Source organism: Quercus suber, unplaced genomic scaffold, assembly GCF_002906115.3.
Source record: "Quercus suber isolate HL8 unplaced genomic scaffold, Cork oak 2.0 scaffold_282, whole genome shotgun sequence".
In the NCBI taxonomy this organism is placed as follows: Eukaryota; Viridiplantae; Streptophyta; class Magnoliopsida; order Fagales; family Fagaceae; genus Quercus; species Quercus suber.
This window is the reverse complement of record NW_027069738.1, coordinates 526,160-589,656: the sequence shown is the minus strand read 5'-3', so window position 1 is coordinate 589,656 and position 63,497 is coordinate 526,160. Positions and strand designations below refer to the sequence as shown.

Genomic DNA, 63,497 nt, shown 5'->3' with positions numbered 1-63,497 from the left:
ATTTGGGAAAACAATAGGATGCCAACGAATAAACAAAAAGAGAGAGATTTATAGGTAATATTAAAGTGTAGAGAAAGAAAGAACAATAAAAGAAATTAAACATCAATTTGTAACTGTTATTTAGAAAATAAAGAGGCCGGCGAGTACATGATGGGAGGAGTTAAAAAAATATATATAGATGACCTTATGGAGGACATTAAAAAATTTATAGTGTAATAAAATCAATTGTAGCATAAACAAACTAATAGTTATGGATACACTAAGTTAATGGCACTAAATTGGAATGAAAAAATAAATAAATAAATAAACGTTACGATGCATATTTAGTACATTAGAATTATCATCAAGAAATCAAACTTCAATTAGTAACCATTACTTGGAAAACAAAGAGCTTGATAGAAGGAGTAAAAAATTAATTAAAGATGATCTTACGAATGTCAATAAAATCAATTGTTACATTCACTTAATTAAATCATATAATTAAATATAATCATACAAAATTTAAATTTAAAACTAATCAAACTCTAATATGGAAAACCATATTTCTTATCAAAACTAAAAAGAAGATATTCTTCAATAATAATAGAAAAAAAAATGGAAATTTTCAAAATCCCATTTTTGACATTTCATTTAACATTATTGAGGCAACATTAAGACAAGATATAAGAATTTTAGTTTTTAACTTCCATAGAATCAAATGTTTCCCACATTATTTCAACCTTATGGAAAATAGAGTTTACATGTAGCATGCAAAATGTGTACAATTGACTTAGAGATGTACAAATTAGTCAAACAACTATGGTAGAATTAAGGTTTCAAAATTTAAATAAAACAATTCTACAATAATAAAAAAAATTATTTTGCAATGAACATGATTATGAAATGCATTTCTCTTCATTAAGTTAGTTCAAATTACAAAATAATGATAACAATTAGACCTCCCATAAAAAAATAATCACGCGCAATGCGTGGGTCCGCGACTAGTATTACTAAAAGCTGAAGCATAGCATTTAATGTTGCTACGCTCACATAGAGCCACATCAGCAGCCACATCATCATTTTTTGTTTCTAATTTTTGTTATATATATATATATATATATTAATATTTTCTCATTTAAAGTGACTTAAAAACTCAATTATTTAAAAATTAAAATATCTTTTAACCATTATTTTTATTATTAATTTTCCAAAACTCTTCCTCCCTTTTACCTCTTCATCTCCCCACTACTTTCTACCTTAATATCATTCTTTCTCTACCTTTTTGTCTTCCTGTATTTTGACCTTTCTTATTCTCAACATCTTACTATAAATTTGACATTTTCCTTTTCTTTCTATGCATAATTTTCTCACACAAAAAAAGGTTACTTCTCTCTCTCTCTCTCTCTCTCTCTCTCTCTCTCTCTCTCAATTTTTTCATTTTTTGTTTGATTTTTTTTTTCATTGCATTAATTCTTTTGGTTGATGAATTTTTATGTTAATTAGAATTCTACTTTGGGTTGAAGCAATTTATTTTTGTGTTTTAAGTTGTTATATTTTATATTTTCTTTGATTAAATATTATCCTACTGCATTATGCATATAGTATATAATAATATAATGTTATTATATTACATAGAATGCCTTGGATAATTTGATGTTTATTGCTATATAGTTTATTTTTACTCTTTTTTTCTCTCATCTTATTTTATTTAACATTTAAATCAAGTCACATCCTCCATATTGTTAAATTATGCGGCACAAATCAAGAAAATGGCTAAATACAAATCTGCCTTCCTTTACCGTACGTTGGGGGAATCAATATATTTGTGTGATAAAGGGTCATATAATTTATAATTTAGATAGCACCCTTTGAATGTGACTAGGCCCATAGATTGAGCAATTTGTAGACTTGAAAAGGTTATTGAGAATGAACATTTTGAATTAAGTCTAAAAAAATATGAACTACTATATATCATTTAGATAAAAACTTTATCATAGATACATTAATATTTTTTTTGCCACATATTTAAATCACGCAAACTTAATAATTTTATATTATGTGTTAGCATAGTCTCTGTTTCTTCTTCTTCTTCTTCTCAAAAATATTATGTATCATTTTTAAAGGATGCCAATAATATTGATCTTATGGGAAAAGTTACATAAAATACTGAGAAAAAAATGTTTTATATTACAATCTACTAAAAATGTTTTACACATTCATCTATTTTAATTTAGATTTTTTTCCAAAATAATATTTTAATTTAGATATATATAAGTAAACAATGAAATAATGACTCATGAATAATTAAAAAAAAAAAATATATATATATATATATATATCTATACATATTTATCTTGTGCAGTTGTAACTTTACATATACTTTTGCTTATATATTCATCTACTTTAACTTAGACGTTTATAACTTAATAATGAAATCTATAAACAAGGTGATTAAAACAATCATATTTGTACAATTCAAAAAGTCACAATTTCTTTTTTCAAAAAAAGGCCTTTTACATTTCCTTGGAAATATTTTTAAAATTTTTTTATAAAACCTTTGACATACCACTAACCTAACCACTTCATACATTAAAAAATTTAAGGCTCATTATTACTTCCGTAATATGTTATGGATATCTTAATTGATTGAGACCAAACTAGAGAAATGTCTTTCATATTTCCTTGAAAATTCAGAAGAAAAAAAAAAAAAAAACCCCCTTTGACATACCACTAACGTAACTATTTCTATAACTATTTAAGCCATTCATGATATCTATTTCTTATTGATAACCATAAAATTTACAACTAACAAGGGAACATACAAAGTAATAAAGAATAATGAAGGAAGAAAAAAAGAAATGAAATCAAACGTTAATTAATAACTATTATTTGGAAAATAAAAAGGTGGTAAAGAGGAGTAAGAAATAAAATAGAGATAGCTATACAGAGGATATTAAAAACTTTATAGTGCAATAAAATCAACAATTAAATAAAATAATACAAAATAGTAACTTAAAACTAATCAAATTCTAACTAGGGAATATATATATATATATATATATATAATCATAATCTTCATACACCATGACTTAAAAAAAATTATTAAATAGTTCTACCTCTTATTTAATGTCTATTTTATACAAATCATCAACCAATAAATATATGATAATGGTAAAAAATGTTATAGACAAGATTATGAAAAATATGATAAAACTATTTTTTTTTTCTTTTTTAAAAACTTTTTATAAATTCTATGGAGTAAAATAGTATTTTATCTAAAAAATTATCACGTGCGAGTCTGCGACTAGTTTTCTTTTAATATTTATCACATGGTCGTTTTCTCCTTCATTTCTTTATTGTTGATTTTCTATTTTATTTGTCCACTGAGACTAATTAGGTAAAAGGGACAGAGTTATTTGTGGAGCCTACTTAGCTTATTTACTTATGTACAATTTTTTAAATCCTCACTTTTTATAGGTAAAAAACTATAGTTTTTCCCCTTTTATGCAAATCAAAACCAACACAATAAAAGGAATCAAAATGTCTTTAACCCTTGACCATATATGTTTCAGTTTTGTTTTCAATGTTTCAGCTTGGTTAGCAGATCAAATTTGGGTAGTAACTAGTAAGTATGATGTCTTTCTGGATAATATTTAATACTTGCAGACAAATAAATTAGTATAAATTGTTAAATGTGCCGTTTTTTTAAAGATTGGACCCTTATAAGTTGTAAGGCTTACAAAGTGGATGTCCAATGTACCCAAATCTTATGAGGCTAAGGTTGTTACTCTCACTTTGAATCTTTTGTAATTTGACCATAACAACAGTCAAGGAACAAGGGAGAAAAGGTGAAGAATTTTGTTTATAGTCAACTCCCAAATTGACTTGTATACTGATGATTTTTGTGCCAGTTGCTAGCAAAAAATTCATATCTTATAATGTCATGTATTGTCCTTCACATGGTGTGGGTTGCAGTTGAACTACTTGTAGGACATACTTCATGTGCTTGTCAAAGGGGTTTGTCCTGGAAGTTACTGTACTGAGACACCAAAAATTCGGTGACATGTTATTGAGTACGTTTCTCCTCCTCACCTCAAGCCACAATGATTTGTGTACATATCTGCAGAATCTCATGTTTCATAAAGTTGGAAATTCACTCCCAAGAACATTACTTATATTTAGAATGTTGAGAAAATTAGGGTCTTGTATTATGTATATTGTATACTCTGTTGAGAAAATTAGGATCTTTACTGCTATAGATAATTTTTCATTCTTTTGCTTTTCCATAAACTTAATGATTAACACATCGAAATTTGTTCCAAAGAGAACATGATGTCCTATAACACATCAAATTTCCAAGGAGCCTTTATTAACATTAGTATTGGGTAAACTTGTAAGTTAGGTTTGCATGATGTTACAAATGTTCTCTACCCAAAAAAATAAAAGAACACACACACACACATAAAAGCAGGTCATAGTTTATCCAAAAGGTCCATCATACACAAGACTAATCCAGTTCCAATTATATATTGTTTCCTATAAATAACAAACATATATGTCTAAACCTGTCCTCTTTATAAGAGGTCAGCCAATAGGTCAGAATTTTTTCTAATCCACATATCTTTCATTTGAACTGGGTCCCTTCTTGTACCAACAAATATAGTGTATCAATCACTGCCCGATTCTTGATGATGAATTGGAAGACAAGTCCATGTGACCCTTCAAGTGCTTATACTTATCACACAACCCCGGCCAATTTCCTCCATGCCAGATATTCACACATTCTATTCTTCTATATATATGCACACGCATATCATCAAAATCCAAAACCAAGTCTTCACATCCTCTGATATCAAATCCTTACTTTCTTCTCCCTTTGCTTTGTGATCTTCATCATCTTTCTCAGCAATACCATGGCCATTCATTTGCCCGGTATTATGAATGCTAAGCACATTCTTCGACGATCAAACTCATTTGGAAAGCAAGCAGCTTCAACACCTATAGATGTTCCAAAAGGCTACATTGCAGTATATGTTGGAGAGAGCAAAAAGAGGCGCTTTGTAATTCCTATATCATTCTTGAACCAGCCTTCTTTTTTAACATTGCTAAGTAAGGCTGAGGAAGAATTTGGGTACGATCATCCAATGGGTGGTCTCACAATTCCCTGCAGCGAAAACATCTTCATTGATCTTACTTCACGCTTACATGAAATGTGAAATGGTGCCACTAAAAGAAAACTGCAGAAACATTTTTGTAAATTCTCTATTTCTTGAGGNTCCCACATCGGTTAGAGAGAGCGCCCCACTACCCTTTATAACGCTTCAGGAGCTTGGGTAGTGTACCACTACTCACATGTGAGTAGTGGTACACTACCCAAGCTCCTGAAGCGTTATAAAGGGTAGTGGGGCGCTCTCTCTAACCGATGTGGGACTCGACGAGTACAAGTCCAAGCTAGGCGCTTGCTTGCTCGTGCCTACACTCGGGGACGAGGGGCAAAACCGCACCGCGCCAGGCACCGCGGTAGGATACAATCAGATGGGGTATTCATACCTATACATATATATATATATATAATCATAATCTTCATACACCATGACTTAAAAAAAATTATTAAATAGTTCTACCTCTTATTTAATGTCTATTTTATACAAATCATCAACCAATAAATATATGATAATGGTAAAAAATGTTATAGACAAGATTATGAAAAATATGATAAAACTATTTTTTTTTTCTTTTTTAAAAACTTTTTATAAATTCTATGGAGTAAAATAGTATTTTATCTAAAAAATTATCACGTGCGAGTCTGCGACTAGTTTTCTTTTAATATTTATCACATGGTCGTTTTCTCCTTCATTTCTTTATTGTTGATTTTCTATTTTATTTGTCCACTGAGACTAATTAGGTAAAAGGGACAGAGTTATTTGTGGAGCCTACTTAGCTTATTTACTTATGTACAATTTTTTAAATCCTCACTTTTTATAGGTAAAAAACTATAGTTTTTCCCCTTTTATGCAAATCAAAACCAACACAATAAAAGGAATCAAAATGTCTTTAACCCTTGACCATATATGTTTCAGTTTTGTTTTCAATGTTTCAGCTTGGTTAGCAGATCAAATTTGGGTAGTAACTAGTAAGTATGATGTCTTTCTGGATAATATTTAATACTTGCAGACAAATAAATTAGTATAAATTGTTAAATGTGCCGTTTTTTTAAAGATTGGACCCTTATAAGTTGTAAGGCTTACAAAGTGGATGTCCAATGTACCCAAATCTTATGAGGCTAAGGTTGTTACTCTCACTTTGAATCTTTTGTAATTTGACCATAACAACAGTCAAGGAACAAGGGAGAAAAGGTGAAGAATTTTGTTTATAGTCAACTCCCAAATTGACTTGTATACTGATGATTTTTGTGCCAGTTGCTAGCAAAAAATTCATATCTTATAATGTCATGTATTGTCCTTCACATGGTGTGGGTTGCAGTTGAACTACTTGTAGGACATACTTCATGTGCTTGTCAAAGGGGTTTGTCCTGGAAGTTACTGTACTGAGACACCAAAAATTCGGTGACATGTTATTGAGTACGTTTCTCCTCCTCACCTCAAGCCACAATGATTTGTGTACATATCTGCAGAATCTCATGTTTCATAAAGTTGGAAATTCACTCCCAAGAACATTACTTATATTTAGAATGTTGAGAAAATTAGGGTCTTGTATTATGTATATTGTATACTCTGTTGAGAAAATTAGGATCTTTACTGCTATAGATAATTTTTCATTCTTTTGCTTTTCCATAAACTTAATGATTAACACATCGAAATTTGTTCCAAAGAGAACATGATGTCCTATAACACATCAAATTTCCAAGGAGCCTTTATTAACATTAGTATTGGGTAAACTTGTAAGTTAGGTTTGCATGATGTTACAAATGTTCTCTACCCAAAAAAATAAAAGAACACACACACACACATAAAAGCAGGTCATAGTTTATCCAAAAGGTCCATCATACACAAGACTAATCCAGTTCCAATTATATATTGTTTCCTATAAATAACAAACATATATGTCTAAACCTGTCCTCTATTATAAGAGGTCAGCCAATAGGTCAGAATTTTTTCTAATCCACATATCTTTCATTTGAACTGGGTCCCTTCTTGTACCAACAAATATAGTGTATCAATCACTGCCCGATTCTTGATGATGAATTGGAAGACAAGTCCATGTGACCCTTCAAGTGCTTATACTTATCACACAACCCCGGCCAATTTCCTCCATGCCAGATATTCACACATTCTATTCTTCTATATATATGCACACGCATATCATCAAAATCCAAAACCAAGTCTTCACATCCTCTGATATCAAATCCTTACTTTCTTCTCCCTTTGCTTTGTGATCTTCATCATCTTTCTCAGCAATACCATGGCCATTCATTTGCCCGGTATTATGAATGCTAAGCACATTCTTCGACGATCAAACTCATTTGGAAAGCAAGCAGCTTCAACACCTATAGATGTTCCAAAAGGCTACATTGCAGTATATGTTGGAGAGAGCAAAAAGAGGCGCTTTGTAATTCCTATATCATTCTTGAACCAGCCTTCTTTTTTAACATTGCTAAGTAAGGCTGAGGAAGAATTTGGGTACGATCATCCAATGGGTGGTCTCACAATTCCCTGCAGCGAAAACATCTTCATTGATCTTACTTCACGCTTACATGAAATGTGAAATGGTGCCACTAAAAGAAAACTGCAGAAACATTTTTGTAAATTCTCTATTTCTTGAGGCAGGAGAGAGATGGGGATTGTCTATCTACTATAGATTTTGCAAATAGAATTACTGCAGTCCCTCTCAAATTCTCCAGTGAAATGTAAAATTGAGATCCCTTCTAGTTGAAATTGATTCTCTATTCTATGATATTTCTACTCCCTTTAAATTAAATTTAACTTGGCATGATGTTTCTATGGATAAGTGATCTATGCAACTTTTCTCATCTCAGAGTCATCCTAAATGATTTATTGGAACAATTTTCTTTTAGGTACTCAAAAATGTTCTTCCATTGTTTAAAGAGTTCAATTGAACCCAAATGATAAAATCATCAAACTGAACCAGTTTTTGGATTGCACTTTGCACTACAAGTCAAACCACAAACATAATTGAAATGAATGGATTTTTTTAATTTCTATTTCTATCTACTCTTATCTTCTTGAAAAGAGTGAGCAACTTATGACAATGTATCTTGTAAAGCTGCATAAAACAAAAGCGTTTCAAATGAACAACCAAACACAAGGTTAATACCTTTCAAATTTTTTCCTCTAATTCCTCCATGGATCCTTTATATTCTGTTTTCAGAATTGTAGATTATAAAATTTCATCCAAAATAAAGGAATTTACTACCATCTAAACCCCTTTAAGTTCAAGGTTGCTTCTCAATCTGTCCCTTAACTATGAAACTTGTAATTTTCATGTATTGCAATAATATCAATATGCCCTTCCATCAACATTCAATAGAATCTTGCTGTTAACCTATGCAAAACACAGAGTCTTTTGTATAGAAAAATGACATTGATTTTAGTCAGGATAATACAATAGCAAAAATGTGACGGATCATAACAAAATGGGCACTTTGACATTGTTACCATAGTCAAGGGTATAAATTGCAAGTTTTGAAAGTAGAGAGACCGATTCAAAAGCAACTCTAAACTTAGAGGGTGCAAAGTACTTTTCTTTTTTTCATCACTGACTCAGAATCTCATATATCATGCAAGTTGAATTCAACTCTTCAAAATTGGTTCCATGAGCTAGAAAAATAGTCCTAAGCAATATCTTGAAGTTTTAACTAGGCTAAAAGATGCATGATATTACAAATGTAGGTAATATTTATCCAAAAAGAAAATCATTGAAGAGGGCAATATGATCCCCAAAATTGAGGGAATTAGCAGAATGGACCAAAGTGGACCGAAAAGGACTGGAGAAGACCAAATAGACTGAATCACACTAAATTGATCGAAGTAATCCTATGGACCTAATTGAACTTAAGTGGACCAAAGTAGACCAAATTAGACCGAAAAGATCGAGTGGACTAAAGTAGACCGAATAAATGAAGTGGACCAAAATGGACCGAATGCCGATTTGTAATTAGCATAGTCAAGATTGTGCTTTGATATAAACTCAATTTTTAACTTCCAAAATAGTCAAGTATTAACTCAAAAAAAAAAAAAAAAAATCAAATCGAAACTAGAAGGGAGAGAGATACTACTTATTAAGGCTGTCCAACCCACCCGGAAACCCGCCTAACCTGCTCGCACCCGACCAGCGTTCACCCGATCCGACTGCTTCGGCGGTCGGCCGCGGGTCCCAAGCTCCAAAACCCGACACCGGTAGGTCGGTTTCAAGTCCCCTCGTTCAAAACCTGTGAAACCCGACCCACTCGACCCCATCAAATTCTGGTGAATTCTCCAACAATTCCAGTGAGTTTTCAGCTTGATTTGGCAGATTTCGGCGACCAAAACTATCAGATCCGGAATAGATACACCAGATCCAGTGATTCTCGGCACGATTTGGGGAAAAAATCATCGGATTTGACGAAGTACTCACCGGATCTGACGAAATCCTCACCGGATCTTGGCCAAATCGGGCGAGATCTCGCCGATTTTGGCCGTTTTTCTGTGTTTTCCATCGGGTTTCGGGTGAGGCCGAAACCGATGCCACCCGCCAGAAAACCGACCCGCCAAACCCGACCCTCTTAACGAGTCGATTGCGGGTGAAGAATCTGCCTACCTGATCTCTACGGGTTAGTTTGCAGGTTGGGCACAAACCCGACCCGCCCGACCCGTGGACACCCCTACTACTTATAATGGGGAACTAAAAAATACAACACCAAAACATATGGACCTAAAATAAAGTTTTAAAAATCACAATGATTCATCAATATAAAGTAGAATTGTAAGAAAGAATAAAAAATCGAGAGAGAGAGAGAGAGAGAGAGGGAGAGAGAGAGAGAGAGAGTAACCACTTTTTCAAGAGAAAATAATGTAAGAAGAAAAAAAGTAAAAATAAAAAATATAGTAATAAACACCAAATTATCTAGGTCATGTAATGTTATGTAATAAAATAATATTATATTCTTATATATATTTATAATATAATAGGATAACATCTATGAAATCAAAGAGAAGAAAAAATATAACAATTTAAAAACATAACTTAATCACATTAACCCAAAGTAGAGTTCCAAATAATACAAAAATTCATCAACCTAAAATAGAGATAAAAAATAAATAAAAAATCCACCTAAATAACTATAGTAGTTGATGTTGAGGCTCCACGTTAATGTGAGGCTACATTTAAAGAAATTGAGGCATGTGTAAATTAAAGAGGTGATAAAGAGTATAATTTTGGATAGGATAGAATTATGGAGATTAATATATGTGAATGACTTCAATTAGCTTGTTGTTTTGCGACTAAGGTTTTGTTGCCGATTCATATATCATGCAGGTTGAGAATCAAACTCTACAAAAATGGTTCCAAGAGAATATTCCAAAGCAGTTATATTAAGTTTTCATTCGATAAAAAGAAGTAAAATCTTACAAGTGTAGGTAGTTATTTATCCAAAGGGAATGTCATTGGAGACGCTAATCTGTTGCCTATTCTTGTTAAGAAATATTAGGCATATATGTTTCAACCTGTCCTCTAATATAAGAGGGTCACCCATTATTTTGAGTATTTCTCCAATCCGCATATCTTTGGTGTCAACTGGGTCCCTTGTAAGTTGTTCTCCAGAAAAATTTGGACCAAGTGTCTGCCAACAAATATGAAGTCTCAATCACTACCAAGCTGTTGATAATTAGTTGGAAGACAAGTCCATGTGATCTTTCAAATGCTGATGTCTCACCAAGTCTACCCAAATGATTCTACACCACTCAATCCAGATTTCAGAGATTTTCACAAGCACCATGCGTATATATATACACACACAAACATGTCATTCCACATCCAAAACAAGTCCTCATATCCTCTAGTGTCATATCCTCACTTTTCCTCCTCCCATCTCATTGTGATCTTCACCATTTTTCAGGCAATAACAGAGACAGATAGCAATGGCTATTCGTTTTCCCGGTATCATATATGCTAAGCACATTCTCCGAAGAACAAACTCATTTTCAAAGCAAGCAGCTTCAACATCTTTAGATGTTCCAAAAGGCTACCTTGCAGTATATGTTGGAGAGAGTGAAAAGAAGCGATTTGTGATTCCTATTTCATACTTGAACCAGCCCACATTTCAACAACTGCTAAACAAGGCCGAGGAAGAATTTGGATTTGATCATCCAATGGGTGGTCTCACAATTCCTTGCAGTGAAGACATGTTCGTTGATCTCACTTCTCGCTTAGATGAATTGTAACATGCAGCATTAAAATAGATGAGCAGTGACAGTTTTGTAAATTTTTTAGTTCCTTTTGGCAGAAGAAGAGTTGGGCATTGTATACCCATTAAAAATATTACAATTAGAAATATTGCATTTTCTCTCACATTTTTCTGTCAAGTGTTGAATGCAAAACATTATTGAGTTAAAATTGTCCCTCTTTAGATTCTACGACAATTATTTGTTGGCTATGTGAAGTCTAGTTTGTCTTTGATATGAATTATGACCGGACCTGACATAAAAGTATTACAGTTTTTAATGAGAGATTTTTCTAAGGCATACTTCATGAAGTGGAAGCTTGGGGGAATATTTTTTACCTATTTTTAGCCCATTGTGAAACTTCTATATGGGATATAAATACCATCATTTTAGATTAGGACTTGATTCATGTTGTTTTGAGAGAAATATTATACTGCCGCATTTTGTATTTTTCTGAAAATAATGAAATCACTGCAACTATATGGACAAAAGCAAATTGACAAACCACATAATTTCTTTTGTCAAATCTGGGAATTCGGTATATTCCCAACAATCCCCCACCCCCAAATTTGTTTCATCTAACAAGGGCATATATAAAAATATATATACTTACTGTTCGGTCCAGTTTGGTCATTTTGGTGTCGGTCTAGTTCGGTCCAGTCCGGTTTATTCGGTCTATTTGCTTTTTTAACGGTAATGTATTTTACATCGAACACCTAGACCTCAAAGCTTATAATTTCTTTATGTCCAACCAATGCCACTTCCAAAATACACAAATCGTAGATTCTATCACTGGATTCTTAAACCATTGTTCTCAAAGTAGGAATCTTAGGGACATTAAGAAGCTCCATGCTCATCTACTTAGAACAGGCTTGCTCTTTATTTCCCTTAATTTTCAGACTGAACTCATCCATTCATACACCACATGCCTTCACAGAAACAACCCTCAAACCCTGACCAACTTCTTCAAATGCATGAATCCCAAGAACCCAATTCCCTTTAATGTTATATTATCCGGCTTTAGCCGAAATGGGTTGGCATTTAATGCACTGAAAACCTTTTCTTTCATGCACATCTATGGTGTGCCTATAGATACATATACTTTGTGTAGCTCTTTAACAGCTTCCTCTTCTATCAGAAATGTTAGATTTGGTCAGCAGGTACATGCCCTTGTGGCTAAATCCGGTTGGTCATCCAGTGTTTTTGTGGGAAGTGCACTGGTTGATTTGTATTCAAAGTCGTTGGTTATTGATGATGCAGAAGGGGTGTTTGATGAAATTCCTGAGAAAAACAGTGTGTGCGCTAATGCACTGTTGTCAGGTTATGGTGAGGCCAAGATGTGGCTTGAGGGACTTAAACTGGTTCATAAGATGCCCGTGTTGAATTTGGATTATGATCACTTCACATTGTCAGCAATATTGCGGGCATGTGCTGGACTATCTGCAATTGAATTCGGGATGCAGGTGCACGCCTATTTGATTCGTAGAATATATGATGTGGGAAAGGATGCGTTTCTTCAGAGTTCATTGATTGAAATGTATGGAAAGTGTGGCCTAGTAGGGAAGGCTTGGCAAGTTTTTAATTTGGCAGGAATTGGGAAAGGAAAAGAGTGTCAAAGGGATGTCGTTTTATGGACTTCAATGCTTGGTGTATATGGTAGAAATGGACACAATGAAGAAGTTGTTAGATTATACCAAGAGATGTTAAAGGAAGGGATTAAACCAGATGAGGTGGCATTTGTGACAGTCCTATCTGCTTGTGATCACACTGGCCAAGTGAACCTTGGAGTTGAGTTATTCAAATCCATGACTCATGACTTCGGGTTGGACCCTGGCCCTGAGCATTACAGTTGTCTGATTGACTTGCTTTGTAGGGCTGGTCAGTTGGATAGGGCATCGAGGCTGGTGAATGAGATGGTCCATAAAGGACATGGAAGTTGCAGCGTTTCCATGTGGGGGGCTTTGCTTAGCGCCTGCAAGGATTGCGGAAATATAGAGTTGGGCAAGTTGGCTGCTCAAAGGGCAATTGACCTGGATCCTCAGAATGTGGGGGTTTATATTATGTTATCAAATTTATATGCCAAGTTGGGTATGTGGGATGAGATTGAGCAGTTGAGGGAACTGATGAAAGAGAGAGGGTTAAAGAAAGATGTTGGATGTAGTTGGATTTAGGTCACATGATTCTGAATGAGAAACATATGGAGCATTTGAGGTTTCCTTGTGAAGAGATACCATGATACTGCCTTTAAACTCAAATTGTGATGTTGCAAGTAGTCAAATGGTAGCATCTAAAGTCGAAACAAGAAGTGAAAAGAAGGGAGTAGGTCTGGAATTGACAAGTTCTTGGAGAATTATTGCATTAATCAAAACAAAAGTGAAGCTAGAACCTTACTTTACACCTTTTTTGTTCTCATAGTTGATCATAATCTTAAAAAAAATATCATCCTTTGAACTTCATTTAGTGCTTCTGGCCAAAATATCAAAATAGAACTTCAATCAGTTGGTGTCTTCTGTAGGCTGATTGTGTTGAATGCAACTGCATATGCTCTTAATTTAGTGCAGATTGGCATATAAGATATAAGCAATACAGGCAGTAGGCATGTACTTTGGGATGCTCTCAACCAAACAATCCTGTGCACAAGACTCATACCAGTAACTTAGTGAGCAGGTTAGCACTTTTCAACCTAACAAACAAATGCATCATCAATTAAGTTTTATAAGGGATTTTATCTCTCTGTAAGAAATGGTTGGTTGATTCACAATATATAATGGGACTTTGCATTTGTACTCACATAATTAGTTGTGTGTATATATACATGTACACACTTCTCCTTCATTGTTCTTGTACTTGGATGAAAGGGACCTCCACCTCAGTTTTGTGAATTGAAGTAATAAAATGACTCATTTGATCTTGTCTAGCATTTAATTGGGAATTCTGAACCACCATTCAATTTGTGGCTGTGAAAATAATGGGTGGGTGCTGCTTTAATTTCTCTCAGCTTTCAACGATCGACTTTCTTGTAAAGGATCTGCCCTTGAGCAAAAGAAAAAAAAGTCTTGTAAAGATTGCCTAAAGTTGCCGATCATGGGCTGATTCATCAAAATATATGGACCCATGAATGAGTGATTCAAACTTTTGAGTCAGCCTCTTGCATAAGAACCCAACCACACAAGCATCTTGAGTTCTCTTCTTTGTCGTCATCATCATGTTTTGAGCAGAGTAACTTTCACATCTAACATATTCAGGAGCTTGCAATGATGGTTCATACAATTGCACCCAACTGAACAAATTAACATTGCTGCTAAGTATTTAATCTCAAATATACTCATCAAAAGAAAGAAATCGCAATGATTAATCTTTTTTTTTTTTTTTTGGTGGTTAAAGGTCTCATATCCACAAGACAACAACACTTGTCATGCCATTCATTTTTTTCCCCACTAAATAGTTATGAGAGATTAGTAGATACAGTTCATAAGTGTAAGCCTTAAATTCCCTTCAAAATGAGTACTCTAGTCTCACTTATCCGTTGCTAAACCCAAAGTTGGGACTGTAAATCATTATAGCCAAGCTGAGTATTAAAAGTTCAAGCTTATTCATTTAATTTTGTTTCAAACATGAGTTGAGCTAGAGCTTATTTCTAAACAAAATTACATATTCAAATTTGGTTCATTTTCTTGTTATACAAACTCGAGCCTATTCAAAAACTACTTAATTAACTTACTCTTTTTCCATATATAGTCAAATCATGACTAAAATGTTTTATCAATTCACAAATCTATGAATATCACCACTAATGGATTGTTTATGTTATCAATAAACTACAAATTAATTGGATATGATATTATATGAACATATTTACAAACTTATATAATCCAATCTCAAGTCTATATAAATATATATTTTGATAAGTATACATTATAATTAGATTGAGCCTCATCTTCACAAATTTGTTCATGAACACGTTATTACGTTTGAGTTTGGCTTGTTTAATAGTTAAATCCAAATAAAACAAACAAATATGAACAAGCCTTTACTCGAACCAAACTCAAGTGCTTCATAAACAATTTGGTTAATTAATAGCCCTAAGCATGAAGTGTCATGAAAAACAATGATTATCTTATGCATGACATATGCTACATCTTTCTCAAAGCATCTAGATGACAACAACAACAACCATAAGCCTTATTCCCAAAATTTTATGGTCAATTATATATTTTCAACAAATAAGTTAAGAGCGGACTACATGTATTTATTTATTTATTTTCCTTTGTTTTATTATATTTGAATTCATATTTTCTATAACTTTCTTCGTTGTGAGTCCTTTTTTTTTATTACTTTTACTAATATTATTTTACGTCTTTCTATAATTTTTTTTTTTTGGAACAACTCACTTTCTAACCAATGCATTAATTACTCTCATAGCACGCAGGCAAAGAAAAAAACTAATAGGGGATTTACAAGTCTAGCCTTGGCTTTTGGTTTAGGTTGGTGTTTGGTTTGACAAAAATTGATTTTTGGAAAAGATTTTCCACATCTACGGGTGTTTAGGGCTACTAAAAATGTTGGTCAATTGAAAATCATTTTCTAATTCACCGTAAAATAATGGCACTTATAATGGAAATTAGTTTACACATTCATATTCCGTAAACTATTTCCTGCCTCACTTAAAACTCATTAACCAAACCTCAACCCCCATTGTTAGTCACCTAACCACCACCCCCCACAAATGTCCCCAGTCTTCAGTTGCCAACTACCACCACCACCACCGGTCACCTCTAGTCACCACCACCTCCAGTTGCTGGTAGCTGCTAGTCATCTCTTGTCTCTACCATCATTGGTCACTAGTAGTTGCCGATCTCTACCACCATCAATAGCTAATTGCCACCGGTTTTCATCACCACTAGTTTTTTATATCATTTTTCGAAATGCAATCAAACACCGGAAATATTTTCTTTTCTGGAATGTATTTTCACCTGAATTATTTTACAATTGAAAAATATTTTCCATTGAACCACAGATTAGACATGGCTTTTGGCTTAGAAAAGTTGTGTGAAAAACCAAAATCTTCCCAAGGATAAGGGCATCATTGCAAAACCACCCACAAATCTAGGTTTTGAAGTCATACTGATACCCGTCATTTTAACGGTAAAAGAAAAGGCTAGTGTTTGAGTATGGTGGGCTCACCCATATAAACCATTCATGATCCCTCCACAACAGTTAAAAAAGGGTGTTTTAGTCATTTGGTCAAGTAAAATTTTTCTGACTGAGAGATGTGTCATAGTTTTATTGGTTTCACATAATACATCTGTGAAGCCTTATCATAGGCTACCCCTCTAGAGACCCCTAGTGGTTTGGAGACCGTACTCTGTAACCTCGCATAGGAAAACCCTAATTTCTTGGATTCAAACTCCGATTCCTAAGAAGAAGGAGGAACTTTGTTGTAGGAAATGAATAACAGTTCCTCTTCCAAAAAACACAGTCCAGATCAGCCAGAGACAAGTGGACCCACATTCAAATCACAGCGAACCAAAATGGACACTGAAAAGAAGGTAATGGTTTCTCTGTGTTTCGATTCAAATTTTGATGACTACCCACTTCCTAAATCACCAAAATATTGATACCCAGATGCTCAAAATTTGTTTTTGATAACAAAATCTGTTTTATTTTATTATTATTATTATTATTATTTTTTATTTTTTATTATAGTTTGCTTTAGTTATAGTAAATTTTAGTGTTTTCTATTGTATTTGTTTTTCTTGAGCTTAATGTTGAAATCAAATTTGAACGTGCACCCATTGTTTTAATTAGCATGAAAATGTTTACCACAAGTTCAAAAACAAATTTTGAATTTTACGCAGTGATACTCTGTTTTGAACTTTCATTATCTATGTATAGTAATGGTTGTTTATTTTTTATTTTATTTTATTTTTTTTTGGGTGTAGATTTTGAATAAGAAACTCAAGGATGTTGAAATAAGCTGTCCCATTGTGTATGGTAGCATGGCATTCTGGCTAGGGAAGAAGGCAAGCGAGTAAGTATTGTTTAGGTGTTTCACTGTTTTGTTTATAGCTTTATAGCTTCTGGAATAGACTGTTTTACATATTGAATAGAATGCTTGTTCTTTACATTCTCTAACTTGTGAATGTAATAAGGTACCAGTCACATAAGTGGACTGTGTATGTTCGCGGGGCGATGAATGAGGATCTGGGAGTGGTGGTAAAGCGCGTTGTTTTTCAGCTGCATTCCAGTTTCAATAGCCCTACAAGGGTACTGGAGTCGCCACCGTTTGAGGTATCAGAAGCTGGATGGGGTGAATTTGAAATCGCTATCACGCTTTATTTCCATAGTGATGTTTGTGATAAGCCTTTAAACTTGTAAGTTGCTTTGCTTTGTAACTGGTTCTGATTTATATGGTATTTGCTCAACCAAACTGTAATTTAATACTATATGTATTTAGGAGTATACAGTGAAGATCCAAATTGTGATCAATAAGAACAATACTACTAAATCAAACAACAATTCTAAATTAAGATTGAAACAGCTACTACTTGGTTTTGATTTCCACAATACTATAATGATCATCAACCTGCCTGAGCTATTACCAGTGTCCTCTGGCAACAAATCCTGCAGCATTAGCGCCTTATTGGCATAGATAGCGGAGTAAAAATCGCCTTCTGATTGGGTCAGTGTTGGATTGGTTTTAACAAGAAAAAAATTTCAATTACATTAGTTTTAACAGTGTGATTTAAATATATTTTGTTCACAAAACATTTTATACGGTCATCTCCAAAGATTTTTATTGGAACCAAATGACTGAAAAGACTGAAGTAGGTGGGCTGACTTTTAACATGTATCATGTGCTAAAGTATGAAATCTTTTCCTGATCTTTTTGTGTTTAAATGAGAGGATCCTATCAAATAATTGTCCTGACCCTTTTGTGTTTAGATAAAATATAGGATGCAGTCAACAATGATAGCCAAATATGTAAAAAGATAATATAAACTCTTAGCTTACAGTATGTTGTTGAAGTTTAATATATTCACAGATATCATCATTTGAAGTTGTACCCCGAGGATGAATCTGGTTCCATGTCTACCAAGAAGCCTGTTGTTATGGAAACTTATGATGAGATTGTGTTCCCTGAGCCTTCAGAAGGTTTTTTAGCTCGTGTGCAGAATCATCCAGCTGTAACCCTGCCCAGATTACCAATTGGATTTACTTTGCCTCCTCCTGGTTTGTGCTTTCCTAACCGGCTCTGTAGTCTTTTGCTATTGGCCATGCTTTCAATGGATAAACATGCCTTTTAATTTCATGTAGTACCAGTTGAGGATGCAAGTAGAAGGAAGAGAGGTGACACTAAAGATCACCCCCTAAGTCAGTGGTTCATGAATTTCTCAGAAGCAGATGAACTTTTACAACTTGCAGCAGCTCGTCAACAGGTCAGCATGAGTGCTTCCTTGAAATCATGAATGTTGTCTGTCATGTCATGTAAGCATTCTTGTTGAACACGATCATCATCCAAGCCATAAACAATGTAAATGTGTCTTTAGCTCTCTTGGTACAGAATCTGAGCCCCTATACATTGCATGTTGCAGTGCTCATACCATCCTTTCTGTACATTTATTTTTCTGTTCAGAGACTTCATCTTGAAAGAGCTCCTTGCTCTTATTCTTTCTGCCATTTAGAAAGAACCTGGGTTACATATTTGAAGGACTATGTTTTAAAATCTAAAGTGGATCTTTTTCTCTTATTGTGTATATGAGTTGTTGCATGCCTTCTTTGAAATAATGCTTGTTTTCTAGCTGCATTTTTCAAGTGAGTTATTAGGTAATTGTGAGGCATTTTTGTTGTTTGTGGTGGAAAAGTGAGTCTCTATTTAGATCTGGATTAATCAAATTTTACAGTTTCTTATCTATGGCTCTAACTTTTTCTTTAAAAAGTAAAAAATGATTTGGCTATATTTTCTTGTCACATCTTGTATATGGGATTTGGTATGCTTGATAAATCATAATAGTACTCAATAGTTAGCATCATGTCATTCAATCAAATGAAACTCATACAACATAAGCTTAGACTTTGCAATGATAATTAAGAAAAATGCATCATGGTGCATGCTTGTAGTGAAGAAGACTGCTAAGGAAACAGGATTGGGGGGGGGGGGGGGGGGGGTGGGGGGGGGGGGGTAGATAAAAACATAGCTTGGTGGAAACTGATAGGGGGGAAAAAAACTAAACAAAAGACGTAGCTTGCTTTGGGTAATATGGTTGTTGAAACATAGGAGTATGATAACCATGCATTATTAGGTGGACTCCTACAATTCTGAGTTACAGGACTGATAAGTTTGGTGCAGTCTTAATGGTGAGCATTGGATTGATGATGACATTGATGCTTGGATTGTTAAAAATGAAAATAAAATGGCTTCCGTTCAAAGGGGAGGCTAGTTGGATTGTATCTAGATATGACATGGTAGAAGCTTTACTCATGAAGGAAGGAGAGATTTGTTGGAATATTCACATGTGATTGTTTAAGTTATCAAGTCCCGCATCAGTTTATAGTGACAAGATTGAGTAGTTAATATAATATTATTAGGCACAGTCCTATTGGCTTCAGCTTTAAGGATAATGTGGTATCCCAACAAGTGTTATCAAGCCTTCATAAAGAGACTTTCCAAACTCTCAGAGATCTATGATCCCAACACTGATGATGCATCTGCCATATGCATTGAACTGACCTCCTTGACATTGCTCTATATCAGAAAGTATAGAACCAGTCTAGCCAGAGATTATTTCTCTCTTCAGTTCAGTTTCTTTCATGGGCAGTTGCTCACACAGAGTTATTGACATATCATTTTGGACATCATTATATACGATTCACATCATCTGTGTTTATTAGCATGTACTGAATTCCTGTATCTCAAATGGCCTTTAATTTTAAATAGGCAACATAGACCTGATTGACTGTTCTGGGGCAGGACTAGGGTCAGGACTTGGCTGAATCCTCTCTTAAGATGTGATCATAGCAACAAATTTTTTAATCACTCTTAAGATTCCTGGTATATTCTTGAGTTTTCTATGAAGCCAACAAAATAATCATATATGATTCTACAATCCTCACATGCTCACATATCTCAAAAGTTTCACAACTCATTCGTTTATTTATTTTTTAATAATTCTAGGATAATATGTTTTTCTTCTTTCTTCATGTGAATTTGTTTTTTCATCCTGAAATTCCTTATCTAATTATATGAAGTCAATTGCAATACTTAGTTGATTAACTGAGGAACTCCAAAATAAGCCAATTAAATTGGTTTTAAATCCCAAAATTTGGAATGAGCAATGGGATGGCTTTCTTGTTTGAAGATATGTGCAAGAATTTTAACTTTGTGTATTCCCGTTGCATGAAAAGCGTGTTATATAATTTCAGTCAAGCTTGTTGCCTACGTATATTAATTTAGATAAACTGTTCAAATATTAAATATTATTCTGAAACATGTACAACCCAAATATTTGACTGTTTGATTCTGATTTACTATACAGGTGCAAGCTCATATTGCTAAACTCAAGCGACAAATAAGTGTGATAGATGGGCCGCATCAACAGTTGAAATCTATCTCTGACCAGTGAATGACAACATTATTCCTGCAGATTTTTTCAGATTCTACTTCAAATTGGTTTTGCAGCATTACACTCGTTGGCATTTGCGACAATGATATGTACCTTCTTAGTTCTCGGCCGTGGAGAATTTTTTGTCAGCTTTGTTTTCCCTCTCTTTTTTTTTTTTTTAATGGCCTTTTTATCTCATTGACTTTGTATCAATAAGGAAAGGAGGCAAAAAAAAAATGTATCATTGGAGTAATACAAGTTATAAAATTAAATTTATTGCATCTTTGCTGTCATGTATCATTGGCCTTGTTAAAAATATCTATTTTCTTTTTTGAACTTGTTCTGAAATTCTGCTTAAAGTCAATTAAGAAAATGAAAGCTTGCAAAAGCTAGTGTGAATCATTTAAGAATTATGCAGAATTCTTTTTTTGATGAATACTATTCTTTAGATCTTTTGTTTCACTCCAATAGTATCATATATCATAAAAATAGATAAAACACAGTGACACTTTGAAAAAAAAAATTAAGAAGGAAGAAGAAGAAGATAACGCATTATCTGAATTATGTTGCATCTCTTGTTCTACAAGAGATTACAGAACTTGTTAATGTATAAAATATGCACAAAATAGTCAAGTCCAATTATAGAAAAGATTCTCTTCAAGTGAACCAACCTACCCTCTATCTTGGGCTATAGCTTCACTGAAACAAGGATACATTTTGTTGTTCCAGAAGTTGTCCTCTCATAATTTGTTGGGCTAAAGGTGGCTTGCAAGCAATTTAGCTGTTATTGTAGAGTCAAAAAGACTGATGTAATTAGTTAACCTTTTTGAATGTATGCTGTGCTTGTATTAATATATGATTCATGATGTTATGATAGAGCAGGAGGTTAAAATGATGCATCTAGAACAATATTGGGTTTATTTTTCATATGCATAAATGATATAATTTCCCTTTAATCATGATTTGCATTATCTTGCGCTTTAAGAATTGTCTGTAAGATGGAGTTGCCAAGAGGAGAGGTTCAGAATATTGTAGCTAGTTAACCTTTTTGAATGAAACCTGTGCTTGTATTAACCTATGATTCATGATGTTGTGATACAGCAGGAGGTTAGGATGATGCCATTAGAACAATATTGGGTTTATTTGTCATGTGCATAAATGATATAATTTCCTTTTAAGCATGATTTGCAAAGAATTGTCTGTAAGATGGGGCTGCCAAGCAGAGAGGCTCGGAAATTGCTGCATAAGATTCTTCATGATGTTGCTACCATCTCTTTTTTATAATTTGTGATGGATTAAATTGTGACCTTGATATAATTTCTACTAGTACTGCACTATTTTTCTGTATTGTATCCTCATTGTTTTCTCTTTATTTGCACCTTAACCTGCTTTTCTTTCCAAAGCTTCCTGGATTTTCACAGAACATGTGATCCTGCATCAAAGTTCCCTTTATGCAGTACATATCAATTAAGCTGAGGGCCCTCCTCAAGTACGTGTATTAGTCCTTCTGATGCTTATAAGCAGTTAACTGCAACGGGACCATCCAGACTAGCTATTGGATGGGCCCTGCACATGCTGTCCTCGCCAGTACAATTACAATTCATTTTCACCTTATCTTGGTTTGGCACATACCAGGTTCAAGTCTTATCCTTAAATCTCAGAAATCCTCTTAAATTGAAGCAGGTCAAGTGAATAATTTTCTCTTCTCTATTATTGCATAAGGCTTTTAATACTTGTTGTAGTACAATGATTAATCGTTGTCAAATTGCCTTTAGCTATTTGTGATATACGTTAGACATCACCTCACATGCTATTTTCCATTCTAGTAGTCGATTCCCTTACAGCCACAGGCATTACTAATTTTGCTTGTTTACATTTTAAAGGCATCACTATGTTTGTATGATCATGTGGCTCTCGCCATGCTTAAGAATATTTGGATATAAGTAGAACCATCTTTTGCAGATATACTCAACTAATTTTATTTCTATAGATTTTGAGTATCTAAAGCTCTCTATTGAACATGATGTACTCTGAAATCATCATTAAGTTCCATTATTCATATTATCACTCTTCATCCAAGCATTTCTTTACAAGCCACATGAATATGTACTATGTACTACACCCAGTTGATATCATCTGAACTAATCATATTTTTTCTGTGATACCATAGATATCCATATGAAAATGTAGAGATAGATAATGTTTCTAGTAAGAACATTGCCAATGAGTTCTAAGTTCCAACTCAAATGCTATATCCTTTTGTTGTAAGAATTAAGAATAAGGGAGAGGATGAGATCGTGGGTTCAAGATCTACCATGCATATGCAATTACCATTAAAAAAAAAAAACGTTGAGATAGATAAAGGCGTCATGCCTTTTCATTTTTTTAATATCGTGATCTCATAACTCACCACATTTTCAGTAGGAATCAGTGAAACTGAGGAAAAAAGATTTCACAAAACCTAGGGATTCATAAAAGATTCCAACTTCCAAGCAGGCAGTTACAATTTAAGTTATAGCTGGGTAAGTAAAGCTAACCGTTTCAAGTACTTGGAATGATCTCATTAGGACCTTTACTATGTTGTCTGTACTAGAGGTTTTGGGTCAAGAGTAACATGTTCTTCCATGTGCCAAGCCAATAAAAGCAGTCTCCATCAACCCTAAAGAAAATCCCCTCTAGTCTATAAGCTCTGCAGTGCACCACATATCAGTGAGAATGGTGGGCCTTTCTAGTCTCTCTCCTGTTTTTTATCTTCCATTCTCAGTCTCAGAACATGGGAGAGCTCAGCTGATTCCAAAGACGAAGACGTACCAATAATTATTTACCATACTTTTCACGTTCTTCAATTCCGGTTTCACCATTGACAAGATTTACCCATTGTCACTTTCTAATTTCTACCACCCAGTTGAATAGAACTACAGTAAATAATACTATAAGTATCTTTGTTTTTCAGTTGATGAACTTTTGAAGACTTAGAAGGGACCTAGTTGTGGATTTGGATAAATGACTTAAAGGTTAAGATACTGTGTTTTAGAAGTTGGTCTTGGCCACCAATTAAGAACAAAATTATGATAGATTTGTGGGATTTCATTCTTGTGGGAATATGTGTGCTGTTCTGAACTCATAGGGTTGAGAAAAACAAAAAGGGAAGACACAAATCCTGAACAATGCTGTATCAGGCACTTAATATAAATTTTCATCACTTTCTAAGCCTTAGAAGATGGGGGGAGAGCTTTGCTGAATGGAGCCAGGGTAGGAAGATATCAGTGGTGCATATTTGGAGTGGACTTATTTCTGTTTCCAAGTCTCCTAATTAGTGGTTGTGGTTTCAACAGGATCACATGGGAAACCCTTTTTATTGGGACACACTCTATGTTCAGTTTGGATGTGTTTTCATTTTCATTTATTTATTTGAAAACTGTTTTTTGGGATGAAGAACAAAGAACAATTTTGTGAAATTTTTTTTCTAACCAAAATCGCCTTTGGAATGTTGAGAACGAAAAAACCAAAAAAATGTTTGGTTGCTGAAATTTAAAAAAAAAAAATCACAAATTTTATTTTCCTTCTTTTTTCTCAAGAACCAAACAGAGATTTAATTGATATTGACTCATCATTGAAACCAGCCAAACACCCACCAAAGATTTTCCTACAAAAACTACAACTTTGATCACCAATCCCTCCCAAAAACCCCAAATTAACACCAACCCACCGTATAATTCTTGAAAAATATACTATTTCCCTAGAAACCCACCACCCATTAAACCCAAATTTATCACCTATCCACCAATAAATTCCTCAAATTAGAGCAAATCACAACACAGGTGCATTCGGATGAGTACTTAGTTAACAATTTGCCTATGTGCTTGTATTTAGGAAAAAATGATGATTTAAAAAGTTGTATATCAAATAAACCAAGGCTAAAAGAAAAAGTTGCTGGCAAATAGACATCAAAACCACCCAAATTTTCTCCATGAATTCCCCAATTTCACTTCTAGCAAGCTTCAATTCTTTTTCCCTTAACAATGATCAGCTCACAAAGAGGAGGTATCTTATAAAGTCGCTTCATGAGACAATGCTTTCACAACATGTGAGACTCACCACATGTGGAAGGGTAACTTCACATAGCCACTCTATAAGATCATTTTCTCATGAGCAAGACCACACGAAATCATAGGAATGACCAATCAAATCAAAAATGAATTATGAGAAAAGGGTTTAAAGAGAAAAACTTGCAACGAGACAAAAATATAATTAAAGAATAGTGACACATGAAGCTAAACATCATTGGGTTGCTTGAGGTGAGAAAAAAAAGTAGCTTAAGAAATAGATTTATTTATGCATTACTGTGCACTTAATATGCATTGGTCCTTTTACAAAAATCTGTGTTTTCTTTGTTTCTGAAAACAATAAATCCAAAACAGAAAAAGAGTTGTTTTTCATTTCTTTCATATTTTGAGAACTTGTGTTTTGAATTCTCCTTCCCACTTGTTGTACATCAATATATATATATATATATATTGGTGTACAATTGTTTTTCTTGTCAGCTTTGTTGATAGGAATCCACCTCTCATTTCCTTAAGTTGAGAAACAAGAACTGATTTGAATTATTTCCCACTAGAATAGGCTGATTGACTACAAGTGGAAAAATACTATGGTATAGTAGCACAATTCTATTTGAATATCAGGTGAAGACCTTCTTCTTCTCCTTCTTCTTCTTCTTTTTTAGATTGTTAGAAATCCTTACACACTAAATATGTTGCCCCTCAAGCATGAACTCACGCTCTCCTTTTTAGTACCCCAAGCACTAAGTAATTAGAGAGGTACCAACTAGTCTAAAAGGTGCAGTAGGTAAAAGACCCTTTTTTTTACAAAATAAAAATTTTACTCTAGCCCCAATTTAAGTGTATGTGTGTGTGAAGTTTTTTTCCTGAAAACTTGAATTTTGGCCATTACTCCTCACACTCCACAAGCATTTATATTTGTGTTATGTAGGTTAAATGGGCTATCTTCACTTATCCAAGAAGGGATTGTTTTTACTCTTCTAACCTTTTTTATTGTCATTTTACACATAGGCACGCGAGTGCATATTGGAACTGAAATTACTGAGCCCAGCAGAAAGTGGGAAAAAAAAAAAGTAAATAAAGAAGCAAAAAGAAGTTTAGGAAGTTAGAGAATCTTTAACGAGGTGTTTGATACGTGGATTTAAAAACTGAAAATATGTGTTTGAAAAAATATGTGAAAATTGTGTAGATGAAAAAATGTGTAAAAATACGTATGATGTCATTTAAAAACTAAAGGGTGTGGCTTGTGTCCAGTGAAAGTTACACGTGTCCACCATCCAACGTGTCCAATAAAAATTTTTACTGGACAAAGTCTTGCCCAAAACTAAAGATATATGTTTGAGTAGATGTACTAAATAAATCCTTATCCTTGGACTTGAGAATATTAAAATATAGGAGTCATGAAGAAAGGCTTTCAGGCTTTTGCTTTATTTGTTATATCTCTATCAGAGTCGGTGACCATTTAAAGATAAAAAGAGTAAAAGGCATTGAGGTCAAAGCTCAAAACCTGCAACGAGAGCAGTAACTTATTGCACATGGGTTTCTGCAAAATATTTGTGGACTAGTAGAACCTATTATTTATGTCACTTTTAGTCCACAGATTCACAACCCCAACAATCAGCAAAAGCCAAACCATCAACGAGACTGTACTGAAGAGTACACACGTTATTGTCCGTGAATTCAGGTAGAGAGAGAGAGAGAGAGAGAGAGAGAGAGGAGGCTGTAAGTTTTTTATTTAAGTAAAATAATTAAAATATAGGAAAGATTCTACTTTCAGTTTAGAGTAAAATAGCCTAGTTTTACAAAATTCAGGTTTTGTTTAAGTTTAGACTTCTTCTTTTTTCTTTTTCTTTTTTTAAGTTAGTTTAGCATTTGTGCAGGACTAAAACTTCACTAACTAGTTTATACATAAATTTTCTTTTTGGATTAAAAAAAAAAAAAAAACCCTTTGAGGTTATGGATATATTATTTGAGAGAGAGAGAGAGAGAGAGAGAGAGAGAGAGATTTAAAAAATGGGCAAAATTTAGGTACAGTAATTAGGTGTTATTCTTTAAGTTCTCCTCTTAAAAATCTGTCATGTGGATTTTTTGTCATGGGATGGAAGTGTATTTTTTACTTAAGTAATCACATAACTAAATTTTAAGAGGAGAACCTAAAGAACAGCATCTAAGGTACTATACTTAAGTTTTGTCCTTAAAAAATTAGACCTAAGTTAGGTAATTAAAGCTGGAATAGTGTTGTGCAATAAATATTGATGCTATATAGCAGAGGTAAATGCAGAATGAAATGGTCAAAAAAAAAATTTGGAATGATTTTTTGTTTTTTTTTTTTTGTGAGTAATGCTACCTGCATAATAATTGTTTTTCATAATTTTCTAAGGTAGTAAATTATTATTGAATTTTATATTGACTCACCACTTACATCACTTTAGTGGCTACTATTGAATATTGATAATTTATCACTTCAACTATTGTGAGAAAATTATTCGACATCCACATGATAAGTGGTGTGTTTTGAAATATTTGTAAGAAATTATCTTATGATACATGTATAATACTTATTATATAGTATATATTTGGGAAATTAACTTCAATTATATTTCATGCAATTAGAAGAGAGAAAATGCAATTGTTAGAATTAATATAATTAAGAATATGAACCTATCAATTATGTGAATTGATAATTATTTTATTAATTTAAGAGCATAATTATTTTTTATGGACTTTGTTTCATTTGTTGCCAAAGCAACTTAATTTGACCAAGAATATCGTACTATAAATCAATTGTTTCTTACATACATATTATAAAATTAATCATAACATTTTACATAAATAATTAGTACATGAAATTAAATGCAATTTATCGTATTAGTACTTTTTTATTATATAGGAATGTTAGTACTCTATTTGACTACACAACATACATTTTGGCTACTACACTACTGTCAATTTCTTTAAAATATTTTTCACTCTCCCCGTGTGTGTATTAAAATACTTAGTATTTAAAAAAATAATAATAATTTGGCTACTACAGTGTTGGTTATGTGTGTGTGTGTTAGTAAAAAAAAAATTTTTTTGGGAAAATTTCATTAAATGAGTTAGGAAATGTAAACGGTAAAAATAAATATAATTAAAAAAGAGATGTTACGTCTACAACAATTTTACAACATTTTTACAATAAATCACAGGTGGTTAGTTGTTATTGGTTCAAATTTAAAACTAATATTAAGATTACTTTTTTGCCCCAATAATAACAACCAGTAACAACCTGTCATTTAAGATTTATTGTAAAAATAATGTAAAATTGTTGTAGACATATCATTTCTCTAATTAAAAATATGAACATATCACCCTAGTGAACTTACAAATATTTAACTATTTCGACTAATTTAAGCATACAACTGTTTTTCATATTTTTATTGCATGTGTTATTAAATTTGCTTTTATCTTTTGATGATTTTAGTTTCAATTGTTATAAATCAATTAAACGATTGGAAGAATGTTATATTCCAAATCAATTTTTTTTTTCCTTTTTGAAAGTAATTGTGTCAAATAAATTGTTTTGTTTGTATATAAATTTTATGAAAATAACCATTTAAATTTCTTTTTATAAAAATAGTTTATGCACCGTCTATGGATAATTAATACATATAAATGGATGCATTTATCCAATTAAGTCAAGGCAAGTAATTAATACATTGACATAAATGAAAAGTTTTGATGAGGTGGAAAGCTAAATGAAGAGAGTTGTACTTAACTACTTATCAAGGATTGCACCACTTGGCAAAACCTTAGACCACTATGATTGGGTGTGTGTGTGTATGTTTCAAATAAATTGGAAAAGTTAACGGATACCCTTAGAGCATTCACATCAGTCTATGTAAAAATTCTTATCTATTTTAGCATATGAACCTACTTTTTCTATTTTACATACTTATTTCTCAAAACATCTCACACTAGATTATCTATTTTATACTATATTTCATTAAAATATCAATTTTTCTTTATTTTTTAAATTGTTTCTCTTTTTTCGCATACTACAACCACCATTCACTCCCTTTCTTCATTATCAATGTAAATTTATACAGTTATTATAGCAAATTTGTAAATTTATATAATTATAAATAGACTAATATGGGTCCATTTTATTTAAAATTCTGTAAATTTTACACATTTTCTATTATACATGTACTGATGTAAATGCTCTAAGGGTATTGGTTTAAGAAATATTTTTAGAAACTTTTTATAGGAAAAAAAAATACTGATTTCACTCACTTGTTACAAAAAACTGAAAGTGGTATTAAAATTTTATCTAAGGAAACTTGTTACATGATCCCAAATGAATTATTTATATAATAATAATAATAATAATAAAATTCCTTTACAGAAATAGTTAGTGCACCATCTCTAGATAATTAAGAAATGCATTTATCCTATTTACTCATGGTTAATACATTGACATAAATGTTGGGTTTTGACGAGGTGGAAGGCTATATTAAAAGAATCATATTTCCTTAATAAATGTGCCACTTTGTAGAAATTCTTAGACTATTATGACTGAGGTTCTTGTTTTTACATAGGAAAGGTTAACAATGTCATCAAGGCATTTGTTTAAGAAATATATTTAGAAATTTTTTATGGGAAAAGAAAAATTAATTGATTTTTTGACAATTTTTTATATTAGTCATAAAAGTTGTATAAATTTTTTCCTAAAATAGTCTATAAAGAAATACTCTAAAAGCATCCATTAACCGGACTTTTTTACATATACTAGTGGTAACTCATGCAATGCACAAGAAATTCTAAGATGATATGATTTTTTCTTTGTATTATTTTTATTTTTATTTTTGTCTAAATATGAAATTTGATAATTATGGCAGTTATTAATAGTCATTTATTATTATTATTATTATATTGGTCTATGAAACTAAATATTCCATTACTATGCATTTATTATGATTGTGTTTGTATAAATATGATATGTCAAGATTTTATTGAAGATTTTAAATATAGAATGAAATTTAAATTCAATTCAAAAAATATATTAGGACAATAAAGTGTAAAATAGTGAGGTTTAAAAAGCTTAATTAAGTGGCACAGTTTACAAGGTCAACCAAAAATCAAACATGTTCAATTTTATAAAAATATTCCAAACAAAGTGATTTTTTTTTTTTTTTATATATAAAGTTTATAAAAATAAACAGATAAATTCCCTTTATAAAAATAATTAATGTACTGTCTATAAATATTTAATACATAGTAATAAATGCATTCACCCAATTTACTCATGGCAAGTATTAACACATTGACATAAATGTAGAGTTTTGATAAGGTCTAGGTTAGGTAAAAGAGAACATAAAAATTTAGATACATTATCTTTGATGCAATTAAAATGAATATTTCTTATTACATTTAATAACTTCTAGAATTATCTAAAAACACAAGTTTTCCTTAAGCATCATGTTTTACCAACATTCCAAATGTAATCAAACTTATATATATATATATAAATAATTATTTCATTACAAATTACAATATCTTTTTATAGAAATAAGTACACAAGTACCAAAAGTACAAAAAGCAGAGGAGATAGGATTACAATATTTTTTATTCTTAATAATAAAAATTACAATTTCTAATATAATCTTCATTTAATGTACCAAACATATTAATAATTGTCCGCTACAAAAATTTTCTTAAACACCTAAAGAAGAACAACTTTAGACAACATGCAATAATACCTCCACATAAAGGTGAGTGTGAGTGTGAGTGTGAGTGTGAGTGTGAGAGTGATGTTGGAATTCAAGTCTAAACCAGGTTAGTTAGGCATTAAGAGAGGTGACCTGTAAAATTCAGGCTTGTACCAAAATCACCCAAACAGTACTCCGTCAAAGTAGAGCTGCAAACATAATAATGAAGATATTGGTCAATTCAAAACATTAATGTGTGTTGAAAGTAGAAAAGAACCTTGAGAATTATGGCCAGAGAGAAGAGGGGGTCCATATTGTCAATAGGAGGACCAACATAGAAGAGTAAAACCCAATGGTCTTGGCTCCCACAATGTCCTCACACATAAACACAAACCCCAAAACACCCGTGGTCTGTCCTTTGCTCCTACACTCCACATGAGTCATGACCACTCTCTCTCTCTCTCTCTCTCTCAAAAGCTTCATCATAAATACCCCATCAACCCTCACCCTTTCCATCACCACCACCTCCTACACTTCACTACTCTCTTATCTCTCTCTCTCTCTCTCTCTCTCTCTCTCTCTCAATACTTTGCATAGTTGCATCACTTCCTTGCACCAAGCCCCTCACTGTCTCTCTCAACTCAAAATGGCCATAAGAAAATCAAACAAAATTTCTCAAACAGCAGTCCTTAAACAAATCCTCAAAAGATGTTCAAGCTTAGGCAAGAAAAATGACTATGATGAGGATGGTCTTCCTCTAGATGTTCCAAAGGGCCACTTTGCTGTCTATGTTGGTGAAAAGAGAAGTAGGTACATTGTTCCCATTTCATTCTTGACTCACCCTGAGTTCCAATGCCTCCTACGCCAAGCTGAAGAAGAATTTGGCTTTGATCATGATATGGGTATTACTATTCCTTGTGAAGAAGTGGTTTTTCGCTCTCTAACTTCCATGCTTAGATGAAACAAAGCTAAGAGCTTGATGGGTTTTCTTGAAGAAGATGGCTAAGATGAAGCATAAGTTTGTGCTTCTCTTTTTTTAACGTCTTTCCTCATTGTCACTCCTGAACTCTCTTGTCCTTTCTTTTGTCCTTGTCTTTTTTGTTAGGGATTTTTTTTTTTTTTTTTAAATGTTTATGACTAACTTGAAGCCCATGGAAATTTTGTGGGTTAGAATTGTATAAAGTTTGGAATTTTCCTCATGGAGGTGAGTGTTACACCCTGTGAGAGAAGTTGATCTTTAATGGAAGCAAAGGCTATTTGCCAGTTTTTTTATTAGTTCAAATCTCTGTATCTCTCTCTTGCACAAAGATGGACATTGAGGATTATGGTATACAAATTTTAAGATAATTGAGCGTGGCTTGCAACTTAGTAAAAAATAAGATCATGTGGTCAAATCAGATCAAGAGCACCTAAAACTATAATAAAAGTTAAATCCAAAAGGAACACACCCCAACACAGCATACCTTGTCAGAGAATGTGGGGTACTTAAGATTGTACGGATCATCTGGTTATCATTATAGGATTTTTGATTTCTTTTCTTCTACCTATCTATCTTTTTTTTTTTTTCTTTTTTTGGGGGCCAGATTACTTTTTGATTTCAGAGTACCCCAATATGAAATGTTGGTTGGTTTTCCTTTGTTTGTTAAATAAAAATAAAATTTAACATTTTTAAAGTATCATTACAAGATGTGCTAAGCTTAAACAAGGTGTACCCAATTTAAAAGAAGTTAGTGTGGGTTGAGATGTGCTGAATTTTTCAATTTATTTACACTTTTAGCTTATTTTTGCAATTATTCATAGGTCCTAATGCATTTTTTGATACTATTCATAAGTTCTACTGTATTATTCAACTAACTTTTACTTTTATCTACGGTACTTCCAGTAAAAAGTTTTCAGTTTCAGCTAAATAAGTTGTTTCCAAACGGACACTTAGAGTGCTTAAAAAAAAATGTGTACCCAAAAAAATTGGGTTTGTTTGGCAACATTACTTGAATAACAGTTTTCGTTGTTTAAATAACACTACACGCATTTCCATAACACTTTTTCTCTTACACATATTTCCACAACACTTAAACAACGTTACTAGAACAACATTACCAAACAAGCCATAGAATTTAGAAATTTAAACATTGCTTAAACAAGTTTACTCAAATAGGTTTCAAGCATGAAGCATCTTGGAAATGATCTACACCTTGAAGGATTAAACATTTAGGTTGTGTTTGGGATTAGAGTTTAAAGTCAGCTTATTTTACTATTTAATTTATTTTTGCTACTGTTCAGCTTATTTTTACTACTATTTATGAATCTCACTGCACTTTTTAGTAATTTTCATGGATTTTACTGTACTATTTTAGCTAGTTTTACTTTTATTTACAGTACTTTCAATAAAAAAATTTCAATTTCGACTAAATAAACTGTTCTCGGCAACCCTAATTGTGTGTGTGTATATATATATATATATATTTTAACCAGCGTTACTTATTCAGCCAAAAGAGAAATTTAATTGTATGACAGAGATGTGTTAAGCTCAAGGAACAATTTAGATTCATGTCAAGTTCAACTTGGACCGACTAGTTGCTTTGCATTTAATTCTATGACAGAGATATGATAAATTATCTTTTCGATTCCAGTCAAGAACTGAAGCTCACCTTGTACACTAGCTAATAGTTATACTGAAACCCACGGCATTGCATTTAATCGAATGAACAAGATAGGTTACATAATCACTCAAACACTTCTCATCTTTCGATGGTATATGTGGTCCATCACTTCTTCACGTTCTAAATTCCAAGGCCTTCATATTGGGAAAAGGAACCTATCCATTTTCTTTAAAACAGAGAGTCCGTTTTATGATTAGGATTTGGCAATTAATAAATTTAAAGATAAATATAATGCTACGTCATTTAAACTTGAACCGATAAATATATCTTCTTTATTTCAAAGCAATTTGAGAAGATCCTAATATGTTGGATATATACATATGATATGAGTGAAAATCTCACATTTAAAATAAAAAAATACAAAAGTAAAAAGGTTGACGAATTAAGAACATAATTGGGCCGAAACTCATCCTCCAATGAGTGATATAAGAGTCAATAATAGTATGTGACAAGGTTATCAATGTTCTTTTTGTAGTTGAAATAAAGACAAGATACTTATGCTTAAGTGTCTACACAAATATACATTGCACAAAATGTTTACCTATGGCGCGACAACATAGTCTTTAATACCTCTCCAACATAATCATTTTTAAGTGCATTTGGATAACAAGATTTGAGCATGTAGATATGGATTTAAGTAATTAAAATTCAAATATTTTTTTTTTTGGATATGTTTAAAAGATTAAGAATTTAGATTTAATCAAATCCACCTAAAGTTTTAAATCTTTATAATATTTGTATTTAATATAATATCTAAAATCAACAATTGAAAATTAAGCTTAATTAGCATAGTGTGAAGTCTCTCTGTTGGTAGGTGAGTGAGTTTTCTCTCTTTTCCTACAGCAGTAGTAGTGTTCTGTCCCTTCCTAAGAAGGAGAGTTTTTGTCCTCTAAGGCAACAAGTTTGTCTTTAGAGCTAGTTGGGTATTTTTGTGGGGTTAAGGGAAACACAAGTTAGGTTGTCTTCTTCTCCATATTCTATCATGGAGGATCTGGCAGCCAAATGGAACAATTTTTCTTTGTCAGAGAGAGAGATAACAGGTTTTGTTCTTCAACGAGACCAACGATCAGGAGAGTTTCTGCTAGCAGCACAATTTTTAACTCCCCGATTTTTGAATATGGAAGCAATGGCGAGGACTTTCAAGCAGCTATGGAGGTCCACTAATGGATTTAAAATCCGTAATCATAAGGATCAGCGAGTTTTATTTGTTTTTGACAATCTTGGCGATGTGGATAGGATTTTGCAAAACCAACCGTGGAGTTTTGACAAGCATTTAGTCATGCTACAGAGATACAATTCCGATGTACCAGTGCGTGAACTGATCTTCAAAACTACTCTATTCTGGGTTCAAGTTCATGATATTCCAGTTCGTTATATGAATAGGCGAGTGGCTGAAGAAATCTGTGACGTAGTCGGAGAGGTACAAAAATCAACTGGGGCAGTTAATGATGATGGGGGACTTTTTATACGAGTTCGAGTCCTTATAGATATTTCTCTCCCTCTCTGTCGAGGAAGGTTGATTACAATGGAGAATGGAGAAAAAGTTTGGGTGAAATTCAAGTATGAGCGACTGCCTAATGTTTGTTTTTGGTGTGGACGTCTGAATCACAGTGATAAGAATTGTGAACTCTGGATTGACAGTAAGGGTACACTTACACCGGAGCAGCAACAATTTGACTCAACTTTAAAGGCAGCACCGTATACATCATCAGGCAAGGATGTTATCTACGTTCCTGGGTATTATGAGAGGCAGAAACCTAGAGTGCATGCCTCGGTTCAGGGCAACAATCCACAACCAAGTGTAACGGAGGGGCAGGCGGGGAATGGAGGTCCGGTGGAAGCGCCCCACTCATCCATGGCAACGGGTATAAGCAGTGATGAGAGCATTGATTGCATGCAGCGGGAGGAATTTAATGTGGAAGAAGCGTTACACGGGGCTGAAATAGAGGTACAGACAGAAACGGACTCAATCCCAACAATATCTGATCCTATTAAAACTCCTATTAATGAGCCTAAATTAATGGAGGAAGTTAATGGTGCAAAGAAATCCAGCCCAAATCAGAGTCTAACGGCAGAGCTAATTGAAATCCCAATTCAAGAGAGTAATGAGGTGGTAACGGGAATTGTTTATGACACCTTAATTGAGTCAAGGCAGATTAATGAGGTAGCAATTAAGGGGGATTTTCCTTCCCTTAATCAGCATGCCACGTCAGAGGAGAATCAAGGAGCACGGATTGCTGGAACCAGGGCAACACGAAAAAAAATTCCTTCTTCCAAGGCCGAAACAGCAACCAGCAACAAACCAAGAAACAGAAGAATACCCTATGGCAGGGATCAACCAAAGTCAGGGGGTAATTTAGAAGAGGGGAGGACACTTTGTAGGAAGAGGAGTGGGGATGCTCATCCGGAGTTACCAAGCAAGCATAGGCGGGTTTCAGAAGATGAGAGTAACAAACTTTTTTCAATGGTGGAGGCTGATGTTCAGCCCCGCCAAACACAATGAGTTGCTTAGTGTGGAACTGTCGTGGGCTTGGGAACCCATGTACAGTCAATGAGCTTGCTGAGATGGTGCGGGCAAAAGATCCCTCTGTCGTGTTCATAGCCGAAACATGGGCAGATGAAACAAGGCTAAAAGATGTGAAAAGGAAAATTCAATTTGAAAATATGTTCGTATCACCAAGAACAAGTAGGGGAGGAGGGTTAGTGCTTTTTTGGAGATCATCAATTGATATTTCAGTGGAGGGGTCGGATAAGAATCATATCGATGCAATCATAAATAAGAACAAAGACGCCGAGTGGCGCTTCACAGGATTTTATGGTGAACCGGATACTCAAAAGAGGTTTGAGTCTTGGGATTTGCTACGAACTTTAAAAAGGAAATTTCAAAGCCCATGGTTGTGTGCGGGGGATTTCAACGAGTTGGCAAGAGGGGAAGAAAAATTGGGGGGAAGTAGAAGAAGTCACAATCAAATGCAATTGTTCCGTGAAGCAATTGATGCATGTGGATTTGTGGACTTAGGGTATTCAGGTTCAAGGTTCACTTGGAGTAAACATTATACCTCGGGTCAATCAATATGGGAAAGATTAGATAGAGCTTTATGTACAACAGATTGGCTCAACCACTTTGCTGGCACCAAGGTTGTTCATCTCACTTGTACTACTTCGGATCATTCCCCTCTATGGATTGTTCCAAGTGGTATAGAACCCCCTCCAAGTTCACGGCCATTCCGCTTCGAAGAAATGTGGATGTCAGATAAGGGGTGTGGAAGGGTGATTGAAGCAGTATGGAAAGATTCATTTCCTTGTGAAGCCGAAAGACAAGTGATAAAAAAGATTGAAAAATGTGGGAGTGAGCTATCACAATGGAGTCGGAAAAACTTTGGCCATGTTAGGAGAGAATTGGCCGAAAAAAGGAAGTGGTTGGTGAAAGCCGAACAAAGAGCAATACAAAATGGGAGTAATGTCCGAGTGAGGAGTTTGAAAATGGAGATTAATGATTTGTTGGTGAAGGAAAATCAGATGTGGAGGCAGCGAGCTAAGGCCTTTTGGTTGGTTGATGGTGATAAAAATTCACGGTATTTTCATAGTAGGGCTACTCAAAGGCATCGAAGAAATCGGATTTTAGGGGTCCAAGATCATTCGGGTAATTGGGTCAACCAACCTGAGGGTATTGCTGAGGCATTTACAACATTCTACCAACAACTCTTTGAGTCTTCCAATCCGAGTTTGGGGCTGATTTCAATGGAGAAGGTGATTACCGATGATATGAATGCTCAATTGGCACAAGATTTCATGGAATGGGAGGTCGAAGCTGCACTAAAACAGATGGCTCCGTTAAAAGCTCCTGGCCCTGATGGTATGCCTCCTCTCTTCTACCAAAACTATTGGAATCTTGTAGGTAATGATGTCACCAAAACCATACTATCATACTTAAATTCTGCCACACTACCCCATCCCCTAAACCATACTTTCATAACCTTAATTCCAAAAATAAAAAATCCCATTGCTGTCACTGATTACCGCCCCATTAGCCTTTGCAATGTCCTTTACAAAATTTTTTCAAAGGTCCTTGCAAATAGGTTAAAAAAAATCCTACCCTCAATCATAACCGAACACCAAAGTGCATTCACAAAAAGTAGATTGATTTCGGATAATATTCTTGTGGCTTTCGAAACTTTGCATAGCATGAATAATCACAATTCAAAGAAGTCTGGTTATATGGCAGTAAAACTAGATATGAGTAAGGCGTATGATAGAGTGGAATGGGGTTTCTTGGAGGAGGTGATGAGAAATTTGGGGTTTAATGAAAGATGGATTGCACTTATGATGGTTTGTGTAAAAACAGTTTCATATTCGGTGTTGGTGAATGGTGAACCAAAGGGTTTGATAAAACCTGCAAGGGGGATTCGCCAAGGCGATCCCTTATCTCCCTTTCTATTCTTGTTGTGTACAGAAGGCCTAAACTCTTTAATCTTGAAGGCAGCAAGGGAGGGATCCATACATGGATTTGCATTGAGTAGAAGAAGCCCGAAACTAACCCATTTGCTTTTTGCAGATGATAGCTTATTGTTTTGCAGGTCCACTAGAGAAGAATGTCAAAAGGTGCTTGATCTTCTTGCCTCTTATGAAAGCATGTCGGGGCAGCAAATAAATAGAGGCAAAACAGCAATCTTCTTTAGCAAATCTACCTCTCCTGCTATGAGGATTGAAATTAAAGAAGCTTTGGGGGTTCCTGAAATTCTGCAGTATGACAAGTATTTGGGGTTACCGTCACTTGTGGGCAAGCATAAAAAAGCTAGCTTTGATTACATTAAGGAGAGGGTTTGGAGGAAGCTTCAAGGATGGGAAGAAAGCCTACTATCACAAGCGGGGCGAGAAGTTTTGATAAAGGCAGTTGTCCAAGCTATTCCAACATATACCATGTGTTGTTTCAAGCTACCAATTGGCCTTTGTCATGAAATAGAAAAGCTCATTCGTGGCTTTTGGTNATCTTATTAACCCACAACCAGACAATGGGATGTACAATTGCTGCCTAATCTTTTTACTCAGGAGGAGCTAACCTGATCACACAAATCCCTTTGGGTCGATCCACATCAGAGGATTCTCTATTTTGGCCATATGTTCAGACCGGCCATTATACTACCAAGTCAGGTTACTACTTCCTAAAAACTGAAGCTAAAATGGCCACCTCACAGACTTCTACCCTTGCCGAGCTGATGAAACCTCTTTGGAAGAAAATTTGGAGCCTCTCAGTACCTTGTAAAGTCAGGAACTTCCTTTGGAGAGCTTGCAAAGATGCTATCCCAACTCTGAAGAACCTGAAACGTCGATGTGTGGTGGAGGATTCTAGTTGTTCCCTTTGTGCACAACATGATGAAGATTCTCTCCATGCTTTATGGTCCTGTCCAGCCCTTGCACAGGTGTGGAACGAAGACCCCCAGTGGAACTTCAGAGACCACAAAGCATTCCAGGATTTTCCCAATCTGCTCCTCCATGTTTTTGAAACGGGCTGTAATGCTGAAATGTTCGCAATGCAGATTTGGACGATTTGGTATCGGAGAAATAATGTCAGGACAGCTCCGCCTGGTTTTCCTCTTAATCTTATAGTGCAGCGAGCATTTGAGGCGTTGATGGAGTACCGGTCTGCACAACCAAAGAAGTTTGTGGCAGCTCCTATGGTCAGACCACGTGCAAGGTGGACTCCACCACCTGTTGGATGGTTCAAAGCAAACTTCGATGCGGCTGTCTTCCAAGATGTTGATCGAGCTGGACTTGGGGTGATATTTCGTGATAGCCAAGGTTTAGCTATGGTCTCCTTAGCCCAGAATATACAGCTTGTTAGCTCCGTGGCAGAGATGGAAGCCTTGGCAGCAACACGAGCTTTAGAACTTGCTGCAGAACTTGGCTTTGATAGAGTTATTTTTGAAGGCGATTCCACCTCAGTCATCACAAGCCTCACGGATCAGGTGCAATATTTGACTCCATTTGGCTTGCTGATAAGAGAGGCACAAGACTTGGCATTGCAACTTAATCATGTAAAATTCCAGCATGTTGGTAGAGAGGGAAATAGCGTAGCTCACAACCTTGCTAGGCATGCACGTCATGTCACGGGTTTTTCTGTTTGGATGGAGGATGTTCCATCCCTTTGTTTTGAAATGTATCAGGCAGATTTGCCTTCTTCTTAATAAAATTCACAGTCTTGATTCTCAAAAAAAAAAAAAAAAAAAAAACTTGGGTGATTCAAGATCCCGATTTCATGGCATGTAGATCTATTGGTATACTGGGATTAACTACTCATTCTAATTTTCTTCTTGGCAAAAACAAAAAAACAAAAACGAAAAAAAAAAAAAAAAAAAACTGCCAATTTGAGTATTTCGGCATAAAATAGTACCTACTTTAAATTTATCAAACTTTATTTTGTGACTCCCAAAAATAATTTCTTAATTCGCTTAAGGCGTGATTGGTAAGAGGATTTTTTTTTTTTTTAAAACAATATAAAAACAATTTTTTAAAAGTTGAACTTGAAACTAGTTTTCAGATAATAATTTTTATATTTTACGTGTTTGACTCCCACTTTTAAGAACAATTTTCAAAATACTAAAAACAAAAAATAATTATTTGGGAGACCATTTCTATTTTTAAGATTTTTTTATAAAAAAAAATTACAAAAAGTAACGTGTAAAATCAGTAAATTACTTTTTTTTTTTTTTTGTGGGTAATGATAAGGGAATAGAGGTCATCGATTTTTTTTTTAATAATAAGTTTCAAATTTGAAGTGTAGGAATTCTTTTTGTGATAAAGATAAACCCCTTAATTTAAAAGATAAAAGAGTTTGGACAAATATGTGGGTTCCACTGTTTTTAATTTATTTACAACAATGTCATTAAAAACATTTTCTGTATCCTAAAAACACCTCTTAGCTGTTTTCAAAATCATGTTCTAAATTAGGGAAATAGGATACAAGTTAAGATTAGGCTGACCCACCTGAAAATTTTCATATATTGTTCTATTTTATTTATAAAAAAAATTTCTTACCACAACAGTTATAAATAAGTAGGAATCTTTTTTTTTTCCTCAAATAAAATACTATGTTAGGGAAATAACAACGTGAGGGAGCATACTCATGTCGGCCATAACTTGGAGGGGTGGCATTTTTTGAAACCTCAAAGGAGATTGGTGTAATTTACTGTTAAAGCAAAAAAAAAAAAAAAACAAAAGCAAAAACAAAAACAAAATGTGCCTCATAAATTTCTTAATTATTAATTCCACAATTTTCATATACTTAAAATTTTATTTTTTAAAAAAATTAATAAATTGTTTTAAATCATAGGGGGAAAAAACACAAACCACTATTTGTTTTCCTCATAGAATATGGAATCCTCTTGAGGTTTTAAGTGTTACACTTAACCCCCTTGTAGCATTGTTTTATCATTTATGTGTAAGCTACTAACAAAACCCTCATGTGGTATTGTTGTATATGAAAACATAACTCTAAATGTGAACACATGTATCACATGAGAGACTTAACTTAGGGGTGTTCATGTTGTAGTTTTGGGCTATATTTAGCACTGTACTAGGGTGAGATTTTTCCAAAACCCTCATTGTACTACACTTTAATAGATCAGTTCACTATGTGGTGTGATGCGGTTTGGTAGGTTTTCATATATATTAAATATATATTACAAATATATACTAAATATTTAATATATGGTAAATATATTAAATATATGTTCAATATCTATGTAATATATAATTAATATAGGTTAAATATTTATAAACTCTATATTAAATATAAAATAAAACTTATATATATTATAACAGGTGAGGTGTAGGACATTTTTTTTTTTTAAAAGGTTTAACTTACCTTCAATACTTTTTTAACTAAAATCTAATTTTGTTTTAAATACACAACGGCAAGTGGTAGTAAGTTTTAATTTCTACATTTTATTTAGTTAATAGATAATGTAGCAGTTTCTCATTAAAATAAAAGGAGATTCCAGTTAAAAAAGTAATAGAGGTAAGCCAAAACCATTTTTGAAAACCTTGAAATGACGTGGTGCAGAGTAATTTTAATATATAATATATTTAACCATTCTAAAATGCATAGTCCATATAATATATATTTAATATAAATAAGAAACACATACATACATATGTGTGTGTCTTATTTATATTATATGGACTATGCATTTTAGAATGGTTAAATATATATTATATATTAAAATTGCTCTGTGGGTGGGTGGGGGGGGTGATTTTGTCCGATTTTCTTAATACTGAACAAGCAAATTGCACCAATTACTTCATTTTGTGGGCACTTTTGGTAGGTTTAGATGTGGTCATGCGATCTAAGCAATTTTGTGAAGACTCCTACTTACTGTTTATGTTGACGAATGTTTAGCGGTTTACGTATAAAACAATATCATACAGAAATTAAATGGTTACACTCAAAATTTTAAGGGAATTTCTTATTTTACACCCAAAAAAAAAAAAAAAAAATTACTACAAGAGAGGTTTTGTGTACTTTTTACTTAAATAATTTAAGCACTATATCATGGGATATATAGAAATTTTGTTTTAATAAAAAATTTATTATGAGATCAATAACATTGTAACAAATATATATTTTTTTAAAAAAAATTGTAAGAAACGCAAAAGTATTTCTTAGTCTTGCCAAAAATCTTGTAATTTAGACTGTAGTGTGATTAACTAGCATCTTTTAAGAGATCCGAAGTTTAAATCTCATTAACATTAAAAATAAGTAAAACAAAACACTAAACGTAACGTAACATAACGTAACGTATGTCCCTTCAAGTGGGACATTTCACTAGGTACCACTTGGGGTATTTCACAATTTGAAATAATTTATTATCAGTTATCACTGTAGTGGTTTTTTTTTTTTTTTTTTTTTTTTTTTGGGCAAGGTAAGTATGGATTGCATTGAAAAAGAAACAGCATACAGATTACAAAAGGGATTATTAATTCACTCTAATCTTCCTCATACAACCTAAGGCAAAAATTAGGTAAGAAAGAGACAAGTATCATTCACCATAGCAGTATTCTAAATCTGAAAGTACATGTCATCCAAATTCCCGGAAGAAGAAGACGTCTATAGGAAGAAAGTATTTTTGTTTACCAATCTTTTTATGAAACATCTTAAAATTATTGGTTTTGTGATTTAGAGAAAAAAAAAATGTGATGATTCTTAATAATATAGCAAACTATATAATTTTTCACATATTATTTTAAATTCTCGTAATGAAAATAGGCATACAATGCGCAAATAATTTATAATAATAATATTATTATTATTATTATTATTATTAAGAGATAGCACTAGGGGCAACGCTAAGTGTTGTTCAGGGTGGTCACATGACCACTGTGATTTGAATTTTTTTTTTAATATACCTTAAAAATTGAATTTTAAATTAATAACTACCCTTAAAAAATAATAAATAAATAAATAAACACTTGAACACCTTAACTAACAATTTGAGCCCATTAAAAATTAATTTCAAGTTCTCTAAAATTTTGGCCCGTTGAATGTTGAACCAAAAAATTGTGAAAAATGTTATGTTCACAACATTTTCAGAATACTTTCGCAATATATCCTAAGTAGTAGATTGTTAATAGTGGACCAAAAAAAAATCAATGGTATATTCAAATTAGAACTAGTAAAAACTTACCACTTAGACTTTGATGTGTAAATATTGCAAAAATGCTGTGGATGTAGCACTTTCAAAAATTGCCTAAACAAACAAATTAGCCTAAAAGCCCAAATCAAATGTTTAATTGTAAATTTTTAAAATTGTATTTTCAAATGGCATATTTTATAATCGCTATTTTTTATTTTATTTTTTAAATTTACACTTTACAAATAGCTAGTCTGTTAGTGTTTGCTTTAGTCTTTATCCAAATTTGTTGAATTTATGTGATACATTCTTTCACAAAGGTAATGCATTTTGTTTATATTGTTACTTATTTAGACAATATGTTGGTAATTGAAAAGGAGATCAGTAGTTTAATATTTACTTAATTGTATATATTGAAAAAGATATAACTAATAACATTGATAATAAAGCTATTATATCATACAAGGATTTTAAAATATGAAAACTTGTAAAGAAAATTTTAAAACTTTATATATTTGTACGTGTATTTTTTTATGTTAATATATTCAAGTTCTATTTTTATTATTATTTTTTTTTAATTTAAAGTTTTTAATGACCTTGAAGCAGCCACCGGATATCACTAGTACGCGGCTTGGCTGGCGTATAGATATCTCACTCTTTTTAAAGTGTTTTGAGTTAATATCATGCATGGAAGAATGTTCTACTTCTATATATCACCAACTGGTACCACGGATTCACTAGCGCACCTCCTCAATATAACGCAACCACATATGCTAAAAACTCCAAGAGTCTTCACTATACCAAAGAGTGAAAGCTCCGTTACAACAACCCAAAAAAAAAAAATAAAGTGACAATTAATTGTCATTTTTTTTTTCATTTTCTTATAAAATAATCAAATTTTAAAATAGAAAAAAAATTTATATATATGGAAAATTATGATTGATGGAGCATACAATAAAAACACAAAAAGTGGGATAAAAGATTTCTATTATGTATTTTTTATTTGTTATGTGTACATCTCAAGATGCATTCTATTTAAGACAAAGTTTAACTAAAAAACTAGTTGTAACCTAAGGTTACAACTTACAACATTACTCAATAAAATACACATTATTACATATTTTGAAAATCTAACTGTTAAATTGCATATTCTTTATACTCTTAATACACATATCAAATTTTGTGTCAATCGGATATTATTTACTATATGATATATAAGCTTATATTTTATGCATAATTTTAAACTACAAAAACTTACAATTTAAAAAATTTATTAATGACACAGTTATTAATTTTTAATTTTCTAAAAATTTTGCAAGCATGAAGAATATAGGAAGATTATATAATTCAATGATAGATTTGTCAAAATTCACATCTAATAAAAAAATATTGAGTAAAGTTGTGATTTTAGACTAGAACTAATTTCGTAGCTTAACTTTGTTATTTTATTTATCCTTTTGGATCATTACCAGTGTTCTTTATGTAAAGCTAAAATTTTGTAAGTTATACGATAATTTAATCACAAAATAATGAAGAATAAATAACAAGATAGTGGAGTTAGTGGTATAAATATTTTATAACTATTCATCTTAAGAGGCTATAATATATTTCATGATAAATTTCTGCAACGACAATAAGACCATAATTGTTATTATATATTTTTATTAAAATACACCAAGAATATCTTGTTAGATAGTTTATTTTATCTTCTTTTCTTGTTTTTTGCTTTTCCCAGTACAGATGCCAATTTATTCTACTGGGTTGCAGAACTTATTAGCTATTCTCCAAACTGTATATATGATACTCAAAAATGAGGAAAAAGAAAAGTAGCATAATATACTCAATGATAACTTTCGCTAACCATGAACGTTGAGCAAAGATTAATAGGAGTGCAAAGGAAGGCCTAATAGAAAGTGCTCTCATTATAACCTTTACTGTATAAAAATGATGACAATTATAATTATAGTTTCTGCTTGGTTTGACATGCAAATACCACCTTTGTACTGTCCCCCATTTTCAATATTGGTTAGTTTGCAGACAATTAAAAGTGGAGCTTTGCAGGGACAATTAGTCAAAATTAAGAGCTTAAAAGCTTGAAAATCACAGTTGTAGTTGGTAAATGATGAAATAAATATAGCTTTTTCTTTTTGGTCAGATGAAATATATAACTCGGTTCCCCAAGTTACCCACCCTAATACCCTTTGTCAAAGATTCGCGTGCACCGCATGGATAAGCACCATGAATGTGACACGACAAATGGGTTTCAGCTTTAGCATTGACTGTAAAAAAAAAAAAAAAGTAAAAAAAAAGTGATTTGGGTCTGCTTAGGTGCTTGATTAATACTAATCCCAATCATCATATGCCCCGTCTTTTTCTTAAGTTCTTACTTTCACAAGAAAAACATACATCATGCTTTTTTTACTATATGGTGGGCTTGAAATTCACGCTTTTTTGTTTGGCTAGTAGAAAGTTCAATCTGTGCAGCAATGACTGGTATTACACGACATTAATTTAGAGAACAATGTGTTTGTTTTCCACTATCAATTATTTGAATGCATAAAAATAAAAAATAAAAAAACTATATGTTTGTTTCCACTATCAAGTATCAACTAGTCATGTTCTTGCTATATTACTTTTTATCATTCTTCTATGCCATTCCATTATCTTTGCCAACTTTACAGAAATTTTTCCTATTTGTAAAAGCCTATAAAATTTAAGAAACATGGTTCTCAGTAGACCAATTTGGAACAAAATGGATTTCAAGCAGCTGAAACAGACAACCACCATGAGTGAACAAGCATTAGTCCAAAACTTAAATATACCCAAGTCCTTATTTCCAACCTTTTAACAAATGTAGTGAGCAAATCTTGACCGACTTTCTTTATTCACTGCTTCAATTCATATCAACTTTATTAAAGTTGGGATGGAGATAAGTATAATCTTAACAAAAAGCAATTCCCTTTCTCTGTTCTGTGATCGGTTAAGATAAACTCTAGCTTGATGATGAGATCAGATAGACGTGTCATTCAATTCTCCTTCGCTTTTGGACTGAAAGCTTTCTAATTATCATTACATTTTTCATTGGCAGCATTGTTGATAATCCCCAAAAAAGGGAGTATTGAAGTTCGTAGAAGATCTTGCACCTTTAGGAAGAATATATATTAGTGATGACTTGGTCTTTGAATTAAAACTTTCACTTTGGGAGCCTTGTAAAAGTAAAGTTGGATCCATTTGACCTAGTTTATAATTATTGATATATTTTGAAATAAAAAATAAGTTGAGTGATACAATTTTTTTATTTTTTTTTTAAAGTTTGTTACGTCCATATTTATTAGTGTTGACAGCCACATGTCAAATTATAATTCTAATTGTATTTTAGAGTTATAATTCAAGATCAAGGCGAAAACTCGAGATCAACTTGTGGGAAGAGAAGTTTCAATCTTCTCAATTGCAACCTCGGTTAATCGAGTTGTAGGAACCTAATTCAAATTCATGGGATAGTTTTGGTGGGTAAGAGAAAGATGAATTTGTTTGAAATATTTTTGGTGGGTATTAGAGAGATTGTAAATTTATTTGTTTTCTTTCTTCTTTTTTAAGAATATTTAGGTTGTTTGCAATGCACCGCATAGAGGCCAGTCCCCTCCCTTGTAGGGGTGTGATGCGATTGAGCGTAAGGGGAAATCAACCTAATTAGTGTGGTGAAAAAACCTCCCCCCAAATGGGCCACACTGAACTGTGTACACCTCTTCTAAATTAGCAAGGAAGGCAAAGGAATCATTTTACCCAAAGAAAATGAACAACTTAAACCTAGAACTTTGTTTGTGTAATGGGTTAGTTATTAGGGGGAAAAATATATATGAGGCACATAAATTTGTTTTGTATGAATCATATGCATTAAAAATAAAAAGATTTGGCTTGGGTCCAATGCATTAGACTCGTTGGAATGATAACATGTAGCCAAACATGGACACACATTGTCATCTTAATGGGTCCAACGCAACTGAATATTGGACTCAAGCTTTAATAAAAATAAAAAATAAAAAATAAAAGTATGTACCATATTATTCTCCACTAAATGAGTTAAGTGTAAGTCAAATGGTTTTCATCCTAAACCAAATTTAGTTTGCCGGAACTCGACCCCTTCCAGCCGTTTGGCAATCTATATGAAATTTAAGTACACCAAAACTACAACTTCATGTTCAAAATTTCAAACCCTAAGAACTTATCCAAAAATAGCATATCATCAAGTAATTCAAAAGTTCATATATTAGAGATAAATTAGGTATCATTCTCAATTACTTAACAGTGGGTCAATTGATTTTAACAGAAACCGACTATCCCATAAACTAATATGCCGAAAGCATATACCCAACAAGCAAAAAAGAAAGGAAAAAAGAAGATAATCATGGGGTCCAAACCATGCTAGTGATCAACGCCACAAGTGTTGGTCAATTTTTACATAATGGGAAGGAAAGAAAGGAAGGCATACTAATCGGATTTGGATTGTAAAAATTCTGAGTGTAGTCTATGGTACTAATCTACTTGATGGAAAAAGCATCCCTTTCCTTTCATTTAAGGTTAGCCTTTTGAGTGAGTTTATCTGGTGTCATCATTGACGACTCTGTGCTTGTGGCTGAAATTGCACAATGAGTAGTAATTAGGTCACCCAAGAGGGATGCCCTTGTTGAACCTTATTGGACCACATAGAGTACGGACAGGTGCTTGCAATAAGTGTTGCTCCACTCTTGAGCCCTCGATATGTTGCAAAAACTTGATTGCTATGAAAGCAATTGTTTAGGTCATGTTTATAACATAATTAATATTTTTAACTCTTCCCTATGCTGGTTTTATTATTTTACCTCACCAAGATAATGGGCTTTTACTATGTGCCAAGAAGGATTTGCCAAAAAAAAAGTATCAAAATAGTAGATGAAATGAACCTTGATTTACTTATTCTGTTATTCCCCAATGCCCCATGCAAGAAACCCACATTGGAAAAGTAGCTCTATTACTCTTTAGCCAGTGTCTATACCAACGGCCATTCATGGCTCCTTGTTTCTCACAAAGGTTGCAGGAAAATGAGGCTTGAATTACCCTCTAGTGGGGCTCAATGATTAAGATACTGAGTGATTGGCCAGTGAGGAAATTGTTCAGCAAATTTTAAATTTCTAGACCTACGTGTTACATCTTTTTTCTTTCTTGGCGAACATTCAAAAGCTTTAGAATATTCATATAAATTCAGAGTGCTATTAAAGGAAATGAACTTTACAAATGGAGCTAACCATCACCATAAGCAGTATATTGTTTAAACCAAATGCGCCAATTAGAAGTTGTGGCCTACATGTACATGATTGATTTGGGCAAAAAAATAAGCAATGACGAAGCAGAATATAGTTATAGTTGTTTAACCTAGATCTAGAGCTAATTGATTGGCATTGCTCATCAAGAAAGATAAAAAAGAAAATAAAGGGGGTCATATCTAAGTAGCACAAAGAGAATTTATAGACGGGTAGGAAGTCAAAGAAAGGAGTTTATGCTTCCATTGTGTTGGAGGGTTTTCATTACATGCATGCAAACCACATGCAACTTCAAAGTGACAATTATTCTCATCAAAATGACTCTTTTATGTCTCAAAATTTGTTTAAGTTCTTATTGGTCCAAAAAGAACGCTGAACGGTTGGGAAAAAATTGCTCACACTAGTGTATAAATATCACATAAAACTCCAAAACTCTTTAAACATGAACAGAAATTGTTGTTGTTAAGAAAAACACACACACACACATTAATTATTGTCTAATCTCTGTCACATTGTTAATTTAAGAGTTTTTTTTGGAAATTTTTTGTTACACTTAATTAAAGTAAAATTTCCTTCTTTCCAATTTCTTTTGAACCCGACGTCTTTATTTTGGCAATCAATAAAAGGTTACATTTTATGAAATATTTAAAAATGAACAAATCAATTATCAACAAATTGTGCACAAGTCCATAGATGAACTTATGTTCTCATCTCTTATCCGGTCCATAAGGGAATAATGTACCATTTGAAAAGAACATATTGACAAATTACCAAAAGACTTCGTTACTAAAAGTTCCATCTGGTTGTGTGGTGCTTGCTCCCAAGCCTAGCTAGAGCATTGGGAATCAGCATCAATATCCATATAACTTGCTTGCTCGATTGCTTTAAAAACTTGTCTTATTATTTGTCTAGATGAAGCATCACAAAAACACCTTTAAAAACAAAATTAAGCATCACATATACGATAATAAGAAAACAACAACAATAGGAAGCAAACGACAATAAGCAGAGCTGGGCTCCAAATGACAGTACTAGACCAAAGCTGTTGATGCCCAAAAAGGTGGGCGATAGGAAGCAAACGACAATAAGCAGAGCTGGGCTCCAAATGACAGTACTAGACCAAAGCTGTTGATGCCCAAAAAGGTGGGCGACGCATAGCTTAATAGTTAGCCCCATTAGAATGTACATGTGAATGAGGAAGAAGAAGATAAATTGATTAGAATTGGGCTCCATTTATATGGCACTATAGAGAAGCCATTGATGCCCAGAAATTAAAAGTGGGTGACAACACAGGTAACGCATTAGCATGTAGGGCATAATGTGGTTGTGTAGAGACAAAACTGAGAAGGACATAACCAACTAAAGTGTAACACCATGAGAATAAGGTTGATCGCTCTCTCTCCCATTCTGTGCCCACAAAACACAAACTATCCCAACATGTGAAGATTGTCCCTCAAAAATTAAATTGTCAACATTAGCTTTCTGTGTGTATTAGAATCTCCATTAAAAGACAGATGGCCAGTTGGTAAGCCAACATTGAGAAAACCTTTCAACCAGAGAGACACAGGTGGGTTACGTTTGCACACGTGTAGTCTTACAATTCCATGCCTGGTCCTTTTTGTTTATGGTTGTCACATGACAACCGGCAATTGTTTGCCACGTGTGGTTGAAGTTCCTTGCAATACCCAAACGATCGACATGCCGACTTTCAGAGCAAAAAAAATATCCTAGTCTATTTAGTAGAAGATCCATTCATTACAAGGTTTTTGGTCTAGCTATAGATGTATAACTAATATGACTATTGCATAACTTTGAAATTTTTATTAAACATAATGAAGTCTGAAAAATCACCAATGAATTACACATTGCTCACACACTCAGAAAATCATCTGCACAGTAAGAAAGAGAAAACCTACAGAGGGCACCGGTATGGTACCGGCCAAATACCCTCTAAAGGTCAAGTTAGAATCTTTTTCAACTCGAGAGTGCTAGAGATGGTTGATTGTGCGTACCTTGATTTGAGAGGGTATTGAGGTTTTTATAGTAGTCGAAACTTGATTCTCTTTTCCTTGTAGGAGTCTCCTTCAGAAATCCTAAACGTGATGAACAAGTCTTTTCTTTATCGAGAAGATCTCCATTAATGCGCGCGGCATCTAGAACCCCAATTGTGCTAGGACTCTATTTGCCCAAGGATTCTGTGGTGTGTTCCGCGGATATTCTCATATAGGGATTCTGTTTGACACGTGGCCACTAAATTCGTTTAGGTTGTGGCAGTTTACGATGAGTCCGTCCTCACCAGGCCTCGCACATGATGGGCTCGTCTATTAACTTTTACTTAGATCCGTCAACTTATTTCCTCCTTTTCAGCTACCCCCTCACCCCATGGGCCCGTCATCTATGAGCAAACGGACACGTGTGGTGATGATTTGAACAGTATGACGACGGTTCACAAATTGGGATGACGGGTTCAAACTTCCTGAATTGTACTTAAATCCAGACAGGTTGTCAGAAGTAAATTTATTACCTATTGACATGTGTTGCCCTTCTATTGGATTATGTCTCAGATCGAAACGTCGCTTTGGCTTCCGTGCACTCCCTCTTATAAATATCGCCTCATACCCCTCTCATTTTTTTACTTTACAAAGAAACACCTTGTCAGAGCTAGACCGTCATATCTGTCAGAGAAGAGACTGTTCAATTATTGCAACTGTTGTACACGCCTTCATCCATCCACTTTTCAAAGTGGTAAGTCACTTCTTTTCGTCGGTATTTCATTCCTTTCAACTTTTGGTACTGCCTTGCCTTGGATTTTATGTCCTCGTCACCCTTTTTTAGACCCCGTCAGAGTCTTAGGTTTTGTCATTACATGTAGGTAATGTCTAGTGCGTCGAGTAACCAGTCAGTTGTCCGTGATGGGGCGGACTACGAAAAGGTTTATCCGTCAAGTCACAAAGACCGAGACGATCTGAGCGAAGAGAGGAGTCCGTCTGCATCTTCCCCGTCCTCAACAAATAAGGACATGGAGATGATCGAGCTAGAGAAGGTTTCTAATGACGATGGGGATCAAAAGGTCATGTCCATCGTAGGTGCTAATGGACTTAGGGAGTTCATCATGCTACCGAAGTGGACGATGCATGCTTTTATTTCTACTATCAAGGAGCCTCATTTCAATACTTTTAGAGCCCACTACCAAACCCCAGATTACATCCCCATCCATCTATCCTATAAGTTGGAAAAGTGTTATTATAGAGGGGTAGACAGAGTTGGAGTGTACGAGCAAGTGCTCAAGGCCGGCCTTAGGTTCCTCTGAGTTCCCTACACCGTGAACTTCTCAAGTACCTGGGTTTATCCGTCAGCCAGATATCCCCTAATGCCTGAAGGGTTTTTATAGCCATGGAGGTCCTGTACGGAGCCATGTCAAATGGTGCCCGAAGGTTGACAGTTCAGGAATTCCTCCATTGCTACCGTCCATATGAGATAGACAAGTTAAGGGGGATGTATAGTTTTGTTCCTAGGAGTCCCGTCTTGAAGGTGATTTATGAGACCCCAAATTCCAACAAGGACTGGAAGAGTCGTTACTTCTTTATAGAAGGTGACGGTTGGATGTGCCATTCTGGGGAGACGGATCACATGCCCGTCGACACTACTTGGGGGATAATTAATCCGTCCGGTATTTATCCGTTAGTTATTTATTTATTTTTTTTTTTTTTTTACGTCTGTCCCCTTTTTACAGTTCGACGGCGCCCTCAGGTAGACCTCAAGGAGTTTACATTTCTTGAAAAGATTTTCGCCAAGTCCAAGCCAGAGGAACGAACTTGGGCAAAACTTGTCAACCTCAATACCATCCATTGGTACTGCGACGGTCCCGAGCCAACCCCAGTAGCAATTAAATACGAGGCACGAATCCGTCAACGTGAGTCCGTCAGCCCTTATTTTTAAGTAGATTATGCTATCATCTTTTCCTTACCTGTCTACTTTTTCAGAGATGGAAGACGCTAAAAGATGGGCAGTGATCAAATTGCAAGCAGCCAAAAACAAAGAAGTCGGTGTAGACCCTATAGGGGTGGGCTCAAGCAAGCTATCGGCCAAAAGGAAGCAACCATCCAAGGGGGACCGCGCACCCAAGAAACCCAAGGTTCCTTTTGGAGCCTGTTGTTGGGTTAATGGCTGGGAATGACAAGACAGTCACCCCAGCAAAACATGGGGCCAGCAAGGGCCTGATGATTGGTCTGTCAGGGAGCTAGAAGAAACCCCCCGACCTGCTCCGTGAGGACTCTAAATATGCCCCGGAGAGGCTCTCGTCCATCATAACCTCTGAGGATTATGACAACTTGGGCAACCACTCGACAGAGGCTATAGGAGAGACGGGCCTCTTTAGCGTTGCTCAGGTAACTCATCTTCGTCATCATCATTTTTTTTTTTTTTTTGCATCCGTCCTCCTTTATTAATTTGTCTTCTTTCAGGCAATGCTTATGATGAAGGGGTTAATGGGACGGTGTCTTAACCACGAGACAACTCTGGGCCGTGTTCGTAACAAGGCCAGGCTGACGAAGGATGAGCTAATTGAGTTGAAGAGTTGGAAGGTGACGACGAAGCAGAAATTCAGGAAGACAGAAGAGGCCTGCGATGAGTACTATCAGATGACGGAGGATCTGAAGAAAGTTCTGGAGGACAAAGAAAAAGAGCTCTGTCAGGCTAAGGAGACGGTGATAAAAGAGTACCGTGATTCCGAGGCACTTCTGTCAGAGTTGGGGGTCTCTTATAATGACGAGTTCGATGACGCGCTCCGTCAAGTAAAGAACTTGTACCCAGAGCTTGACCTGTCATCCGTCAACACCAACATTCCTAAACAAACCTCCGTCCAGCCTACCCAATCTAAAGACACCAATGAGCTCTTTGGAGATGATGCTCCCGTCAGTAATATCCCTGTGGACCCGACGGTTGTTGATAGTGAACAGATCCGTCAAGTTGAGGAGACCGTTGTCCCTGTCACAAGCTAGAGTTTATTTATATATATCTTTTTTTTATATATATTATATATAAAAAGTGTAGAACAATTTCTGTTTCCCTGTCATGTTTTGGGGCTTTTGAACATATTTCCCTTTGGTGGGTTTTTATATTTATCTACTGAACTGGTTTGGCCCGTGGGTGTATTTTGATATTTTGCTATGGAATGCCCCGTCGACTATGTTTTACTTTTCGCGGACTGGATTCTATCAATATTTTGACAAAATCCGTCCATTCTATAGTTCTCATTTAGTTAATATGTTTAGTTTGTGGGCGTCTGGCTGATATCCGTCCATATAAGGTTTGCGGACTATTTAGACGATCCGTCCATTTTGCATATGTAAACCTTATCCATCCACGTCTAAACTTAGGAATTTTTATCTTTTTAAGAGGATTCGTCCATGTCCTGGACATTGTTTGTCTATTCATTTTTAGCACTTAGGAATTTTTGTCCTTGTGGGACGATCTGTCCATCTCGTGGATTTGGTTTATATCAGTCCATTTTCTGGACTTAGAGCTTTTCATCCTCGTAGGATGATCCGTCCATCTTGTGGACTTTATTTTTATCCGTCCATTTTCTGGACTTAGGGATTTTCATCCTCGTAGGATGATCCGTCCATCTTGTGGACTTTATTTTTATCCGTCCATTTTTTGGACTTAGGAAATTAAGTGGGAACAACACAGTCGTATTTGAATATTTCGCTTATTGAAAAAAAACCATGTTGAAAAATACCTACCCCCTTGAGCTTAAAACTGCACTTGTAAGAAGAATTGTTCGAAGTAAAAACTAGCGATAGCAAAACTAAAAAATTGTTCATAGAAAAAAAATTAATAACTTAATAATAAACTGGAAACTGGGAAGCGTCAAATCTTTTCATGTCGTCTCTACTGGTAGTATCTCCATAGGTGCTCCGTATTCCATGGGTGCTGTAGCTTCTGTCCGTCCAAAGTTTTGAGGTGGTAGGTCCATTTCCTTCACCATGATGAGACCCTGTATGGTCCTTCCCAGTTGGGCCGAGTTTTCCCAGTGAAGGATCTCTAGCAGCTCCCATTACCTTCCGTAGCACAAGATCTCCGATCTGAAAGTCTCTATGTCTAACATTAGAGTTGTAGTATTTTTCCATGAGGTTTTGGTATCGCGCCAACCTCTGCTCTGCTGTAGCCTGGACCTCGTCCACCAGGTCTAGCTGAAGCCATAAGGCCTCTTCGTTCTTATCCTCATTGTAGTTCTCCACCCGATAGCTCGTAAGCCCTACCTCCGCTGGAATGACAGCCTCACTTCCGTATACTAGTCTAAACGGTGTTTCTCTAGTAGGTGTTCTTGTTGTAGTACGATATGCCCATAAGACGCTTGGTAGCTCGTCAAGCCAGATGCCCTTTGCCCCCTCAAGCCGGGTCTTGATGATCTTGAGCAAGGACCGATTTGTGACTTCGACTTGCCCATTGGCCTATGGGTGTGCAGGTGACGAGTAGTGATTCCTAATACCCAGTTCCGAACAGAAGTCTCTGAAAGCACTGTTGTCGAACTGCTTTCCGTTGTCGGAGATGAGCACTTTGGGTATCCCGAACCTGCATATGATATTCTTCCATACAAAACTTCAAATGTTCTTCTTTGTGATAGTGGCTAGGGTTTTTGCCTCCACCCACTTAGTGAAGTAGTCAATCCCAACTACCAAAAATTTTAGCTGCCTTACTGCCGTCGGGAAGGGGCCCATGATATCTAGTCCCCATTGGGCGAATGGCTAAGGGGCCGTCATGGGTGTCAGCTTCTCGGTTGGTTACCTGATCAGATTACTGAACCTCTGACATTTGTCGCAAGTCTTAACATAGGCTTGTGCGTCCTTTTGCATTGTAGGCCAATAGTACCCTGCTCGGACCAGTTTGTGTGCTAAGGACCGTGCCCCTGAATGGTTTCCACAGATACCCTCATGGACTTCTCTCATTACGTAATCTACTTCCTCGTGGCCCAAACACCTCAGGTACGGTCGTGAGAATCCCCTTTTGTATAAGACATCGTTGATTAGTACAAATCGCGAGGCTTGGACTCTCAGTTTCCTGGCTGCGTCTCTTCCGTCTGGTAGTGTGCCCGTCTTCAGGTATGCTATTAATGGCATAGTCCAATTGTTTTCAGAATTCACCTCCTGCACTTTTGTTCTGTCGTCAATAATTGAGGAATTTTGGACAAATAACAATACCTAATCGGGGACTATCATAAACTCTGCGGAGGCTGCTTTTGCCAGATGGTCAGCACATTCGTTCTCTTCCCTTGGGATTTGGATGAATGTGACTTTGAGGCTACCGATCCTATTCTTGACTTCTTCCAGGTACTTCTTCATCCTTTCATTTCTGCACTCGTAGACACTGCTAATCTGACTTGTTATTACCTGAGAGTCACAATGTATGACCATGTTCTCGGCACCTACTACCTTTGCGAGGTCTAATCCTGCCACCAATGCCTCATACTCGGCCTCGTTGTTGGTCGTTGAAAAGTCTAGCCGAATCATGCATTCGATTTTATCTCCGTCAGGGGTTTGGATTACCACATCGGTACCTCCAGCTTGCCTGTTTGAAGATCCGTCTGTGTGGATGCTCTATTGTCTGAGGGCATCTGCCCTTTTGCCTTCTAATTGAGTGTATTCGGCGATGAAGTTTGCCATTGATTGCCCCTTTATTGCAGTTCACGGGCGGTACTGTATATCAAACTTGCTCAGCTCTATTGCCCACAGAGCCATTCGTCCAACAGCTTCAGGGTTGCTCATTGCTCTTTTTAGGGGCTGATCCATCAAGACTATGATGGTATGGACCTGGAAATACGATTTGAGTTTTCGGGATGCAGTTACCAGTGCGAAGGCCAACTTCTCCATCTGGGGGTACCTTTCTTCTACCCCCTGGAAACCCCTACTTATGAAATAGACCGGTTGCTGAGATCCTTCCTCTTCTCTTACTAAGGCCGCGCTTACCGCTGCTTGCGAAACTGCTAGGTATAAGTAGAGTTCTTCCCCTTGTTTGGATGGGCTGAGCAATGGTGGAGAAGTGAGGTATTTTTTTTCAGGTCTTCAAATGCCTTTTGACACTCATCTATCCACTCGAATGATTTCCTCAAGGTGCGGAAGAATGGTAGACGTTTGTCCGTTGCTTTAGAGACGAACCTGTTTAAGGCTACAATTTTGCCATTCAAGCTTTGCACCTCTTTCACCGTCCTTTGTGGTTCTAACTTCATGATAGCCCGTATCTTTTCCGGGTTAACCTCTATACCTCTTTGGGATACCATGAATCCCAAGAATTTCCCCTCCGTTACTCCGAACATGCACTTGCTTGGATTCAGCTTCATGTTGTATAACCGAAGGGTGTTGAACATCTCTTGGAGGTCATTTAGGTGGTCATTTTCGTGCAGGCTCTTGACCAACATGTCATCAATGTAGACTTGTACGTTCCTCCTAATCTGGTGCGCGAACATTTTGTTCATTAGTCTCTAGTACGTCGCCCCCGCGTTTTTGAGTCTGAATGGCATAACCTTGTAGCAAAAAAGTCCTTAACTAGTGACAAAAGACGTTTTCTCTTGATTAGCTTCCTTCATCTTGATTTGATTGTAGCCCGAAAAGGCATCCATGAAGCTTAGGAGCTGGTGTCTGGCCGTTGAGTCGACCAAAGCATCTATCTGTGGGATGGGGTAACTGTCCTTTGAGCATGCCTTATTGAGGTCCGTGAAATCGACGGACATTCGCCACTTCCCGTTAGCCTTTTTGACCATGACTACATTCACCAACCATTCTGGGTAATATACTTCTCGAATGAAATCCACCTCTAGTAGTTTCCTGACCTCTTTCACTATCACTCGATCTCATTCCTGAGCGAACACTTGCTTTTTCTGCCGGATGGGTGAGGATGCAGGGTTCACATTAAGCTTGTGAACCATGACTGAGGGATCAATCCCAGGCATGTCCTCGTAGCTCTATGCAAATACGTCTTGGTTCCTCCTGAGGAATGCTATGAGGGCTTGACGTACTGGCTGGCTAGCTAATGTCCCTATCCTAGTCGTTCGCTCAGGCTTTGATTCATCGAGTGCTACCTCTTCCAATTCTTCAACCGGCTCTGCTACGGTCTGTTGTTCTTCTATACACATGATCTGCTGGTTATTTTCCAGTTTTAGCATGGCAATGTAGCATTCCTGGGCTACTACCTGGTTTCCTCGCAACTCCCCAATCCCATAATCTGTAGGGAACTTGATCATTAGGTGGTATGTCGATGTTGCCGCTTTCCACGAGTTAAGTGTGGGTCGTCCGAGAATACCATTGTAAGCAGACGGGCAGTCCACCACAAGGAATGTTATGTCCTTTGTGATCTCTCATGGATAATCGCCCACCGTTACCGAGAGTGTGATCAAGCCTAACGAGAATACCCTTGTTCCTCCAAAATCGACCAACGGAGCGTTCGTTGGTATCAATCGTGTTCTGTCAATCCCCATTTAGTGAAATGCTGGATGGTATAGGATATCAGCTGAGCTGCCGTTGTCGACCAAGACTCGGTGAACATTATAGTCCTCCACACGTATACTGACAACTAGCGTGTCATCATGTGGATGGTGGAGTCTTCTCGTGTCTTCCTCGGAGAACCCAATGATAGGGCTTTCCCTCTGTGCTATCTTAGGTACAGAGCCTATTAGTTAGACGTTCTAGACTATCCTAAGGTACGTCTTTCGAGCTTTTTTGGAGGAGCCAATAGTCGTGGTTCCCCCTACAATCATCCTTATGTCTCCGATGAGGGGTCTAGGACACTCATTATCCCATCGGGGGGCTTACTCTTGGTGATTGGGACCCACTCTCTCTTTGCTGACAAATTTCTGCAACTTCCCTTATCTGATGAGGGCCTCAATCTGCTGCTTTAAGTCGTAGCAATCGACCGTGTCATGACCGTGATCTCGGTGGAAGCAGCAATACTTGTCTCTAGGTCGCTTGTTTGGATCGCTCTTCAGCTTCCCCGGAAACGTCAATGCCCCCTCATCCTTGATCTGCATCAGGACTTGGTCTATTAGGGCATTCAGTGGTGTGAAGCTTGTGAACCTTCCTCCCTGGGGTCTAGGGCGCCTTTCGTCCCTTCTGTCTCCTGTCCTTAGTCTCTTCTGCCCTTAATCCTGCCGTGCATCTCTCTGTCGCTCTCTCTTCTTGGGTTTTTACTCCCAGGCCAGTAGCGCGTCTTCTGCATTCATGTACTTAGTGGCCCTGTAGAGTACCTCTGACATGGTCTTGGGGTCGTTTTTGTATAATGAGAACAAAAGCTTACCCTTTCGCAACCCGTTTGTGAAGGCTGCTACCAGTATCTTGTCATCGGCTTCATCGATCGAAAGTGCTTGCTTATTGAAGCGGGTTATGTAGGACCTCATCGTCTTGTCCTCTCTCTGCCTAATGCTCATTAAGCATGCCGTGGATTTCTTGTACCTGTGTCCCCCTATGAAGTGTGAAGTGAACTAAGCGCTTAACTCTTTGAAAGTGCTGATGGAGTTTGGTGTCAGCTGACTGAACCATATTCTCGCAGGACCCTTCAGCGTTGTAGGGAAGGCCCTGTGCATGATTTCGTCCAATACCCCTTGAAGATGCAACAAGGTCTTGAAGGTCTCTAGGTGATCTTGGGGATCCTTGACTCCATCGTAACTCTCTATCTGTGGCATCCGAAACTTATGCGGTAAGGGAAAAGAATTGACGGGGGCGGTGAATGGAGAGTCGGTCCGGTTGACTAGGTCTTCAAGATCGCTGGACATTCGTCCCTTGAGGGCATTCATCATGATCTCCATCTATTCCTTCATCGCCTGCATCTCTGTGAAAATAGGAGGTGGAACCGTATCCATGAGGGATGGGAGGCTCACGTTTTGCCGTTCTGGCTTGCTTGGGGCATTGCTGCCTTCAGGCCTTTCTCGATCTCTTTGCATGGCACTGGTACCTTCCTGGTCCTCCCTCTGGTTGTTGGGTGCTACGTTTTTCTGACGCAGCTGTTCTTCTAGGCCGTGGTTTTGTTTGATGAGATGCTCTACGGCCACGGTGAGAGTTTGAACCTGTCTCTCAAAGGCGGTTGTGGGTGGTTCCTCTCCTTGGATGTCGTTGGTGGTTGCCATCGAGCGAGTGAGCACCACGCAACTCTTCTGTCTTAGGGATAAAGCAACGACCAATCACTTCTTCTTTCCCACAGACGGCGCCAACTGATGAAGTCTGAAAAATCACCAATAAATTACACCTCGCTCACACGCTCAGAAAGTCACCTGCGCAGTAAGAAAGAGAAAACCTACAGAGAGTACCAGTGTGGTACTGGCCAAATACCCTCCGAAGGTCAAGTTAGAATCTTTTTCAACTCTAAAGTGCTAGAGAGGGTTGATTATGCGTACCTTGATTTGAGAGGGTATTGGAGTTTTTATAGTAGTCGAAACTTGATTCTCTTTTTCTTGTAGGAGTCTCCTTCAGAAATCCTATACGTGATGAACAAGTCTTTTCCTTATCGAGAAGATCTCCATTAATGCGCGCAGCATCTAGAACCCTAATTGTGCTAGGACTCTATTTGCCCAAGGATTCTATGGTGTGTTCCGTAGATATTCCCATATAGGGATTCTGTCTGACACGTGGCCACTAAATCCATTTAGGTTGTGGTTATTTACAATGAGTCTGTCCTCACCAGGCCTCGCACATGATGGGCTCGTCCATTAACTTTTACTTAGATCCGTTAACTTATTTCCTTCTCTTCAAAACATATTAATTGTTTCATAACAACATTCGTAGTTACCTGTAATGAAGTTGTTAGGGGACCATAATTTGGCTCCCTACTTTAAATACAAGCATGTGAGAGGTGATGTTGAATTGTTATAAAAAGACTCGAATGTATCTCTTTTATAACCAATTGGTTTTATGGTTAAATGGCATAGCTCGCGGTCTAATACTATTAGATCTAACTAAAATCATGGGTTGGAGTAGGGGTGTCAATTCGGGTTAGCGTGTTGAGTTCGTGTCGTGTCGAGGTAGGGGTATTCGACTAAATGGCTCAACCCTAACCCGACCCATTTAATAATCGTGTCATAATCCTTCAACCCTAACCCGACCTGTTAATAAGGCGGGTTGACCTGACGCAACCCATTTGACACACTTAATAACGAGTTATGTTGGGTTGACATGAATGTAACACAACCAATTTCAACATGTATAATATTAAATATAATATCCATCTAGAAATAATTTTTTTTTACATCCCAAAAAGCAATGCATATACTTCAAGTTTTCAACCTACATTCAAAATAATATAGTTCAACAAAAATATAACATTCATCTAGAAATAAATTCTTTACACTCCAAAAGAAGTGCATACACTTCAACCCAAATTCAAAATAACAAAGTTTAACAAAAATAAAATAACATAGTTTAACAAAAATATAATATCCTTGAAACTCGTCAAATGCTAAGTATCAATATTGAAAGAATTTGAGCAAACAATAGACTAAACCTGATTATGACCACGATTATCATCCATAAATTCTTTGTTGATGTCCAAATTCATAATATCTTCCACAAGCTTATCCAATTTCATTTGTGCAAGTTCTATGAAAAAAAAAATTATTAGTAGTTCTAGGGTCTGTAAAGTTTCAATTTTCAATTATATCTCTTGTAAATTTTTGTAATAACTCACTTTTTTTTTAAATTTAAAATATATGTTGGATACAAAAGGTATTTGACAAATCTAAAATAAAATAAATATTTATTTGTTATACGAGTTAAACGGGTTGTGTTAAGTGGGTCATTTCGGGTTGACACAAATAAATTGGTGTATCAAACATGTCTATTGTGGGTTACGCGAGTTGACCCGCTTATAACACGTTTCTTATTGTGTCGCTTTCGAGTTGACTCATTTATGACCCAAACCCATTAAGGCCCAACCCTAACTCGAAAAAACCCGTGTCGTGTTCACGGGTTGGGTCGAACATTGACACACCTAGGTTTGAGTTGCAAAAGCTTCATTATGAGGGGGATCACAATTTGGCTCCATGCAATCACCCTAAAAACAAGTTCATAGGACGCGATATCGGTAGCCATAAGAGCTCATGCCTCCCTTATTATTATTAATTGGTTTTAAAGCAAAGCAGCACAGCTCACAGTCCTCCAAAAGTGTTTGCATCTAAATTTTGTATCTAATAGAGCTGCAATATAATAAGTTTTATAATTAAATTGCAGTTTTGTTAGTAGCAATAACAATGAAAAAAAGACTAGCTTTTACTTTGTTGAATACCTCTTTACGTACTATGTTTTTACTTTATCCTTCTTGTTCTTTGTTACTGGTCTTTATCCAAAAATTTAGATCTTCAAGATTTGTTACTTGAAACAAAGTAACGTGTACAATTGTCTATTGCTGAAAGCTGAACTAAATTGGCAAGTAGAGGCATCTCAACAATCCTCCATCTTGTGGGCTGTTCAATTTGCAAAGTCTGAAAATTGGGACCATGTTATCTTCGAAGGGGATGCCAAAGTTTTCTTCAATCCTCTCTCTTCTCCACTTTGCTCCTCTGATTTGTCTATTGGTAATATTATTAGTAACATCTTATATTTTAAAGAATTGTTCATATCTTCTTGCTTTAGTTGGGTCAAGAGGGAATGTAATGTAGTCGTCCATGCCACTGCTAAGCTCTCCCTTAACTCCTTTCAGTCTTTTTGCTTTAATAATCACAGTCTTCCAGATGTCCTTGTGACTACTTGTAAGGTTGACTGATGTTCCTTGTTTTCTTCTTAAATAATATTTTAGTTTATTAAAAAAAAAAACCAAATTTATAAATATTTAAAAAAAAAAATGAAAGCAAGCAAAGTAAGTAGAGAATTTAGAGACAGTCTCACGTGCTCATTGAATTGTTCTTAGCAACTATCTTACTTGAAATCAACATCAAACATGATAGGTATAGGAGGGGAGAGGCTGAGTAAAGAATGGAAATTGTGGGCCCTGCTCGAGGAGGGAAAGAGGCCCACTTGCATATCAACTTTGGCCCAACCCATGGATTAGAACCCAAAGAGGACAGATAAAGAGGCTAACCTCCCGAGGAGCGAGTGTTCCTCAGGAATTACCAAGCAAGCTGACAGTACCAAAAGACAAGAAACCAAAGAAGGTAGAAGAGACATGTGAGCAAAGAAGAAATGAAGTATCTAGATAAAATAGTCATCACCTCCGCATTTAATGCACTGTGCTAATTCAGATGACCACATTAATGAAAGAATAACCCCTGAACAGTAGACTCACAGCTTACAACACATATTACCACCTCCAACACAACCCTGATAGGACAAGCATCCAGAGGAAGAACGCTGGCTGTATAGATGAAGGGCTAGGATGCAATCCAAAGGACTATATAATGAAAGGAAACCCCTCCAAATAGGGGGACGAAGAATCAAGAAAAGAACAGAGAAAATATGGAACACCATCCTGTATTAAGGACTTTGAAACTTTTTATGAACATTGCCTCCTCGGCCAGAACTAAGGAAGTGTTATTTCCACATTTAGTACTTCATTTTACAATTCACTCAACCCTATCTCCACTAACCTAACAGTTGGACCATAAGAGAGCATTAAAGTTGACCTAGCAAGTCCATACTCTAATAAATTAATTGCACTGGGCCTGTAAAATCTAATTCCACTCTTCCAAGGGGGCTCAACCTCTTCGGGCTCTTACAATAGGAATCCAGGATTGCTTACTTAGAATCAATACCGAGTACTTGACTTCCAACCCAAATTTTATACATATTATTGACTATTTACAATAATGAACTTTGGGCCCTTTATTTAGAGCTCCCAAGCTATATCAAACTAGAAAGAGAATAAAATCATAATTTAATCTCTCAAGCAAAATCAACTACGTTCATATGGTTTATGAGAACTTTTTTTTTTTTTGGAAAATTAGCATGAAATAAAAATAAATGCTTAGTTATAATAATTGAACTTTACATTGTTTTGTTTACTTCTCTAGTTAAGAGCTTAGCTCACTTATGAATTATTATGATCCTTAAATGATTATGGATAAGAGCGAAAAAAATGGGATTTTCTATTAAGATTATCTAGCTACTATAAATATTAAGGGTTTGTTTGGTAAAAGTATTTAGATATAATTTTTTTGTTTTGCAATCCAGAAAATGATGGCTCATACACTTGAATCTATTGTTTAAG

At 35.2% G+C, this 63,497-nt stretch overlaps 6 protein-coding genes across 6 annotated transcripts; all 6 read left to right on the top strand.

Moving 5' to 3' along the window:
* The first annotated feature begins 4,818 nt into the window (after nucleotides 1–4,818).
* On the top strand, nucleotides 4,819–5,221 carry LOC136071057 (auxin-responsive protein SAUR23-like). The gene has a single exon (XM_065781893.1). The coding sequence runs from the start codon at nucleotides 4,893–4,895 to the stop codon at nucleotides 5,193–5,195; it is 303 nt and encodes a 100-aa protein (XP_065637965.1). The 5' UTR covers nucleotides 4,819–4,892; the 3' UTR covers nucleotides 5,196–5,221.
* Nucleotides 5,222–7,327: 2,106 nt separating this feature from the next.
* Nucleotides 7,328–7,885, top strand: LOC112040182 (auxin-responsive protein SAUR23). The gene has a single exon (XM_024073084.2). It carries the CDS (start codon nucleotides 7,402–7,404, stop codon nucleotides 7,702–7,704), a length of 303 nt encoding a protein of 100 aa, XP_023928852.1. The 5' UTR covers nucleotides 7,328–7,401; the 3' UTR covers nucleotides 7,705–7,885.
* Nucleotides 7,886–10,921: 3,036 nt separating this feature from the next.
* On the top strand, nucleotides 10,922–11,559 carry LOC112040181 (auxin-responsive protein SAUR21). The gene has a single exon (XM_024073083.2). The coding sequence runs from the start codon at nucleotides 11,076–11,078 to the stop codon at nucleotides 11,376–11,378; it is 303 nt and encodes a 100-aa protein (XP_023928851.1). The 5' UTR covers nucleotides 10,922–11,075; the 3' UTR covers nucleotides 11,379–11,559.
* Nucleotides 11,560–12,086: 527 nt separating this feature from the next.
* Nucleotides 12,087–14,289, top strand: LOC112040180 (putative pentatricopeptide repeat-containing protein At1g68930). Its single transcript, XM_024073082.2, is given in 1 exon segment — nucleotides 12,087–14,289. A coding segment is annotated over 1 exon segment (1,437 nt). The 5' UTR covers nucleotides 12,087–12,121; the 3' UTR covers nucleotides 13,559–14,289.
* Nucleotides 14,290–16,663: 2,374 nt separating this feature from the next.
* LOC112040184 (transcription initiation factor TFIID subunit 14b) lies at nucleotides 16,664–21,261 on the top strand. The gene is made up of 6 exons (XM_024073086.2): nucleotides 16,664–16,927; nucleotides 17,321–17,409; nucleotides 17,531–17,752; nucleotides 18,424–18,611; nucleotides 18,696–18,817; nucleotides 20,915–21,261. The coding sequence occupies exons 1-6, from the start codon at nucleotides 16,826–16,828 to the stop codon at nucleotides 20,999–21,001; spliced, it is 810 nt and encodes a 269-aa protein (XP_023928854.2). The 5' UTR covers nucleotides 16,664–16,825; the 3' UTR covers nucleotides 21,002–21,261.
* Nucleotides 21,262–31,175: 9,914 nt separating this feature from the next.
* LOC112040183 (protein SMALL AUXIN UP-REGULATED RNA 12) lies at nucleotides 31,176–32,006 on the top strand. Its single transcript, XM_024073085.2, has one exon. It carries the CDS (start codon nucleotides 31,378–31,380, stop codon nucleotides 31,690–31,692), a length of 315 nt encoding a protein of 104 aa, XP_023928853.1. The 5' UTR covers nucleotides 31,176–31,377; the 3' UTR covers nucleotides 31,693–32,006.
* Nucleotides 32,007–63,497: the final 31,491 nt, after the last annotated feature.

What these genes read in the sequence shown, in the direction of transcription:
- LOC136071057 (XM_065781893.1), top strand. Translation starts at nt 4,893, where the DNA reads ATGGCCATTCATTTGCCCGGTATTATGAATGCTAAGCACATTCTTCGA.
- LOC112040182 (XM_024073084.2), top strand. Translation starts at nt 7,402, where the DNA reads ATGGCCATTCATTTGCCCGGTATTATGAATGCTAAGCACATTCTTCGA.
- LOC112040181 (XM_024073083.2), top strand. Translation starts at nt 11,076, where the DNA reads ATGGCTATTCGTTTTCCCGGTATCATATATGCTAAGCACATTCTCCGA.
- LOC112040184 (XM_024073086.2), top strand. Translation starts at nt 16,826, where the DNA reads ATGAATAACAGTTCCTCTTCCAAAAAACACAGTCCAGATCAGCCAGAG. An exon ending in CTAGGGAAGAAGGCAAGCGA is followed by an intron (nt 17,410 to 17,530) that starts GTAAGTATTGTT and finishes GAATGTAATAAG; the next exon opens with GTACCAGTCACATAAGTGGA. An exon ending in TGTGATAAGCCTTTAAACTT is followed by an intron (nt 17,753 to 18,423) that starts GTAAGTTGCTTT and finishes ATATATTCACAG; the next exon opens with ATATCATCATTTGAAGTTGT.
- LOC112040183 (XM_024073085.2), top strand. Translation starts at nt 31,378, where the DNA reads ATGGCCATAAGAAAATCAAACAAAATTTCTCAAACAGCAGTCCTTAAA.